The sequence below is a fragment of the Setaria viridis genome, chromosome 3 (genome assembly GCF_005286985.2).
Source record: "Setaria viridis chromosome 3, Setaria_viridis_v4.0, whole genome shotgun sequence".
Taxonomy (NCBI): domain Eukaryota; kingdom Viridiplantae; phylum Streptophyta; class Magnoliopsida; order Poales; family Poaceae; genus Setaria; species Setaria viridis.
Window position 1 is genome coordinate 45,940,314 of NC_048265.2, and position 69,093 is coordinate 46,009,406.

At 43.8% G+C, this 69,093-nt stretch overlaps 7 protein-coding genes, 2 long non-coding RNA genes and 1 other non-coding gene across 14 annotated transcripts; 1 reads left to right on the plus strand and 9 right to left on the minus strand.

Moving 5' to 3' along the window:
- Window positions 1-8,797: 8,797 nt before the first annotated feature.
- On the minus strand, window positions 8,798-11,255 carry LOC117848130 (putative pumilio homolog 7, chloroplastic). The gene is made up of 5 exons (XM_034729457.2): window positions 10,282-11,255; window positions 10,015-10,177; window positions 9,583-9,746; window positions 9,216-9,474; window positions 8,798-9,130 (listed from the first exon to the last, which is right to left on the minus strand). Exons 1-5 carry the CDS (start codon window positions 11,034-11,036, stop codon window positions 9,023-9,025), a joined length of 1,449 nt encoding a protein of 482 aa, XP_034585348.1. The 5' UTR covers window positions 11,037-11,255; the 3' UTR covers window positions 8,798-9,022.
- Window positions 11,256-12,279: 1,024 nt separating this feature from the next.
- Window positions 12,280-19,757, minus strand: LOC117848129 (cell division cycle 5-like protein). The gene is made up of 4 exons (XM_034729456.2): window positions 19,294-19,757; window positions 15,175-16,899; window positions 13,702-13,983; window positions 12,280-13,388 (listed from the first exon to the last, which is right to left on the minus strand). The coding sequence occupies exons 1-4, from the start codon at window positions 19,468-19,470 to the stop codon at window positions 12,621-12,623; spliced, it is 2,952 nt and encodes a 983-aa protein (XP_034585347.1). The 5' UTR covers window positions 19,471-19,757; the 3' UTR covers window positions 12,280-12,620.
- Window positions 19,758-22,713: 2,956 nt separating this feature from the next.
- LOC117848473 (small ribosomal subunit protein uS4y) lies at window positions 22,714-25,318 on the minus strand. The gene is made up of 3 exons (XM_034729899.2): window positions 25,160-25,318; window positions 23,814-24,195; window positions 22,714-23,167 (listed from the first exon to the last, which is right to left on the minus strand). The coding sequence occupies exons 1-3, from the start codon at window positions 25,185-25,187 to the stop codon at window positions 22,990-22,992; spliced, it is 588 nt and encodes a 195-aa protein (XP_034585790.1). The 5' UTR covers window positions 25,188-25,318; the 3' UTR covers window positions 22,714-22,989.
- Window positions 23,640-23,722, minus strand: LOC117851077 (small nucleolar RNA Z161/Z228). Its single transcript, XR_004639443.1, has one exon. It is a non-coding gene; the product is annotated as a small nucleolar RNA Z161/Z228 (small nucleolar RNA).
- A 424-nt stretch (window positions 25,319-25,742) lies between the features above and the next one.
- Window positions 25,743-29,041, minus strand: LOC117848472 (pentatricopeptide repeat-containing protein At2g13600). 3 transcript variants are annotated; one of them, XM_034729897.2, is made up of 3 exons: window positions 27,185-29,041; window positions 26,700-26,962; window positions 25,743-26,190 (listed from the first exon to the last, which is right to left on the minus strand). In XM_034729897.2, exon 1 carries the CDS (start codon window positions 29,024-29,026, stop codon window positions 27,317-27,319), a length of 1,710 nt encoding a protein of 569 aa, XP_034585788.1. In that variant the 5' UTR covers window positions 29,027-29,041; the 3' UTR covers window positions 25,743-26,190; window positions 26,700-26,962; window positions 27,185-27,316. The 3 variants fall into 3 exon arrangements, with proteins under 3 accessions (XP_034585788.1, XP_034585787.1, XP_034585786.1); XM_034729896.2 differs by having other exon boundaries at window positions 25,743-26,465; XM_034729895.2 differs by having other exon boundaries at window positions 25,743-26,962.
- A 465-nt stretch (window positions 29,042-29,506) lies between these two features.
- LOC117848773 (uncharacterized) lies at window positions 29,507-35,874 on the minus strand. 2 transcript variants are annotated; one of them, XM_034730307.2, is made up of 11 exons: window positions 35,563-35,874; window positions 34,918-35,222; window positions 34,530-34,607; window positions 33,878-34,434; window positions 32,043-32,624; window positions 31,798-31,952; window positions 31,197-31,399; window positions 30,979-31,112; window positions 30,597-30,898; window positions 30,378-30,481; window positions 29,507-30,064 (listed from the first exon to the last, which is right to left on the minus strand). In XM_034730307.2, the coding sequence occupies exons 2-11, from the start codon at window positions 35,195-35,197 to the stop codon at window positions 30,003-30,005; spliced, it is 2,457 nt and encodes an 818-aa protein (XP_034586198.1). In that variant the 5' UTR covers window positions 35,198-35,222; window positions 35,563-35,874; the 3' UTR covers window positions 29,507-30,002. The 2 variants fall into 2 exon arrangements, with proteins under 2 accessions (XP_034586198.1, XP_034586199.1); XM_034730308.2 differs by lacking the exon at window positions 35,563-35,874 and having other exon boundaries at window positions 33,878-34,441; window positions 34,918-35,090.
- A 4,764-nt stretch (window positions 35,875-40,638) lies between these two features.
- LOC117850559 (transcription termination factor MTERF15, mitochondrial) lies at window positions 40,639-42,408 on the minus strand. Its single transcript, XM_034732416.2, has one exon. The coding sequence runs from the start codon at window positions 42,293-42,295 to the stop codon at window positions 41,312-41,314; it is 984 nt and encodes a 327-aa protein (XP_034588307.1). The 5' UTR covers window positions 42,296-42,408; the 3' UTR covers window positions 40,639-41,311.
- A 2,418-nt stretch (window positions 42,409-44,826) lies between these two features.
- LOC117847720 (uncharacterized) lies at window positions 44,827-46,241 on the minus strand. Of its 2 annotated transcripts, XR_004638688.1 has the most exons (3): window positions 46,169-46,241; window positions 45,764-46,043; window positions 44,827-45,171 (listed from the first exon to the last, which is right to left on the minus strand). It is a non-coding gene; the product is annotated as an uncharacterized lncRNA (long non-coding RNA). The 2 variants fall into 2 exon arrangements; XR_011897676.1 differs by lacking the exon at window positions 46,169-46,241 and having other exon boundaries at window positions 45,764-46,159.
- Window positions 46,242-52,313: 6,072 nt separating this feature from the next.
- LOC117849833 (uncharacterized) lies at window positions 52,314-53,698 on the plus strand. Its single transcript, XR_004639103.2, has 3 exons — window positions 52,314-52,713; window positions 52,834-53,114; window positions 53,221-53,698. It is a non-coding gene; the product is annotated as an uncharacterized lncRNA (long non-coding RNA).
- Window positions 53,646-58,913, minus strand: LOC117849832 (uncharacterized). Its single transcript, XM_034731535.2, has 15 exons — window positions 58,596-58,913; window positions 57,554-57,849; window positions 57,377-57,456; window positions 57,179-57,279; window positions 56,981-57,106; window positions 55,981-56,050; window positions 55,788-55,874; window positions 55,417-55,482; window positions 55,216-55,308; window positions 55,067-55,123; window positions 54,847-54,975; window positions 54,683-54,773; window positions 54,504-54,592; window positions 54,090-54,280; window positions 53,646-53,973 (listed from the first exon to the last, which is right to left on the minus strand). The coding sequence occupies exons 2-15, from the start codon at window positions 57,786-57,788 to the stop codon at window positions 53,859-53,861; spliced, it is 1,530 nt and encodes a 509-aa protein (XP_034587426.1). The 5' UTR covers window positions 57,789-57,849; window positions 58,596-58,913; the 3' UTR covers window positions 53,646-53,858.
- Window positions 58,914-69,093: the final 10,180 nt, after the last annotated feature.

Consider the following 69,093-nt stretch of genomic DNA (forward strand, 5'->3'; position numbering starts at 1 on the left):
TGCATGCGCCCGAGCCTAGTCAGCTGTCGATGTAGACAAGTGTTGGAGAAGCCCCTGGCACTTCATTGAGCTGCAGGGTCAGTCACATGCTGTAAGCTAGCCCTACATTAGAGGAACGCTACCGAAAGGTTCCTGACACCTCCCGTACCCAAGCTATGATCCAGTCATGGAGGCATTGGGCCAATCGTATGTGCACATACTTATATGCTAGCGCAGGAAGAGTGGAAAGGAGACATAGAATGCAAAATCGTTGGCCTTGACTAAACACCCTGCAGTTATTATCTTTTCTATATATTTTTTTAACGCGATTTGGTGTGGAGATTAATTGTCGTCAAAATATGAAGTCTTAGTAAGCCGCTGGACTTCACAACCCAGAAGGAAATGCGGCTCTAAAGGACAAGAATCTCCCCCCCCCCCCCCCCCCCCCCCCCCCCACCACACGACAACCAATTCAGCCTCCACTCATGTACCCACCTATGCTCCCATGTTCTTGAGCTTCTACTTTAAAATGTTGCTTTCAAATCCCTTGTAGTGACCCAACAATGAAACTGCATAGCAGAGTACATGAACGAGTACAATTGTTCCATTTTTAAATGGTTTGTTCCTATTTATTTGTACTCATATCAAGCGTAACAATTTCCTTGCTCGGCTTATGTAGGCTGGTGGGGTTCGTCAAGTCAACCTTGCCAACAAATAAAGCTATTGATCAAGCTTTTCTCTTCCAGTGCACATAACCAAGTCGTTCAAAAATCAAACTTCCATTGCATTTGCTTATTTTTAAGACTACCTAAGTATATGAGAGGCTGCAATACGTAGAAGAAGAATGTACCCTTACTAAAGTAGTTACTGAAAATTATGCATGTCACTACGCTCTGAACTAGAAATTATACTTTTAATCTCATTCGATTTCAGCAGGCTATTTTTTCAGCTAAATATGCCCAGGAACTAAAAATTTAACCATAGGATGATTATATAAATCAAACACCTTCTAAATACATATATACATAAAAGTACCAAATAAATGTTCGAAGTCAGATTATTTGTTCTATTTGATCGTGATGGTTCATTCAGTTCCCTACCACTCGCGTCAATCACCAGAATATTTGCATTGCCTAGACCTAGAAAATTCACTTGAATGATATATAATAACTTTCACAGCTATCATCCTCAATATACACCTTGAGTGTGCAATAAATTTCTAACGTTCCAACTGACCTTCAGAATATTCTATATGATCATGAAACAAGAGTTGATGTGGTTGGCATGTTGTTCATCTCAATCAGCCTTACCAAATGTTAGTATCTGCACCGAGGCACGTCACATTGAAGCGGTTTCCGATCCGTCTCTCTCGATACACCTCTAACCATCAGGAATTACCCTGTGTGCGCACATACCGACAGGGAAATCCAAAATAACCGACAAGGATAATGCGACAGGGAAATGAAAAATTGCCTGTTGGTTTCCGTTTTCCCCGTCGGTTTGGTCATTTTTCTGTCGGTTAACAACCACCAGGAAATTTGGTGTCGTCAGGTTTGTACATTATTTCCCTATCGTCGTTAACCCACAGGGAAAATAATTTACACCGCCAGGAGAAACGGTAGGGGAGGGGACGATCGCGTGGCAAGCAAATGGGCTGGGAAGCCGTCGGCTTGAGATGAGAGGCGGCTGGTGGTGGAGGGTGAGGGGCTGCGAGCGGCGGTGGAGGGAGAGATTGCGAGCGTCAGATGGGGTGGCGGCACCAAGGTGGGAAACAGGAGAGGGGTACCGATGACTGCGAGGGAAAGGTACCGATTAGGGTTGGATTGGAGTTTTTTTTCATTTTTTCACCTGCGCCTCACCGCAAAACTCACGCGCAAAAGGAAAATCGACAGTGCGAAACTAAAATCCACTGTGAGGATTGGCGCCCGCCGGGCTCAGAAATTTTTGGGTGAATTTCTTTGAGGGTTTCACATAATTTTCTTGTGTGTTTCTTGAAACCGACAGGGTAATTACTAATTTCCCTGAGAGTGTACAAGAATTTTCCTGTGTTTCTCACCGAACTGACAGGTTAAGTATTAATTTCCCTGTGTGTACTGTCGAAACTGACAGAATAATTCGAATTTCCATGTGTGTTGTATAGTTTCCCTATGCGTACGGTACAAACCGACAGAATAATTATAATTTCCCTGTGTGTTTGTCCAAAAACCGCCAAAGAAAATGATCACCTACAGGGAAATTCCAGTTTCCAGTATGTTCTTCAAGCTCCTAGTTCTTGGACAGGGCTAGCTGCAAGTTCTGCTGCACATTGTGAGCTAGCAACAGTACGACCTGAGCAAGCTATGAGAAACTCCTCGATACCTTTTATGCCTTGCTGAAACTTAACATGGCACACAACATTATTAGGCATGTGACATTGTGAATGAAGTACTAGGGAAGCCCATAAACTTGTGTTGAGGATTTCACGCTTGTGTTTCAAGGCATAGAGAGATCTGGTGGAGTGCGCGCGCGCCAGACATGGAGCAGCTGAGATGTATAGGAGAATTTCAACATTAAATAATTAAGCACAAACAAACTTTTCAATTCATATTTTATAGATAAAATCCAGCATTTTGGAACTCTTAAATAAGGTTAAGTTGTAATATCCAACATTTGGGCAAAATTCTTCTATATATCTTCACAATACAGGAAGTTTCGCATTTTTATTTATCATCTGCTGATACTTTTCCTGGTGAGTTAAATGGATGAGACTTGTTGGTAGCTGGCCTCTGTCACGTCTTTTGCAAAAAAAAAAACACTGAGGACCAACGATCTAATAAGTGATACCAAAGCTGTTTGTTTGAACCAAATCAGTCTGATGATCTGGTTGGATCACAGCCAAAAAATTCATGGAGTATAAATATGGAAAAATATCAGGCGTACCATCGTTTAGCATAAACACCTGGACAGGGGAAAGGTTGCCATGGAAAATGGATCATTTGTCGTGCATATTCCTCGTTTGGAAGAATTCGAGGTGTGTGTTTAGTTTTCTATGCAGACCCCTTGATTAGGAGGCATCAGAAACATGCAGAGGTCAAAATCTTATAGCCTGAGAAGGGTGTGCTCATTTAGCACCTGATATCTTCATCAACTGGCAAATTCTTTGGTCTTGATTTACACCTTCTGCCACTCTTTTCTGCAGCACATTTGTATCAATCTGAATAATACAGGTCCACATGACATACTGCATTGCGATGAACAAAGGCCAGAGGTGTAAATAACGAAATAAATTTTGCTTCCATCGCAGTGGTGGTTGTTTTTCTATTCAAAGGATTGTTTGCATGCGTATGGTAAGTGAAAGACTGCCACTGGGGATATAGCTATTGGAACGGTGGGAGAAGCTCAGAACAACCTGTAACCAAAGCGCCTTAATTTTCTATGATTCCCCTGCCTTTTAAAAATGATATAATTTGGACTTGACCTTTTTGTTATTTTTAGATTTATTGTTAATCTGTTAGAACATATTGAGGTGAAGTTAGAATATAAACTTATTTTGTAATTCATACTTATAAATACTTTCAGGAAAAAATATAACTGCACTTCGCTTATCTTCTTGGGCAGAAACTCACATGGGCCTTACACAAATTGAGCCTTCAGGCCAGGCCCTAATGGATAGACCAACTTCATCCTACTGTTGCCCTTTGCCTTTGTGCATACTGAGGGAGAGAAAAAAAGAATTTTGTAAAAAAAGTTATTTAGGTGATGGAGAATATGAGCAAGGTGGTGACTCTACCATTTGGTTTGGGGTGATGCAGGCAACAAGTTATGTTTGGAGCACCATATGTCCCATCCAACCATTGATTAGAAAAAATGGGATCCCCTTCACTGTAGTATAATTGCTCAATTAAGTCCCATCAGCATGGACTTCTCATACAGTACAATATATTAGTAGAAATTATATTTCACAAAAGGTACATTGGAGACAGTTAATGTTCACTGTAGAATGAACTGTAATCCTTAAATCTGACTACCACTCCTAAAACAAGCAACCACTCCTGAGTAAACTGATGTCCACATTATTTCCCCATGCTACCGGACAATAAATATTTGAATTTAGGTTTTTAGGTATCCTTTTAGATTAATTTAACAGAACTGTGGAAAATCAAATTGGGAAGAACAGTTCTTCTACAATTTGTGTTGGAGAGTAGCACAAATGCCTACTAGCTGTTGGTTGATTAATTATTTTGTAGTATGTTAATGATTCAGTTTATCTTCAATTCAGCTATAACTCTAGTCCTAAAGTTTAACTCCGTAAAGATTGGTTATGCTACAGGAATAAAAAATAGCCTCAAAATTAAATGGGTGATAAAAATGCTTTTTTATGGCTGAATGCCATGCCCAATTAATGCATCAAGATTAAGCTCCGAGGAAGAAGTGTATATGTGTTTATTACGTTATTCCTATATATTGATCCACAAATTGGCGTGCTCCCCTGGCACACTCGTAGTTACAAATGGATTGTTCAACGTCTCTAAAGAATTTTTAGACTAGAGCCACACGTAACAAAGACATCCAGAAGAGGTGCATCTTGTTGAAGGAGGATTCCAGTTTCTCCGGTAAATGTTATTTGTATTGAAACAATTTGTTTTCCGTATAGTGTGATATGCTTGTTTTTATCCTTATCTTGCCCACAAAAGGGGCAGCATGATGTGCGAGTGGCGTATAGCTGGTTTGTTGAACTTAATGCACTTCAGCAGAAGATGTCACACACAGAAACAACCAACAATGTGCTAAATAGATTCATGGTGCGTAAAGATAGTCAGGTTCGCACTTGCTTGCTACAAACTGATGATAGAAACAAACAACTAGAGACTACAAGAAGAGGGAATCATAGATTAGGTAGGGATCAGTGCATTTCTATGCAACTAGTAGCTAGGTTGGGGAGACATTAGGAACATGAAGGGGCGGACCCACCCTGCAAGCAAGATGAGCCGGCCACACCAGCTACAAGCCGCCGAGCACCAGCACCCTCTCTCCAAGTTCCATCGAGTTTTGGTTCCCGCCGCTGCCGGCGCCGAACTGGAACGCCGTGTCGCTGCCGCCGCGGCCTCGCGGAGAAGGAAGCGACGCAACAGCCGAAGGAGAACGCCCTGATTTCGCTAAACCGGTTCAAAACATACCTTTTAACACATTTGAAACCGGTTTTGCTAAGTAGACATGACACATCAGCAGGCCTACGTGGCATAACCACGTAGCGCAGTTGTCCACAACAACCCTCCGCTTTTTTAATGCTTCCATTCTTTGCTTCTCCTTTATCCTTCTAAGACCCTGTTTGGCATGGCTCCAGCTCTAGGTGGAGCTGCTCCACTCCAGAATTTCAGGTGGAGCCAGCTCCACTCCAAAACTCCAGAAATAAAATGGAGTGTTTGGCTAGATGGGTGCTCTCAGCTACAGAAAGACCGATTTCAGTGTAGATTGCCATTGTTGCCCCCCAATTCAAGCCCCACTTGTCATACGCCCCGACGAACAGCTGTGTGCCTGCCTCGAAGATACTGGCAGCGACGTCCTCGCCGTACGCCACGGACGCGCTGCCGCGACCGCCACTGGCGTCATCAGCCACGACGAGCTCGACGCGGAGCTGCACCCCTCCCTTGTCCACCGCAATGGCCCGGAGGAGGGGCAGATCTCCTGTGGGCGGCCCCGGGGCCGGGGCGGCGACGGGGCCGGGCGACGGCGGCCGGCGGTGGCCTGGACGGCCACGGGGCCGGGACGGCGGCGGGCTGTGCGGCCACGAGGCCGGGGCGGCGACGGGCAGCGGGGCTCGGCGGCGACGGGGGCAGGGCGGCGACGGGCGGCGGGGCTCGACGGCGACGGGCGACGGGGGTAGAGCTCGGCGACGGGGGCGGGCAGCGACGGGCGACGGGGCGGGGTGGCGACGGGCGGCGGGGAGGCGGCCACGAGGCCGGTGGCGGCGGCGACAGGGGCGGGACGGCAACGGGCGGGCCTCGGCGACTGGCGGGGCTCGGCGACGGCGGCAACGGGCGGCGGGGAGGCCACAGGCGGGGCGGCAACGGGCGGCGGGGAGGCGGTAGGCCACAGGTGACGGGGGTGGGGAAATAGGCACGGGTGGGAGCTCGGGAGGAACAGAATGAAACGTTTTTTTGTGTAACCAGTGGCATTGGTGGGTAATTACCCACCAACTTCACGAGGAGTTTCGAAATAGAGAGTTTTGGAGCAGCAAAAGAGGTGCTCCAAAACTCCACCTCCATTTGCACTACAGCTTCATGGAGTTAGCTGCTCTATGGAGTTTTGGAGTTGAGATGTTTGGCTAGATTTTTTGATGGAGTTGCTGAAGTTCTGGAGTGGAGCAATACCAAACATGCCCTAAATCCGAGAGCTTTCTTTTCTTGAGCCTCCGAGAAGAGGTGGTGTCGCCATGTACTTCGGAGACCTGAAGGAAATTTCTCTTATTTCCTTTCTATTATTTTTCTCATATCCAAGTGTTTAGAGCATGGGCCGGTCTGCATTCAACAGAAAATAGAAACAAGAACTAAATACAGCCCCAAAGGCATTCGGGCCAGGTGGGCTGAATTTTGTGGATAGCATAGGCCCAGCGAGCAGAGCCCACGACGTGGTGATCGTCACAGGAGTGTCCAGAAAACGAACCCTAAATTCTGGACGCTTCCTAATCTTAACGGACGGATGTGCTTGCTACAGTAGTGTGATCGCAGGCAGATTACATGTAGGAAGAACCTATCCGGTTGAGGTATTCTTGGGCGGGCTGGCTGGCCTGTGTGTCGGACCGGTTGAGCTGGCCGTGGCGCCGGTGCGTCTATGCATCACCGGTGGTTCTACAGGTGGGGCGCGGTCGTGGTGGAGATAGTGGGCCATTATGGCCCAAAAAACCTGGCGGTATTGACTGTTTCTACGCGTGTGAGCTTTTAAGAAAGAACTGCATGCATGCGTGAAAAAAAGCCAAGGATAACATCACCCATGTGCATGCGAATTTATAATAAAAAAGTCATAACTCTTAAACTGATTACTCAAATTAAATTTCGATTGCATCACTGAATTTTTACAATAAGATCTTCAAAACAAGATCCTGCTTGACTATATTTTAATCTGCTTGACTATATTTTAATGATTTTTTATGATTATTTTTCTAATCAAGTTGGAGGATTTTTTTGACACATGTACACCTAGAACAAATTATACAAATCTAAGGAATAAAATAATTGTACATATCAAACAAATTATATAAACTTACAGAACAGAGAAGTATACATTCAGAATAAGATCCAAACTAAATTTTGATTGCACCATAACATTTCATATGATAACATTATAAAAATAAGTTCACCCTCGAATATGTTTGGAAAAAAAATTTAAACCATTTTTAATAAAAAAAATAAATTAATTTTAACAAATGCAAATAAATATGTTAACGACGGGAGCAAATGATCGTTTTCTGCTAACAAAAGATTAAACATGATGCTTCGAATAAAACATTGAACATTGCGAATATTTTTTTATAGGACAAACAATAGAAACTAAGTATTGCAAAAAATAAGTTTACATTGCAGAACAAATTATATGAATCCACAGGACAAATTTTGCATGCGTAGGACAAATTATATAAATTTAGGGAACAAAACAATTATACTCATCGAACAATTATACAAACTCATAGAATAAAAATGTATATCCATATAACAAACTATATGAACTCAGAGAACAAGTATTTGTACACCTGGAACAGATTCCGTGAACTTACGGAACAAAATAGCTATACCCATCGAACAAATCATAGAACAAATATATAAACCCCTAGAACATATTATATAAATTTATAAACAAAAAATTGTACATTTAAAATAAATTATATGAAGTTAACAAAATAATCGTATCCATTGAACAAACTATATGAACGCACAAGGCAAGCCACCCACCTCAGAAAGATTGAATCAGTTAAAATTCTCACAAGGCAAGCCACCCACCTCAACCTCGTATGGTCGTCCCATGTACACCTTCTCGTCCAACCAAAATCCATACGGGGTAATCTGATTTGAAGTGGTAGAAGAGATTGGCATTACTGGAAAGGAATGGGAGAGATTGATGAAACTATGATGGAGCGATAAGAATAAAACCGAGTTGTATTTACAGAATTTCATCTAATCTATTCTGCGTTTAGATTGTCACTGTCTCGTGGATGGTGATAAGAAAGCTGTTTATTAGGTCTTTCTTTCCTAAAAAAACATAGTAGTAGCATTTAACTAAAATTCTACTCCACGCTGCAACAAAAATGAAATTATTTACTTTACTTCCAGCTCTAGTGCTGAATGTTTTTCCTCTTCCTTTTTGTAGGGATTATTCATGCTGGGTTATTAATGAATTCTTTTTTCCTACCTGCGGGTTCCGACCTGTGACTTGTTAACTTTGATCTTTGTCAAAGTTCACCTCGCTTCATTTCTGTTCCTGCTCATGTATTTAAATGATTAAGACTTAAGAGACATCCATAAAAACAGAATAGTTTCTAGTAGATGCGTTAGTTGTAGAAAAGATTGGATGCTAAGAATCTTTAGAATCTATAGGTGGCTCCATTGCAAGTTCAGACAATAAAGTTTTCTATCTCTTGTTTTCTTCTTTTATTTTTTCTACAAAATCAGTTATGATACCAAGAAAATCTGAAAGAGGCTCAGCAAATAAAACTTAACGGGTTACAAATTATTGTCTTGATAGGAATCGTTTCCAAATGCTTTCAGTGGAGTTAAAACAAATAATGAACTCAACCAACAGCAACATCTTCCCATGTGTAGAGAACAAAACATCAGAGATAAGATAGTTTGTGGCAAAGGCTTGTTCAATTGAACTTATTCCACCACAGATGGCTTATGCAACACCAGGCACAAGCAGTGTGTGAAGTACAGGTACAAGTAGAAGTACATGACCAAAGAATACTAATTTATACAGATCTATTTTGTGATCATCTTTATGCCTTTTGAAACCCAAAAATAACACAAGACAGCAAATTGCTCTTGTTACATGCTGACAAACTATCATCAGTTCGTCACTTCTTTAGCAAAGCTCGAGAGTATATCCTCTTGCAGTATGGACTGGTCCTAAGTAGTTCCACATGAGGTCGGATTGCGTTGGTCAGTGCAGAATGGAGTGACCCCTGAAATATTAAATGCAGTTACAAAAATTGGTAAATTAGTTACTGCAAAAGTAGTATAGCTATGCCCTTTTCTCCAGGTTTTTACCTTAGAATTCTGAAGAGCAGAGTATATGACATAGTTTGCGTATGGGTGCTGAAGCAACTGCTCCAATTGTGGCATGGCAAGGAGTTCGAGTATGATCTTCGCCTTATCAGCCTCCTTGAACACTTTCAGGCATTTCTCAACCACATTGCTACTGAACTTCTGCATGGACAAGTGGATGTACCTGCCTTCAAACTGCTGTGCAAGACTTGAATTTGCATTTGGGATCTTCAAGTCTATTACATACTGGACAACATAGTTCCTGTGACCACAGAAGTCAGGCTTCACATTAATAAAGAAGTACATAAAAATGTAGCAAACTGATTCTACATACTGCTTTTGGAATGTAGAGTTGAAGACTGATTATTACCCATAGGCATCTTGCGCGAGTTCAAATCCATTGCGAGCGATCGCCGCAACCAGCTTCTCTCTGTGCTCACCTCGTGAACGTGCAATGCAGCGCTGCAGGACGCAGCAACCATGGCATTGCATTCCAATGTCAAGACAATGAACAGAAGCGGCTTCAAAGATAGCCTGAGATACAGTTAAATCATAAACCATGCTTATCAGTTCAGTAGTCAATACAGCTTGCCAAACGAAATACAGAGCAAGTTTCAGATAAGTGAAAGCAGTCCAAGACAAAACTATTTGCCATGAGTTCCAAAGATTGCCAATCTCATAACTGCATGACTTTTCTGAATCGAATTTTTGAATCCAAAATTTATAAAAAACGATTCCTCAAATATTCTCTAAACTTCAGAATAGACAATGGTGCCACATTTAGCCACCCTCACACACATACCTTGTTATCGTCGGCCTCGAACGACTGCAGGCACTTTTGCACGACATGGTTGCCATTGGGATCCTTGATGAGCTCCAAGAACCCGGGACGCAGAGCGTCGATGACGAGACTAATCTCTTCCCTTGTCCTGAGGCTCTCAATCAGCTTCTGCACTGCTCGTGTCCTGAAACACCGTCACCAGATTCATCAGAAACTACAGATCAGCAAGATTCAACAGTAAAGATGTGCAAATTAGCAATTAAATGGACGAGTGAATTGACAGTTTACCCATGGACATTCATGGATATCCTGACGAGGACGAAGGGGTCGGCGGTGAGGGTGAGCACGAGCTCCATCCTCTGCCCGGCGTCGCAGGCGGCGAGCAGCTTCTGCATGAGGTAGTTGCCGAACGGGTCCACCATCAGCTGCGCGGCGTGGCGCGACACGCCGGCGAAGATGAGGTCGACCTCGCGCTTGCCGTCGTCGAGCCGCTGCTGCAGGAACCGGCAGCCGTGCTGGTCCCGGGCGACGTGGTACATGAACCCGCGCAGGCCGACCAGGCTCTCGCCGCGCGGCTTGGCCGCCGCCGCGGCGCCGCACTTCTTGGGGCTCGCCGCCATCGCGTTCTTCCTCCTGCCGTTCTTGCACCGGGCCCTCGGCGTGGCCGCCGGCGGCGTGGAAGGCGGCGGGGAGCACCAGATGTCCCAGACGTCGGTGGCGGCGGTGGCGTCGAAGGAGACGGGATCGAACAGAGACGGCATGTGCGCGCGGTAATTGGCGATGGCGAACGGGTGCGAGGGCACGAGATTATCGCCTTTCTTGTGGTAAATGAAGCTGGGGAGGCCGAGGGCATCAGCGGCGGCCGGCGCCGGCGGGTCGTCGTCGCCGTCGACGACGCCCATGGCGGCGAGTTCGTGGATGAGGTAGGAGAGGTCGGCGTCGGCGTCGGCGTCGGCGCCCGCATCGCCGACGCCGAGGAGGCCGCCGTGGTGGAGGAGGGGGATCTCGTTGAGCAGCATCTCCATCTCCCTGTCGAGCTTCATCCCCAACTCCGGCGAATTGGCCGCCGGGCTCCGATCAAATCTTGATGATCGGCAAAGGAAAGGATAAATCTCAGATGGAAGAAATAAGATGGGAAAATGCGTGGGCACTGATCGGATCAGGTTGGATTGGTTCCTGGCGAAGGATTTGTTGGATTGGGATGAGGGCGACGGGAGGTGGCTTCTTGGAGACGGGTTGTTGAGGCATGCAGGGGAGGAAGGAGGGGGGTTTATATATGGATAGAGCGGGAAAGTAGTGAGGAGTGAGGTGAGGAGAGTGCCTGCTTTAGCGAGTCTGATTTTCTTTATTTGGGCATAGGCATTCGACTTATATTATTTTTCTTCACTTTCTGGTTGTTTTTTACATATTATTACAATAACAATTCATTATCATAATATAATAATTTAGGAAAAATCATGCGCGGTTGCCAAACATAGCCTTCGTTAAAAGTAAAACATGTATCCAAACACAAATGTCCTCATATTAGTTTGTTACGATCAGACCGATTCTCCTTACATCATGGACAATTTAATTTCATAAAATATTATAGCCATCTACTTAAGATAGTTATTAGATTAAGAATGCAGAGTATTTTGTTTCAAAGCAAAAAAAAATACTTATATTTTCGACGTTAAGATTTGTAACCTGGTATCCTCCCATTTTTTACTAACCCAAAAAAAAAACCAGTGACCTCCCTTTATATTGTGATGAAGACTGAAGATAGTGAATATCTCCCGGCCAAAATCTCTGGGTTTACCTGTTCAGCGTGTCTATTTTGGGGCTAACGGTTACACAACAACATGGCCCACTCGTTCCCACTGACCATTCCTATGGTCCGGTGCTGCCCAAACGTGCCTTGTTGCTGCATCAGAAAAAGACATGGCTTGGATCCGCCGGTGCACTTTTGGGCCCGCTGTCAGCGACACATGGCCGCGCCTTTTTCGCCTAAAAATATCTCATGTAGGATATTTTCTTGGCCGGACGCCAACTCGGGAAGGAGATATTTGTGCCTGTGATGCATCAGGTAGGGTCCAAAGGGGATGAGCAAAGCATTAGCATACGACCAAGAAGTGGATGAAACTGGAGGTTATCCGATGCCTGAAAGCCCTGAGCCTTATGCTTTGGACATGGACCAGAGCTCCTGCACTATTTCCTACACAAGTTGTGTACTATGCAATGTGTGTCCTCGGCATCACATCAGCTTATCAGTGGAAACAGATCATATAGGGATGGCCTCATGACACGTGAATGTAATATTCGATATTTGCATGCCATTCTTTTGCTTGCAAAGTTCTATCTTTTTACAAGGAAATTGCACACGGCAAGCTTTTAGCAGCCAAATTTTGAGTCCTGAAAAAACAGAATTGGAACAAAATCAGCACGAGCTAGCCTCCCAAGTTCGTTCGCCGGCAAGGGATGCATCAGGCAGCAAGAGAAAATGTTAGTCCGTGACTTTGAGCATTCAAGTTGCTTCTCCCAGGATTTCCTCAAAACTTGGTGTCCACATTTTTTAGAAACCATACGAACTGAACTACTTCATTACCAATCTTAGCCAGCTGCTGATGAAACAGTTGTCAAACAATATTTCATTCAGGAGACACGCCATTATCCTCATTAGAGACACCATGGTCGGAAGATACAGCAGCATGTCCTTCACTTATACTGGTGCCAACAGTTGCAAGTTCATCCTTCCTCTCTTCCTGACGACCAGCATCAACAGCCATACTGTCATCAGCTTTATGCTGACCTTCTGATTTGGCTGGATCGGTCTTGCCAGCCTCATCATTCGTGGAGGCAGTCTCACTACTCTGAGCATTAAAAGCGTTCTCTTGAATTGAGACATCAACGTTATCCCCTTCAGTGTCTGGTGCTGGAGGAATAGGGCCTACGAATTCCCCGTCTACATTCCCGTTGTCCACATCCATCTGATCCTCTGCGGTTCCCTTGCTTCCTGCCGCAGCTTCCCCATCAGTAGCTTTGTTTGTCTGCCCATCCTCTTCAATGCTGCGGCTCTTCCTTTCTTCTTCCTCAGCAGCACGATTCCGCGCTGCAACTTCCTCCTCCTGAGCACGATTTTCTGCTTCTTTTGCCTCCTGTATCTTGAGTTGTCTCTTGCGCTCCTCGAGCTGTTCTTGGATCCTCTGGAAACCGGACAACAGATCACCATACCGGCTTTGGAGAGTCCGCTCTAGTGCTTTCTGTTTATTCACTTCTTCGGTCAAATTTACGGTTCGATAGGAAGCAGCAAGGTGTTCCTGTTTCTGCAGCTCTTGGAAGCATTTGAGTTCTGTTGATGCAGTGTCCATCTGCTTGAATGTGTCTTGGACCTGTGACCAGAGTTTTCCAGCACGTACCTAAAGAGCAAATAGTATGTGAGAAAAACATTGGCATTTGAATAGGATGTCCATCAAGATATATGATGCTGTCAATATTATCAAAAAAAATGCAATACAAGGAATCCACTCAGGCCAAAAGTGGGACCTATTAATATTTTACAGCATGGAAAAGTGATAACCAAGGCCAGCTCAGTAACCTATCATATTCAAAAAAGGGACAAATGAAAAGAGAAGCATACATAAACCAAATACAGGAAAACAGTTGAATAAAGTCATGCTATATGGTATATAAATGGTTCTGAATGCAGACAATATAGCATGCCAAGTTTACCTGGTATCCTTGTGTCAGAAGCTTAATCTTCTGCTCAAGACGAGAAGCCTTCTTAGCTTCATCATCCATTCGCTTCTTCACAATGTCAAACTCATTTTGCAAGGCAGAAATCTTATCAGCATTTCCAGCAACACTAGCTAAACCGTAGCTATTATTAGCGGGAAAAAACATAAGATCCTCTTGGCATGCATCATGTGCTTTCACAAAGTCCTCAAAAGATTCATTTTCATGACCCATGGCCACTCGAAGATATTGAATCTCCTCTTCAACCATATAACCAGCCTGCAAAATAAGAAAAAAGGATGAGGCCATTTGAACAACTTATTCCATCACTACATAACTACAATAAGCATAGAGGATTGATCATACAACAATAGAACAATAATCAAAATAAACAAACATATTTACTTGTGTACAGAACATATGTAGTTTGTTTGATTAGGGTCTCTATTGGGTATTTGTTCCATCACTACATAACTACAATAAGCATAGAGGATTGTTCATATAACAATAGAACAATAATCAAAATAAACAAACATATTTACTTGTGTACAGAACATATGTAGTTTGTTTGATTAGGGTCTCTATTGGGTATTTGGGTCTATGACCTTGTACATGTACATATATTATATTATTTCAAAAATGGAGGTGGGGGATCACTAGGGGCCTACCTTGTTGTTCAGTCGAAAAAGAAGTTAGCTAACATTTCTTTGGAGGAAAGGCATTTTCTTAATCAATATCAGATAACGCATTTGGGCAAGAAAAGGACATGATGCATGCTGTTGCATAGTATGATAAACGGGAGCAAAACCCTGCAGGAATGAATTGATAACTGCTATGACAAGTAGATTAATGTATTGTGATCACTATATTTCTTTAAGCAGAAATGCCCAACATAGTGCTAGTAGCAGTTTCGAAAGTCCAACACTTGTATGTACAAGTTTCATGAAAACTAGAATGCACAGCTCAAACTAATCAATTAATATATAGTATTCTCTAGTGTGCAAAGTTGAAAGGCGTAAAATGACCATCACATCGCTTTTATATGACAATTCTATTCATCTACACTCGAAAAAGAAGATTGCAATTGTACATTTGATAACCTAAGGAATATGTTCAAATTTGATATTTCAGACTTCTATAAAAAAATTCGTTGGCTAGTCCTCGCACCGTAGAGTTTCTCACATAATTCTGTGTCTATTGCTATTTAGAAAGTGAAGCATGCTCCCATCACTCGCTGTGCGTGCCAGTTGACCTAGGTCCAACTGACTACAATCTCAATGCGACTGGTAATTAAGTACTATGAATAACAAATCACATTATCATGTTAGTGAAATAGACATGTGCACACAGGGTCCCAAGTTACAGCTTATGCACTGTGGATCCAAAAAAATAGCATAGCAATTATCAGGAAAGTGGACATACAGTTCATCATGAGTAAGAAAATCATAGGAGGGAGGAAAAGAAATGCACCTCTTTTAGTTCATCCTCATCAAAATCATCAATTTCAGGGACAAGAGATCCCCCATTCTGCTGACGCTTGCTCCCTTTCTTTTTCTCTTTTTGAGTTTTTTCATCAAGAGGATATTTTGCATTATCATGCTCAAGAAGCCTAAGGAGCTCCTCATTTATTAGTTCATCAGCTTGTTCAAGTGATGTAGGAGGCACAAAGGTGCTTCTGCTTCTGCTTTCTCCACTTCTAATGAGAGATTGCCGGATAATCTCTACTGAAGCAGTAGGTGGCCTTGGCAGACTCCTCTGCAACACTTTGGATCTCTTTCTGAGCAATGCCTCCTGCCTAGCCTGTTCCTCAGCCCTTTCTCGTGCCAGCCTGTCTGACATGTCCTCTTCAATTTTCTCTTCGGCTTCTTCCTTCTCATCCTCTGTAATAGGTGGCATGACTATCTGGTACTCATTCTTAGGTTGTGGAATAGAAGCAAAGCCAGATCGTAGGCTTCTTTTAAGTTCAGCTTGCCTGCGAAGCTCAAGTTTGGTGCCGTCCTGCATTTCCACCTCTTCATTTATACGAAGCTCATCACGGAAAGGAGTTCCTTTTGGAGTTAAACCAAAGTTATGTCCATCTCTGGAGGGTGTCATCCCAATCCTTGGAGTAACACCAGGACCAGGGCTTGCCAAAGGTGTTGCCATTGGATTTGGAGTCTGTATCTCCTTCTTACGTGGTGTAACACCAGAGAAATCTGATGGATGAAGATCTGGGTTGTCACCTCCCAACAGAGGTGTTTGTGATTCTCTAAGACGTGCAAGATTTTCTGCCTCCATCATAATTGCATCACCCTTCCCAGCTGGAGTTCGCTGTGGAGTTCGCAATGGTGTCATACCAAGCCTTGGAGTCTGAGAATAGCTGGCAAGCAAAGTTCTTGTGGCAGTACTTCCTTCACCAAGTTCCTCAGTTAAACCAGGATCACCGGCATTACCCATCTTTGCTATCTCCTCTAACTCATGATCGGAAATTTGGGGAGGTGGAAGCATCAGTTTGGACCTCCTTGTGACAGCTTCTGGATCATTTAGCTTATTCGCTTGCATTATAGCAGCAGGGGCATCCTGTCTCTGCAGAATCTTGTTCCTGGCAATGTCTTGCTTTCTTAATTGTGCTTCTATATCCGCTCTTCTCTTCCCTTCAAGCTCCTCAATGGTTGTTGGAAACTGTACATGTTCAAGCGGCCTGTCTTCACCACCAGTATCATAAAAACCTGGAGGTGGTTGCTTTTCAAAAGGGATCTCGGCATTGTAGTCAATCCCCTTTCTCTTTCTTTTTCTATGCCGTGTATCAATACCGGCTGCCTTCAATTCTCTCCTTTTCTGTAGTGAGGCAAGCCGCCTTGCCTCTTCAAGTTGTTTCTCTCTTGCCTTTCGTTTTGCTTTTTTACCCCTAGTGTTAGCTAACCGAGCCCTTGCCTCAGAAAGCATTTCTTTTTCATCTTCATCCATATCGACAGGATCAGGACGTGCAGGTTTTGATTCAGGATTTGGGTCAATCTCACCAGGACGCAGCTTCCTAGGGTCATCATTAGGCTCATAATTTTCATCCTTCGCACATGCAGCATCAAGAAGTTTTTCGTAACGCTCAAGGCATTGAGATGGTGTTCGACCTACAATAGGTGCAATTGTCCTCCACTGAGTAGGCATGAGTTTAGCAAGATGAAGTAGCTTCTCATCCTCTTCCCTTGTCCACTCAGTCTGAAATCAACAAAAATGAGTTAGCAACTTAGAGCAGTGAATAATATGAAAAAAGAATCATCTTTGTGGCAGACATCAACAAACTAAGACAGACCTACGCGTGATATAGCAGATGACGAATTGAAAGAAGCACTATTTTCATTTTTGAAGCTTAGGGTTTATTTAAACCATTCACTTCAATCAATTAGGTTGAGAATAAGGTGAACTCAAAAGAAATTTGGGTCAGCTTAATAGATGGAAGGTACATTTCTAGTTGTAAAATGTTAAAATATACAGAGTATCCTAAGTGCCTTCTCTTTTATCTTTAAAAGCAGCACAATATGAATACTCACAAGAACAGAAAAAAAATATATGTACAACAGCTCTTCTAAAAGGAACCAAAGCATTGCTTCTAAATATAAAATTCAGAACGGGCTAGTAGCCAAGTACATTTCATGTTACATCGATACATAATAAAAAGTATATCATATATTGTATTGTTCTTATTCATCGGAAAAATTATTGACTGAAAATTTTGCAACAGATTCACCTCGTTACTATTAAAGCATGAAAAGCTTAATAGCTCCCCTAAGTTAACAATAAACTCTTGTAGATTCACAAAATGGCATTTTTCTTAATAGCTGCGAAGGTAACTGCATAAATGGTCAGCAGCCAGTGGTAACCAGTCATTTACCCAGTAATCTATGAACTATCATAACGTTCAGAAGCTAACAAGTTCTGAACAAGATAAATAGGGTCCCTTGTAAGTTAATGATCCATTAACAGTTGCTCATGTTTTATCCTGTTACTGCAGTAAAACATGTTAGGTTTAGAGAAGAAGAAAACTAGAACTCACTCCAATTAAGCACAGAATCGACCAGTTTAGCTTATCTGCTAGAGTTCAAACTTAAACAGTACCTGGGTGCACTTCGACACTGTTAATAAAATTCTGGACAGGTTATAACAGGCAATCAGCACAGAATTAGTGCTGCTTCCAATCCTATCTGATCATTGAGAACCTAGCTATAAAACTGACAATAACTGAGATCATGGAAAATTCAGTAGCTATAGTTGTTCCAGGTTAAGTACATCATTTTGAATAACCAAGTTTGATTAAAGCAGCTCTCCTTCAGCAGAATTTAAGATAAAATAAGGTATTTTCCAAGTGAACCAAACCTTCTACAATCAAAGTTCACTTTATAAAGCTAGTTCTCGTCCATTTTAGTCATTTCTGAAAAGCCACAGCCAACATATCAAATTTGACTTCAAACAGCACAAAATTCAGTTTTGGAAAAAGAATCCTTTAGGTGTTTAGTCCAATAACACATAATGACCACTAGATTGTAAAAACTTTAAGTTGAACTATATGTTGAAATGAATGTTCTCTAGCTAGTATACAATTGGCTTATGCTGAGTCCATAGCATGTTAATGCACATGACAGGATCAGAAGATAATAATTTGTTATCTGGTCACAAAAAGCACTGGTTTTGATAACATACTAAAGTAAGTACAGAACTTTTCTCATACTAATGCCAACTTGCAACTCAAGTACTCAAGATGAAACCTCGTAGTTTTATCTCATTCTAAAAAAAATATTCAATTCAAATGCTTGAAGGATTAACATTGGGTCAATTAATGATAGAGAATCAAACTAAAGTTCACGTTTCGTAGAGCACAAGTCTCATTGTGGCTTTGTTGCATAAAGACATACAAATTTATCCTTATTTTATAAAGCAGAGAACAATCATCTAGGGATCATTGTTACAAAGGTTGAGAGGGTGCTGGTCAGCATGAGGAAAGCAAGATAAAAGGAAGACTTCACCAGCTACTCTGCATCATAACACTAATTCACTAAGAACTAGGTCCAAGATTTCGCGTGCAGCCGTGCAAGATCCTGGAGAACAGGGCGAAACTGCCGTAGTGCATTTGGTAAAAACTCCAAGGGTGGAGTTCACCAGCCAGGGTTCGAACCCTGGCACCCACATATTTAGCCTCCAAAGAAGGCTGGGGATGTTTACCCCTTTTTTTAAAAAAAAAAGATCCCGGAGAACAGGAATCACTTTCAGCATTTTGTACTTTCTTGGCAGGCAAAACTTGCTGAGCTGTTCAAACTTCTGTTTAAACAAACAGTGTCTCTACAAATTTACAACAGCATCCAATTGCAGCTCCCACACTAACAAATCAGTAGAATTGCGCCTCATGAATCGTCATGCATCACAGAATCATCGTGTAAACTAGACAGCTCCGAGTGGCAGTACCCTCTCAATGTGGGTTCTACCTTTCCAGGGAAGCAGGGACTCATAACAAGATAAAGGCAGTGTCACTCCAAGCCCCTGCGGGATTCGGGAAACAGAATGGCGAAACCAGAGTCCACAGAAAAGATCCTAGAAGCGGGACGGCGGTGGAGCTCATACCTTCTTGATGGAGGGGTCGAGCCACTCGTACCATCGCGCCTTGCACTGCTTGGCGGACTTGCGGACGAGCAGCGACGAGATGCGCGCCCACTGGTTCTTGCCGTACTTCATGACGGCGGCCTTGAGGATCTCGTCCTCCGTGTTCTTCCACACGCCGCCCTTGATCATGATCCTCATCTTGCCTCCCCCTGCTCCGACTTACCTCCTCCGCTAGTTTTCTCCCTCCCCCGCTACGGGGAGAGGGGAGTGGGGGTCCGCTTTCCGGGCTCTTCCGCCCTCCGCCGCGCCACCCGGCCCCGGCCGCAGCGGCTCCGGCGAGGCCTAGGATCCCGCCGGCGCCCGGGGCGGCGGGTCCGAGGGGGTGGGGCCCAGGGGGTTTAGGGTTCGGTGAGGTGGTCGGCGGCGGCGTGCGGGAAGGGAGGGTAGCAGAGCAGGGGAGACTGCGAGTGCGAGCTAGCAGAGTTTTGGGTCGTCAAACCTTGCCGGATTGCAGAGTTATCACTTGGGACACAAAAGGTTCGTCAAAGTTGTTCTAAAAAAAAAATTATGTTCGTGCATCAGTGTATGTGACCGTGTAACTCAGCTCTCGGATCATCAAGAAAACAAGCTCGCCGACTACTTGGTCAAAAATTGTTTTACGCTAAAGCTAATGCGATTAGACTGCTACAGGGAATGTGTTTTTTTTTCCGTAGCAAAGCAAGGGTACATATATAATCTTCTTTTAATCGTTATAAGTCAACTTTATTTGTACCTCATATTATACTAGCTTGTATATAAGGTTGCTACGATCAAAAAATTCAGGTTTGTTCTCTCCCAAAAAAAATTTCATTTTCCTTGCAAAATTTTTTTTTTTTAATTTTTCATAGTATAACACATTGTAGATCTAATCAACGAGTGGCCTTAGGTACTGATTTTTAGCTTGAAAGAGACCATGTTTTCCAAGTTTACTTACAAGGTTAGTACATAGCTATCTCGACATTATGTTTCTCTTTCTCTCTAGCCTGTCAAAGCTAAGCACATTAAAGAAATTTCATAATTGAAAACCTCATTTGGCCTTTTTTTTTTCAAAGCATTACTTATCTTCTCATCAAGTAGTGTTGTTATAGGATTCATCAAGTAGTGTTGTTATAGAATGTATACAAATATTATAATTCGATATATCGACATTTCGTGTTGTCAACTAATGAAAAGTGGTTGAGTTGGTTTTCGAATGGCCTAGCTCTCAAAGACATACAAATTATATTCGTCCAGTTCGTGACGTGATTTCTTATTTCTAATCTCAAAGAGCCAAGTTTGCAGTAAGAAGTTACAAACAGTAGGGTTGTCCAAAGATTGATCCTTTTTACCGGTCCTCCTCTCGCCCTTATATACTCGATCGGATGAGGTTACATCGTCATGGAGGGATTTTCTGGTAAGTGGAATGCTCCGTCCTCCGCTGTCTATGGTGGGCCTGTCCCGTCAGTCGGAGGGCCTATTGTCCTGTCATGATAGGCCCGTCTAGAGAAGTTCCCTTCTTGGCTCTATCGGATGCTAGAACTTGAGTCTTGCGCGTGCACGAGAGGCGGCATCTGTAGTCTTGGTCACATCACCTGATGCCGTCATGATGAAGAACGGGAAAGGAGTGTGCCTGACCGGACAGTCGGTAAGCGCTACAATGCGTGTCTCCCGACTGGAATTCTTATCCTGGCACGAGCGTCCCGTTCGCTAGGGCATGCACAACCCCACGCCTAACTGATCCGCCCCTGCTGTCCCCGCCTAAGCTTGCATCTGGGTGGCGTGGGCGTCCCACCAAGCAGGTCTAATTGAGGTCCTAAGCCGTCGTAGGCCTGGGTCTTGTTGGCCCATCATTTGGTCTTGGTCCTCGTGTGCGGCCTTGAATCCCTGTTACTGTCCATTTACCTCGATACCGGAGCGCATCTCGCGGTGGTATACGGAGCTATTAGTTGGGAACCAGTGGTGGACCGTGACCCATCTACAGGGCCTCGGCCTTGCGTTTGTCTAGCATCCCACTAGATTAGGGTATCATTTATTCTGGTATCCATCACGATAGCTCAACCAAAACTCATGTTGATACCCCATGTTGATATCCCATTACTAAAGCATGGCAAAACAAAAATGATAGTAAACTTCATAGGAATTTGTAGATCCCATTCTTCGTACAATAAGTGTAATAAAATAATGATAAACTTAATAGGAATTTAAAGGCCTCAATTCTTTGAGAATGAGTGAGAGGAGGAGGCGTATATGTGCCCCCCCTATTGTATACTTCACGAGTAAATGTGTACTAGTAGGAAGCTTATATATATAAAGAGTTGACTCTGCTTATAAAAAAGAGTTAAATACATTAACATGTTAGAATTCATAAATCTTGATATCCTAAGTAGATTTATCTAGTTTTAATTAGATTGTACAATTTTTTCATCTTAAAATACAATGTATCCTGAGTAAAATTATCTGATTTAATTACATCCATAAAATCTTTTCATCATAAGATACAATGTGACTGTGGTGGTAGAGTAGAGACAACGCCAAACCTCATGCATGGCTAATATTTTGGACACAATGCTACTGATTTACTGAAAAAAACACTTGTTGTGCAAATAGTTATCATATATTCTTGTTTTAAGCACAATAGTTATCATAGATTCTTGTTTTAAGCACATATGGTGTTATTTTTTCTTCTTTGCAAGTGTTAAATAAAGGAGTAAGTATGTTCGGTCCAACCAAAACTTTGAACTTCCAACTCTTACACAATGTATCGAGTGTATTTGGTGCACGCGCACACACTCTCAATAACTTTGGCATGGTTGGAATTGGAACCCAATACATTTGCAAACAGAAAAAAGAAGTTTAACAATTAGTTTGGTTGCAATCCAAACACCTGCGCCTTACAGAATTTTGATCTACGCATCAAACTCTTCCTCGTACACAATAGTTTAGCTCTTGAACAACCCATTGTCCAACGCTAGAAACAGGTAGTACGATGTTCACCATTGTAATTCTCATTGTAACCATATAGGGCTCCGCATATTCACCATCGAGTTCGACACATTGTAATTTTCATTGTAACCTTTATTCTACATCGTCATTATCACTGACCAACCCAATAACGCTAGAAACAGGTAGTCCAAAGTTAAGATGCTATTTAAATTCGACGTATTGATAAATTCAATTGTAGATTTGTACTTCAGACGCCTAACAAGAAGGATTGGTACTTTAATTAACGCCATAGAAAAAAGGATTATTACTTCCATCATCTTCAACTACAGCGACACCACAAATACATGTTGGCAACAGATACCATAGCAGCATGCTCATGCTTCGGAAGCACAAATCAGTCAACTGTAACACCAATGAAACCGGTCATTAGGTGCATTGATACCATCTCATCAATATAACCAGAAAGGCAACTCAAGCAGATTATGCGAACGACTTGGCAAATCATAGGCCAAGAGAAAAAAGGTACAGCTTGATGGCAACAGAAGTCGAAACCACATAAAACCGCAACATAATTAAACATCTCCAAACATAGCAGCTAAGTATAGGCTAATAACACCGCCAGATAAAACATAACATCTGTGACACCGAATCAGCACATGGGGCTGAGCATTGGGCCACACAGCTAAGTGCTCAAGATACCAACATGTTTATGACGACTAGATAATATTATATCAGGTAATTGCTACTGGTTCATCTTCACTCCTCATCCTCATCACCACCATCGCCGCCACCACCAGTTGCCTTGTTCTGGTTCTTCCTCTTCACCCTGCCTGGGGGGCCTCCACCGAACGGGCTTGACAGTGAAAAGTCAATGTGCTTCTCAGACTCCACCCTCACCATGAAAGATGGGACGTTGACAATTTGCCTGCCAACCCTGCAACAATGTTTCATAGAAGAGAAATTTATCAATCAATTCTTTGCAATGTCTGGAATCAGCTTTGAAAGATGTCATAAATAACCACACAAAAACAGCAGATGCTGCACAAGAGTACATCCAGAAGACAAGTCATGTTACAAATGTAATAAAATTCATCAATTCAAATACCAGGAACAGTCCATTGCTGCATGGCAGCTGCTAATAACTAATTAACATAGGCAAGACCACACATCCAGGCCACATTCTACCATGTTTATTAATCTTTGATAAATACAAAATAGTTAAAATCCATTGGTAAGATATCCACAGTCCTGTATGCAATACCAAAACTGGCATACAAGCATAAATGGAGACAAGCAGTAGCAAAAGGTTTATGAAGGAGAAAAGGGGAACTATTTGGTTTGTTCCACGCTTCTAAAGTATGAAACTAATCAATGCTAATCTCTACACCATATTAAAAAGAAAAAAGGGGCTTCAGAGAATATTTATTGCATCAAAAGAGTTCTCAGAAGACCGTTGTGAGATTACTAGCATATTCTCATCATCAGGCCCATGCTATAATTATTCATCAGTCATCACCACATAGTACTAGCTATACCAGGACTTCAAAAACAATTCATGACATGGAGCAACATAAGCATACCTGATGTGACGTTGCTTGATCAAGACACGAGCATGGTGGATGGACTTGGCCATGCCAGCCTTGAAGACAAGAGTCTGAAGGCGCCTTGCGAGGAAGTTCTCAGCAGTGAGGGCAAGGACGTAATCAAGCTTGTTCTGACCCTCAGCAAGCAACCCATAGCGGTTCATGCGGCGGAGCAGCGCCTCACCCTCAAAGATACGGCGGGGGTTCTTCTCATCAAGTGTGAGCAAGTGCCTCGCAGCATTACGGATCCTGCTCAGAGCATACTGGACCCTCCACAGCTCACGCTTGCACCTCAGCCCGTACTCACCGACGAGCTTCAGTTCAGCATCAAGACGCTCCTTCTCATAAGGACGCCTTGGCTTCTTGAATGTCTTACCATCTGCAAAAGAAGTGATTCAGTATAAAATACAAAGCTGAGGATACTAATGGGACAGCATACCAAGAAGGTAAATAAAACTTAAATCAGCTAATACCATACTGGTTGTGGACTATTGCAATAAAACCTCTATGCTACTGTGATGCCTTTCAAGCATAATAAGGAGATTAAGTACCTGATTAAGCAAACATGGTAAAAAGACATACTGCCAGTTGTAGCATGGAAATTGAGAGCAAAGTTCCCTACTTCCATGAACTAAACAAAAATGCTCAATTGTATTAATAAGATATGGTAGCAGCATGTAAAATCAGTCCAACGGTATCATTTCCCAATTAGTTGATACTGTATATGCAAAAACACATCCCAACTCCAAAATCTATAGGGCCAGAATGCTACAACTTTCATATGAGTTTGTCTATACTAACAGGAGTCCTTTCGAGAGAGCTTTGCTCAACAACAACAAACTTTAAGTACACTGTTTCCACATAAAACACAGCTATCCAAGAAAATCTTTCATTGACGACACTACTACCACCTTCAGTAGGCTCCAAGGCAAACTTCACCAAGAAACCCAATCGACTACATACAAGCACCCATCTCAGACAAGAGATGGTTTCGATGGCCAAAAATTCACTTCCCATGAAGCAGATCCAGATCAGCGTCCTACACACCACAGATCGACGGAAATCAAGAGCAACAGAAACGCTAAATCCTCCGACGAACCCCGTGCCGGACCATCGGCACCATTCGCCTAGGCATGTTGTACCAGTACAACCAAGCAGCCCTACCATGCGACCGCAAATCAGCGCTAGCAGCAAAGCCGCAACCGAGAACACGCCACGCTAAGCCAACGAGCCCCCATTCGGAGCCAGATCACGGCGCCTCCCGCAACGAAACCTAGAACAAGAGGAACCGGAACGGAGCGCCAACGAGCAGAGAGGTAGGGGGATCTCCAGCGGGGGCTTACAGTTGCGGTAGAAGCTGACGTGCACCATGGCTGGTGCTCCTCTCCCTCCCTCGTGCCCTCGCCTTCGCCTCCTCTTCCTCCTCCTCCTCCGCCGCCGCCGCCGCTTCTGTGGTGGAGTCGCTGGGAGTGGTGTGAGGTCGCGGAAGCCACTTTTATATGCGACCCCAAAACCCTAGTGGGCCGAGCAGGTCACATGGCGCTACGGGCTCCATGGGCCGGGCCCGATTGGCAGCGCACGGCCTGCAGTATTCTGAATTAACGGCCCGGATGGTTCCTACCCATGTCTTTCGGTAATCTCGAGGCAACACGAGGCCGACGCGGTAATCAGGCAGGTCAGGGTCACTAGCTGCTAAAATGTTTGTTCCTCAAAAATAAATAAGTAAAAATGTTGAGGGGTTATTTGCTCAACCTCAACGTACTTGTAATTCCTACAATCATGAGTTCGCTCGCTGTACTTTGTAAATCCTCATAACTTGTTGAGGTGCCTGCAGGAACTTGTTGACCATTGGTTTAGCTTGATCCCCTCCTACAGATCTACACAGAAACCTGGTGGTTCCATGAAACACGAGCCTTGAGGTCAAGAAAAAAAAAAATAGTTCTGCTAGTGTTTGAGAGAACAGGGTGCCAATTTCAGCAGAAAACACAGCACTAGAAATTACAACATCATGCGTCCTTTGAAATGAATCAGGAAAATGTTATCTCGCTTTGAACAGTACAAAATCTGTTTGTCTTTCGTCAAAAAAAAAATCTGTTTATCATCCGATCCGTACATGTATGCTCATTCAGTCATTTGACTAAACCGAAGTTGAACCATCCACCAGGCCGCTCACCAATAATTCACTGCTGTGATGAGAGCAACTTTGAATCACCTGTACTCTGATGAGTTTGTTCTCCTGCGTTGCTGTCCCATTTGGCTGCTGCTCCTCTATGCATTACTAATGACATGTCCGGCGTCGTTCTCAACCCCGGTTTGCTGTGTAATTTTTTCTTGAATTCTGAGTTCAAAGACATCAATTGCCGGACTGTCTGATCTGGAAAGCATGTATGTGGCCCAGCATTTCTTCATGTTAGACGATAAAAATGATGGGATGAAGTGACGCCCACCAAGCAAAAGCTTATTGGCACCTTAGATTACCTCACCTTCCAAATCCCTGAACCCTTTTACTTAAAAAAAAAAAGAATCCCTGAACCTCTACTGCCCAGTGCTACCAAAATTCCTCAAGCACCACCATTGCATCTATCCTCGATCCTGGAAGATGTACCTCTGCTGACACGGGACCAACTGATCGGAAGGCTCCAAGTATCTCTGCAGATACAGTACCAACCGATCTTTTGAACCACAGGGAGTACTTTTTAAGGGCATTCTATTCCTGTCTTTTTAAGCCCATCACTTTTATTATGTCTCTTCCTAAATGCTTCTTTGTAGCAAAAAAACACTTTTTTTATTATGGTGCAAAGGAGCAATAAGGACTAAGATGTTACAATGGTAAAACTGCAAGCAAAATGTATCAAGGAGATAAAAAAGTAAAAAAAAAGTTACCAGAAAACTCCGAAGTCTGAACATGTCCAGCACCAGAGACTGAATTCAAGCAACACATCATTTCTTTTGCCAATTTTTCTTCTATTTAGCTTCTCCGTAGTTGTGTCAAGATGAAATCATAAAAGAAAGTGTTGCATTTATCTGCATTAATCCTGTCTTAAGCAAAGATCCATCAACTCTTCATGCCATCACATCAAAATTTCATCCGCATGACAGCATCGAAATTTCATCCGCATGAGAGCAGTTAAGAATGAAATGGAATCCTGCATCATAAAATATACACAGCACAAATAGGTTATGAATATCTGCTATCCTATTTACCAATCACTCTACGCCGTTTTAATGGAAAGACAAGCAGCCCTTCTGCTCACCCACAAGCAATAGAATCTATTCTGGAATGAAACTTTATTTTGGAAACTGTCTTTATAATATATTTTTGAGAAAGAATAGGCAGTTCTGACATAAATGAGATCACAGCACCATACCTTGACTGCGCTTTGTCCTTTAATACCATGGATTCTGCACGGTATGGCACATCTTTCATGTACATTTCACTGTGTCTTCAGTCATTGTAAATGAAACCATCCTTGATATCAATCTTGAAAGCGACACAAACCTTAAGCCGGTTGAAGATACAGATGCTCAAGGATACTGTAAATCTCATCAGAATTGGGGTGTCTGAAGTCCCCCATCAAGAACTCATGAACAACACTGTCCACTTCAACCCAGCTGCACCCTGCGGTTTTGTCAATACCCTTCCCTCTCATCGATTGTCTCACCATCTCAACAAAGTCCCATTGCTGACCACGAGCCAAAGTATTTGCAAGGAGTACATAGGTTCCAGGGTTCCTGGGTTCAATTGTAATGAGTTCTCTCGCTGCGATCTTACCAACTTCAAGTTGGCAATGCTTCCTACAGGCATTGAGCAAGGCTCCCCAGACTCCTGCATGTGGTTTCATTGGCATTGTCTGCACTAAGAAGTATGCTTCTTCAATGAGACCAGCTCTGCCATAAAGATCCACCATGCAAGCATAGTGATCCAGGGATTGCTCAATTGCATAATTTGTCCTCATGGACTCAAAGTAGTGCTTTCCGTCATGAACAAGTCCGGCATGAGCACAAGCTGATAAAACACCAAGAAAAGTCACGGAATCTGGATGTAACCCTTCCTCAGCCATCTCATGGAAGAGCTGAAGTGCCTCTCTGCCATGCCCATGGTGTGCAAGAGCAGTGATCATCACATTGTAAGACACTGCATCCCTTGGATGAGTCTCTAGAAACAAGAGATAAGCTTGGCTGATGCTACCACACTTGGCGTACATGTCAGCCAACGAATTCTGCACATGGCAGTTCATCTCGACATGTCCCTTCTTCAAAATCCCATGCAACTGTCCCGCAACCGACAAAGAACCAAGCTGTGCACAGGAAGACATCAATATAGCCATCGTCGCAGCGTCAGGTTCAAAACCTGAAAGACGCATCTGATTGAACACCGAAATCGCATCAGCCCACGACCCCTCCTCCGAGCAAGCAGAAATCATCATGTTCCAGCTGTTCACATTCCTCTCCGGCATCTCTTCGAACAACCCCCTCACGACACCAGCCTCCCCCTGCCTCAGGTACCCCGTCATCATTGTGTTCCAAGAGATTGAGTCCTTGCCTGCCATCCCGTCGAACACCTCCCGAGCAGCTGCCACGTCCCCAGCCCTGACGTAGCACGCCACCATGGTGTTCCCCACCACCACGTTCCTCGCAGGAATTTCGCCGAACACCCTCCTTGCGTTAGCTACCTGGCCAAGGTTCCCATACATGTCCACCAACGCCGCGCCCACGTGTGCAGAGCGTCCCAGCCCGGCCTTCCCCAGGAACCCGTGCACTTGGAGCCCTTCCAGGGCGGTGCGCCGTGCAGAGCAGCACCTGACGACGGTGCTCGCCGTGAAGGCGTTCGGGCGCGCGCCGCCGCGCCGGAGCATGAGCTGGAACAGCGCGAGCGCCTCCGCGGCCGCCGAAGGCGAGGAGGAGGACGAGGCATGCCTGGCGTAGGCGGCGATGGTGGCGGTCCAGAGGTAGACATTCTCGGGGGCGGCGGGGACGGCGCTGTCGAAGACGGCGCGGGCGTGGCGCGGCGAAGGGGACGCGGCTATGAGCGCGACGGCGGCGCGGGCGGGGAGCGGGAGGCCCCGGAGGAGGAGCTGCGCCTGGAGCTGCCTTGCCGCCGCCGGGGTCGTCGCTCGGCGGGCGAGGCCGGCCAGGAGCGCGGGGAGGGCGCCGCCATGCGGATGGCCGCAAGGCGGTGACAGCGCCGCGCCGCCGCCCCCGTGGCGCATTGGTGGCGTGTTGGTCAGCAGGTGGGGCACGGGTACAGGTGGTCAAAATTTTCGAATAATCTATTGAAAAATGTTTGCGCAGTTCCAAATTATAAGTCATTCCAAAAATTTTGGAGAGTCAAAACATCTCAAGTTTGATCAAAATTATAGAGAAAATTATAAAGATTTATGACATCAAATAGGTATACTATGAAAATATAATTGATGAAGAATCTAATGATACTTAGTTGACATTATAAATGTTATTATATTATCATATACATTTGGTCAAACTTGAAATACTTTGACTCTTCAAAATTCTTGGAATGACTTATAATTTAGGATGGAGGGAGTAATAAATAACGAAAATGTGCTAAGTTTGGTTGCATTGTTTGGCAAAAAAATCTTGCGGTGAAATTGAAAGAAAAAAAATCATGCCAAACAAGAGTGGAATATTCTTCAAATCCACTGGACTGATGAACCTTTACCAAACAAGGGCACTGGCAAAAATCGGAAACCATGATTTACTACTATACTATGAAAACGAATCGAGGGATCAACTGATCCACATGTTTCTCCCTTTCCAGTATAATTTAATGTGGGGCCGTGTATGGTACAAGCGCCGGGCAGGTTTACATGTGACAAAAAATGAACATCACCGGAAAGAAAAAAAAATGTCGCCAAAACTATGCAACACAACATTACAAATTTCATAAACCTGTGTAGTCGACCTGTCCTGTATGAATGGACATGAGAAACCTAATTATGATACACATGCTCGTTTCTCGTTTATGGCAGCAGACATCCTCGGTCCTCACCGATATCTGGTGAAATTTTGGCTCCAAGATCATGCCATCAAAGCGCCTATGTCCACATCCAAAACAAATGAGAAACATACTTTGCCAACTGTGGCTTCACCCTCTGCATGCGTCGACGAGTCTCAGACACCAATATACAGAACAAATACACCAACTGAAGCTCTCGTACCCTAAGACCTTCAAGATGAAATGCCAGAAGTAGCATGTATCTCCAACGAGTGCTCCGGAATGTAGGCAAGGCCTGCAAGGGCAACCATTAGTTCCCAGGACTAAAAAAAATTAAAAGACATGTATGACATGATTCAGATATTGAATGAATTTAAGACATTCGGTGTCAATATTTCTAGTTCACTTCAAGCGAGGAAGACTAGCATTCATAATGTCTGACAGATGGTACGAAGAATAACAGATTCAATAATTAAGTAATTAAATTTGACAATTTTGTATCTAGCTGCTAAGGTAGCACTTATTGTGTTGGCAACTAGGCATTCTACAATTAGCAGCAAAGTGGGCACTCTTTTGCGCACTTAATTCTTTTTTTTCACAAAAATTACCTTTCTCCCTTGCAGTTATTTGAAGTGTATCTAGTGTAATGATCCCGTCCGATAATGGAAGAAGTTCAAGTTTGACGGTGGTGCTCGAACGAGGAGGAACACACCTGTTAACCCCATCCACCACAGCAAAATATTATTCGACAGTGTTTTGGGATAGAAGTGGCACAGTTGCGAGTTTACTCTTTTTTAATAAGGAAAAAAAAGGGTAAGGTTCAATACCCTAGGGGCACTGCACTTTGCAACCACAGATGAGTGCAGCCTGAAGCATTACTTATTCTATTTCCTCCATTGTCACTTTCTTTTGGAGACGTAGCCAGGACAGAATTCAATCTTCGAAAGCCAATTTCCTGCTTTCCCAACCCAGATCTTTTTGCTGACTCATTAACACCATCATAAGAACCATTTGGCGTAGTTGGAGCTGAGTTCAAGGACACAACTGAAGAAGAACCAGATGCTTCGGGAGCAAGGACAGTTAACGTAAGGTTTTCGGATGTCATATTGGTAGCTTCAAGGGTTAATACCTGGAAGGGAACAATTTATAACTGTGTAAGTGATAATCAGAGAATTTGCATAAGAATAATTGAAGAGCTACTTCAATAACCTGCACAGGGAGTTTAGGAACTCGAGCACCAAGGCTAGGATTTCGCATAGACAGTTCGGATGATACAGAAATCATAATATCACTAGCTGCAGAGGGTCGCCAGGTTGTGGCTTGCTTGAAAAAAAGTTTCGATTCTACAGAAATAAAAGGGATGTGAATCAGTAATGTCCACTCCATTCCTGTTTTGAAGAATAGATTCTGTTTCATCAATAGTTTACCTGTGTAATTGCAGCGGTAAGATACCAGTACAGCATACTGGTCACCTAGAGCAACATAGGGCTCACCAACCTTTGGTGTAGTATTTAAAGTAGAACCGGTCATCATTGGGAGTGACAAAGCCGGAGGTGCATCATTGTTGGTCCTCCGTTCGCTTGAGGACTTAGTTGCTGGCTTGAGAATAAAAGAGTGCTCCTCACCCCTCCTAGATAGGTAACAAATAATGCATAGTACTTTAAACAATGCTCACATCCTTTCCAATTTATTACGAGCACACAACACTAAACTGAATCTGGGAAAGGGAAACAATTACTATGGAACCTGGTACATTCTAGTACTGAAGAAACCAAGATTCTAGATAACCATACCAATTCAACTTTTGAGTTCATAACATGAAACTAGAAATTTGAGGGAAAAAATATAAATTGTGATCCACAACACATGTTGCAAGATTTTTTTTATTTTGCAGCCTAAGCTGCCAAGTTTAGGAAATCTTGGAAAATTCAAAGGGCAATAAATTTCTTCTTGCTGAAATCATGTTGTGCTTCAACTTTACATAGAGCAGCAATATCAGGTAGGTCATGAGAGAAAAGTTGCATATACCTGAGTGCTAGATTTGGTAAGCTGTGACCATGTCCACCCTCAATACTAGCAATTGGTAATGACAAAGGAGCACCTCCTTTGGATGCCTCCTCAAATACGATAGTAATCGCATCAATGAATACAACTATATCTTTCGCATGAGTAGGAGCAATGTTCTGCAATAGAAATTCACAATATGAGCACTATCTTCAAAATAAATTTACGAACTGAAAAAAAGAATGAATGCTTTGATATATTTGACGCACCTTTACTGTGACACACAGAAGATTTTCCATGGTACATTTTGCAGCAAAAGAATGAACCTCAATTGGTTGAATGATTTCAACTTTTCTCTGCCATCTTTTCCCCGGTAGATACACGCCTTCTAGACCACAACGTACAGAATACCTTTCAGGTTCCAAAGGAACTCCTCTAAACGAAAGCTGTCCATCATTTATAATATCAGGAGTTTTTGCAGGATTTTCAGGCATAAATTCTTGATTTTCAGATATTGGTGGTGGTCTTGTGTTGTTAGCTGTCTGAACAGAAGAAGCTGAAGGCATGGAGTAGCTTCTGAAGTTAAATATTTGAGACCCAGGAGCAGAGTAAGATTGCTTGTGTGATGCACTTGGATTGAGAGTAGGGGGCGCTAAAGAACGAGGCGGTAATGTGCGATCTAAAGGCAGCAACCAACTAAGCAGCTCCCGACATGGATCATCATTACTGTCAGAAAGTCCATCCACAAGATTCTCAGGCATGCAACTGCTTGATATACTTTTCTCAAACTGAAGAACTTCAAGCACAGGATCTTCCAGTTTGTTAACACCAACATTAACTTGCAAAACAACCTGCATCCTTCCAACAGAGAACATGATTGTTGAATCCGCATGCATTTGAACAACGAGAACTACAACAAAATACATGGACAAATAGCTAAATGGTAACACCGCTAACTTCTTATATGCAATTATGATTTAAAAAGTCATTCTTGTCTCTACAACTAATACATTACTATATTTGGTAGTTGCATAGCGGATTCACATAGATTTTATACAAATGAAGGAATTAATTGAGTAAAGTTCAGAAAACTACACTAAAGTTACAAGAGACAATCACAAAACTACAAGAACGAATTTAAAAAAGTACACTTCTATTGACATTCTATATAGCTAAACCACCCTTTTTTAATAATTGGTGACTTGCTGGAGCCAAAGGTCTAGTCACTAGTGGCTCTTGAAGCCAGTAGGAGCTAGCTGAGTACGCTGTGGTAGGTCATATTCTGTAACGAGCGCGAGCGTGTTCAAGAAAAAAAATAATCAACATTGCGAAACTAAAGTAAGATTATAATATTGTATCACATAACTACGCAGTTGTTTCATATTGCAAAACTACACTTGAAGTATTAAGCCCTAATGAAAATACAGTCTCATGATATGGTATTGCAATAAATGACTAAATGTGTACCCCTGCAATATGAAATGGAAATAGAAGTACTGTTCTGAAAGTGATTCTAAGAAGTGTAGTTTTGTAATAATGAAGTCAATAAAAGTGTATTGCGAAAATGGTTCTAAGAAGCATTCCGACCAATTGTAGTTTTCTGAAATTTACTTACAGAATTCAATGTCATATTTAAAAGTTTTCAGGACACATCTCACTAATAAGACTGAACAGTGCTGCAAGTTGCTAAAACTGCTGAAACAGGTGCTATTTCTAGTCCACATAGACACAACTTTACCACTGGACTACCAAAACAATGAAATTATTAATGCCAGTTCTTTACATGTTTGCTCTTATCAAGTGGAAAGTTATTTATACCTACCAGAATTTGGTAAAACCATATAAAAGCAATGCTGCTTAAAGAAATCAAAAGGACAAGTGTAAAAATCCAAACTAACTAGTAATTGATTGACGATGCATACTGAATTGCAGTAGCAGATCTGACTCAATTTCTAGGTAGGTGCCTGATGCTTGGCTAAGCTTAGCTTTAAGTATAAAATTTGCAGTTATTGATGCAATGTACATTAACATTCAGTGGTCATACAGCACAAGAAGTTGTAGCATATATGTACATGGCAATTAAAAATGATCCTTCAAAACATACCACTATGTCTCCATTCTGCAGAGAATAACACTTCACAGTATCTCGAGCGACTCCCCCAGATGTGCTACCATCAAAAATTCCTTTATCAGAAATGGTGTTGTAAACATTACTCCTTGAAGCCTTACTAATTCCTTGGCTATCTGACCTTCCATCTGCCATCTTAGTTGCAGTTGCTCTTTTTTTGGACCACAGAGGTTCATCTGACTCAGCGATCCGCACAAAAAAATTGGATTCTCTGAATCTTCGCAGCATAAGTTCTATTTGCTGTTTTTGATCTTCCATCTGAAGGCGAGATTGAGTCTCCAAAATATCATGTTCTGAAGGAGAGGCTTCACCATTGAGTTCAACACTCTGCATATCACTATCAACATCCTGACAGCCATTTTCCCCAGTTGTTCCATTATCACGACCATTTGCATTGACAGGACTAGATTTATCCGTGGAGTGTTGCAAAGAATTTCCATTCTTAGACATCACCGCAGCAATTCTGAAGGGGGATATAACCTGTGTATCTTGCTTAGAAGCTGACAGGCATGCCAGTACATGAACCTGCTCGCCTGATAACTGAACCAAGTCAATTCCAGAAAATAGGTATCAAGTAGGATGCAATACTACGAGACATCTGAACTGAAGTCACAGGAAGAACACATACCTGGAAAAAGGAAGGAGCGGTCCAAAGGCCGCAGCTGCACCATTTCTGAAACATCATTCCAATTATCAGGGAGCCTCTCTGTAAACGGATTGTAGATGTTAGCAACCACCAGTAGGGATATCAAAATGCACTTCAAAAGGAAAACATATCACTGGCCTTAAAGCGTTTAGCAGGTAATTCCTGGAACTGACTCTTTCGCACTAAAACAATTTGTCAAAAAGTTGGTGCAGATATTTTTAATATATATATATATATATATATATATATCACAATGGAAGTTTCTATTAATCTCATGCAGTTGAAGGACACAAAAGATAAGTCATGTATGATGCAAATAACGCATTTCTGATATACAACAAAAATGGCGAGCAAGTCAAAGGCACCCAACTGTATGGAATTGTGATCCATCCTTCGTCCTCCGCGACATCAGTGTGAGTCCCCAGCTGCACCGGACTCTTCGAAGCTAGAGGCGCAGAATCCGCACCAACATCCCCAGGCCCATTGTTAACAGCTCCATCTTCGCTGCGGGCGGGGGAGGGCTGGTACGAGTCCTCCGCGATGATGAGACCCTCCAGCGTTGTGGCTGGCTTTGGCAACGCATCCTCTGGAATCTGTGGCAGCTCAGCAGGCGGCGCAGGCTGCGCAGCAGTCCGGTAGAGGAAATTCATCAGTGGATGCTACTCAAATTCCTACCTGCAGAGCAAACGAGAGCAAAGGGTAAAAAGGTGAGATCTGCACCTTGGCCTGCTAATTTGCAGTTCCAGATGGCATTATGAAACCTATGGAGCAAGGAAATTCCCCCAGAAGAGCTGTATACAGGGGGGATAAGAAAAGCGAGAGCTCCTCGACTAACTGAATCTGCATCTCCAACTAACCGGATCACATCAATGTGTAGTAGATAGCTAAAAAGCACAACGCGGTGAGCGAATCCTACGCTAACTGAATCTAGAATTTGGAAATGGGAGGGCACGGGAGGGCGGATTCGGCTGACTGAATCTGCAGGAATTCGTACGAGCAAGCGAGGATCACTCACCGGCACTGGAGGGGAACTAGAGGGGACCTCGCCCGGGCGGATCTCCCGCTCCCGCTAGGCGGGGACACGCGTGGCGGCGGAGGATCAGATCCGGTAGGGAGTGAAGGGGGACGACGAGCCAGTGGGGTCGGCGGCGATGGGCTTGGCTCGAGCCCCGTCGTTGTTTCCGTCCGGCGTGCGCGGAGACAGGATCCGGCGTCGGAGGAGGCGGAGGCCGCCGGAGCCGGGGGAGGTGGTGGCGGCGGGGGCTCCGTGCCTGGCGTCGGGGGGTTCGGGGTGACAGAGCGTGCGTGGCGTGAAGATGAAAGCAGGAAGTAGAAAGAGAGAAAGGAGAGAGCCAGGTCTGGATGGACCGTTGGATCAATATCCAAGGGTTATAGGTGTTGATTGAGAGAAAAACCAATTTTCAATCGACTGACACCAACGGGGGAGGGAGAAAGGTCGCCGGCAGTGGGGCGGCACGGCTCGTCGCGGAGGGAGGCAGGAGAGGCGCGGCTCGTCGCTGAGGGAGGCAGGGGAGGCGTCCACCGCCAGCCGCTGCTTCAATGAGCGGCACAGGCCCACGCCGCCGGCCGCCGCTTCCCAGCGAGGTGCGGAAGGAAGAAGCGGACGTGGCCACGGCCCGCGAGGAAGAGACGGAGGGGATGCCGGCTCCGAGGAAGAAGATGAGGACCGATGGCCGCGCGGAAGAGGAGGAGGCGCAGCTACGAGGAAGAAGATGAGGGGGCGCTCAGCGCGAGGAAGAAGAGGATGGGGCTGCAGCGGTGAGGAAGCTCCGGCGGCGGGGAATCTCCGACGATAGAGGTCGAGGGGAGTTCTTTTTTTTTTTTACTTCTCTCTGTTTTTACTGTTCAAACAGTAAAAAAAAGCCAACGACTGATTCTTTCCAATACCGACTACCGAGGGGTGAGGCTTGGTTTTGACGGAGGGTTTTTTTTATTTTGGTTGGATTCCAACGGTATTGATCTCAATATCAGTTCTGAATTATATCAGCAAACAACAGAATTCGTCTGTTCCAATTCTAATTCTCAATTCCGAGTATTTTTGAGTTTCCACCACAAAGGCACCAAGCTATCAGATCAAAAACATAGTTATCATTTAGTTTGAGAGGGAGCATATATTTTTGGAAGGAATTCTTTTCAATGTAGATGGTACTAGTTTTGTAGAGCTTTGGAAAATGGACAAAAGATCGAATGTCTAGAAAGAGCTACAGATGTAGCATGATTTCCTTGAGGCCCCGTTTGGATCCCTTCAAAATAATTGGAATCTACTTAATGGAGTAGACTAATTTATTTTGGAACGTGACATTCCACAACTTTCCAAAATTTAGATATAAGCCTATTTTAAATTCATGAGGTGGGAGATGAAAATTGATTCTATAGATTATGATTATTAGAATGGAATTCAATTCTTATAGCACGCTCTTGGACTCGCTTCCCTATAGCAGAAGTGCAGCACATAAGTATCTCTCACATATCGCCAATAATAATATATAAATATATTCTACGTACAATTATATTAGCTTAATTAATTTATGTCTAAATTATAATTATTAGAATGGAATTCAATTCCAACGATCCAAACGGGTTCCAACGATCCAAACGGGGTCTGAGAGTTTTCACATTATGCACCGAACAACTTTTTTCATGTTAAATAAATACTTACCAAAAGACATGGCTTGGGAGGCGATGAAGCACTATCTTGTACTCGAAAAAACATTGTATGGATATATGGTTAGTTGGAAGTGCGTGGCAATCGACAAGTCTCTGGCTTCACGGTCTAGTGTACGATATAATATTGGCTTTACCAAAGGCTTGGTATATGATCACTCGGTAACATTACGCTCCCGAACCTCGACCTGCTCCACACATGTAGAGATCTAGTAATGCCTAACCCATGGATCAAGATAACATGTAGGTCTTAGCATGCGAGTGCCTAACCCATGGATCAAGATAGCACTCTCAGAAATTCTCTGCCGCTGCCTGTCACCTCAGTTACGAACATTTCAACAGTGAGCACCACAGAGTGCTGTAGGATCCTCCAAACAAAACTGACAGAATTTGCATTTTTTTAATTGTATCGACACAAATTTAGATCTTCATAATGTAAGAAAGACCCCGTTACAACTTACAAATTGCTATATCACCAAATTCACCATCAGGCGAATCCTGGAACCAACTGGTGTTTCTCAAGTTAAAGCGGCTGGGTCTGGGTGAGATTATACCACAGCACACAGCATATGTCGACGACAAGTCTCACGTAAGTAATACCCCGGTCCAAAATGAGCACAATTGTCTACAAGTCACAGATAGCAATACCCCGGCACGGAATACAGTCTATTTGAAAAAAATATCAGTTGAAACATTGCAATTTCTTTAGGATTTATAATTTATTCCAACATTCCAAATGGGGCCTAAGATGTTACTGTGACCAGGATTACAGTATATGTTTAAAAGAGTATAAGAGGTTGATTTTCAAATATCACTGTCGATTTTCATCTTGTGGGAACAGGAAGTAAATGCTCATGCAACAAGTTTTGAAGCAAGGACTGTTACCATAATACATGCCATTATCCTAGATTGAAAGCATCGAATTGGCAAAAGGATTGGGCCTTACAAACTTAACCATGGCATCATGGATAAAGAAGAAATATGCATTTCCTTACATTATTTGTTCATCAAACTGCTACTTTTGCTCCAGCTATGAAAAATAGCGGATAATTTTTGTCCCGCGCATGCAACTACAATCATGGCACTTGTCCGATCATCAGTCAGGCTCTCAGATGCTTGTGAATGCCAAAAAGTCCAGAGAAAGCTACAGTTCACATCGGGAAGTGGCTCTGGGTTATCTGCTCTTCCTTTCATCTGGAGCCCCTGGGGTACGATGAATGGCAGTTGTTTGCACCAGAAGAGGGGTAGTCATTGAGCACAAATCCGTACTTCTAGCATGGAGGAATTCTGTCTTGTCAATATTTATAGTCTGAATGTTTCAAGGATTTCAAGTCAGTGGTGCTCTTCAGAGATAACAGAATGAAAATGGATGTGGTTTTTGTATATCTTTGTGGTCTGTTCCAATCTGGTGCCTACTACCTCCCAGTGGCATACCTAGTTAGCAACTGGCATTTTTACTACATTGGGAGAAAATCTGCACAGAAGGTTGTCACGTTCAAACAGAAAGTGAGATAATCACCTGAGTTGCACCTGAGGTTGGAGTTGCTTTTATTCCCCGCAGCATTCTTAGGCCTATTGCATGGTAAACACATCCACACATAACCAATGAACAGTAAGTCAAAATTGTTATGAACAGAATACAGCTGAAGAGGATTACCATGCACTGGTTCAGTGCTTGATACATGAAACAGAGAGCCTAAGGCCAAAACCACCATGGCTATGCACAGTGGAGGTATTATCTTCATCCCCAAACACCTTTCTTTTGCATATACAACCACTTCTCTAACTTGTCTCATAGTCTGATGATTCTAAAGGCAAGTCTGCTCTTTTATAGCAGCTCATCATCAAAAGAGAGTTAGTGGATCATGATGTGTATACCATCTGTCCAAAGTCCAATCTTCTGCTTACTTTTGAAGCGCAAGAGCAATTTTCTCGCAAATGAAGTAGGTAGGCATTTTCAACTTGGGCAATAAAATGCCACGCCAATATCACATCACATGCTTATGGCTGTTGGAAGGGAGCTCTTGCCTTTCTAGAGAAGTTACAGGGAAGAATAAACAAGAAAAAGACAAACAACATTTAAAGGAATCTATTTTTAGTGGGCCAAACTTCAGTGACTATATGGTTCTTTCTACTTGCTAGCAGGAAGTCGATACCTTTTTTTTTCTAACCATGTAACATGGCAAAACATCAAGGAAAAAGGGAGATCCAAGAACACGCATATATCCAAAGAGGAATGGTTAGACTGAAGACTGGACATTTACAACTAGTATTCGTAGAGAAATGGAAAAAGAAACATTTTTAAATAAAAATAGAAAAAAAAATAGGAGGTTTAAAGGTGCACTGAGCCACTGACAGGCATTTAGACGGAAGGAGAAGAAGATGGGAGGTGCACTATGTACCACAGTTTGTTGGTTTATGGCATGGTAGAAATGCTGGAATCTCTGTTGTTCTTCGACTTATATTTCAGTTGGTTAACAACCACTAGTTTCCCTTATCCTGAAGCCAGCAACGTGGGCTGAAACCAGTAACGTTAGTCCCTGTACCAACTAATTTTCGCCAACTCATTTGAAACAAGCTAATGTCTTATCCGAAACAGTACACTGTACTTACATCAAAATCTCCACGACAGTAGGACATTAAAAATAGAAAAGACCTGTTGACATCTTAAATTTAATAAGTACCTAATTAAACATCTTATCATGTATTAACTCAAAAGAAAGGTTAATTTCCACATGCAAACTGAAATGATATCAAGGTAAACAAAAGTACCAAACAATTATTGCTTATTATTGTTGGAAAAAAGTGAAATACTTGGTCACTGATATATGTCTCATTTTCTAGTTCACATAATTAATGAGGCATGTGCAATACAATTTGGTACAATTCAAAAAGCACTGAAAATCTCATCTCTATTGTCTTAGCATACATCACCCATTTGGAAATGGCTAATATAAAACTAACACTTCCAATGAACACAATAGCATAATACAGAAAGAGTTTGGATGTGTGGAAACATTAGATGGACTAAACAATAAACTCTTAAACTCTATTACGTATCACGAAAGAACAAAATGCACTAGTAAAGTTAGAAGAAGAAGGAACACAAACATTTTCTAAATCCATCATCCTCAATAATATCTAAAGAGATCCCAAGTTGCATGACAAATACCCATCAAATACCAATTGCTGACCTTTTCTTCTTCCAGATGCATCAGCATATGCAATCAGCAAAGATCAAATTTCATAGTATAATTTAACAGTATAAGATGTATCAGTAATGTAAGTATCCTTGTTAGTTACTCATAATTCCATACATATTACTCCATATATATCTTGCGAAACACAATCCAACACACCAGCAGTGCATTGGAAGAAGATGAATGAAAGAATAATCTCCAAAAACTAAAGCAACAATATTTATCAATGGAAGAAAACAATATTCTTTAAAGCCGTACACTCATAGCCCATAACTCATACTAATGTTGAACACATATGAAAGGTAAATACATAACAACGAAAAATCGAAACCAGTGAAATGTCTGTAAATTAACAAATGACCCCAATGCATACACAAGAAAACTTTGGTGTACTAAGTTAGCATACACATCACCTCAGCAGAATGTTCAGATGATCATAAATCTTTTAAAAAAAAGCAACGAGCTTCCACTGGACTATCCATTTGTTGATACCTTGAGATAATCCTTGCACCAGCTGCCAGCTTTCCTGAATTTGTTATTCTCTTTGCTCTGATCAGCACGATGGTGAGCCATTATAACAAAAACACACCTTTAAGAAAGGATTTTATCTTGTGAACTGTGGTGGAATGCGCCACCAAGACATATTTGAGAATATCCAATTGTGTTCATGTCCATTCACAACAGCCCTTTTTTTTTGTTGGTGAAGAGTAATCTTAATTGAACATGTATGCTTTCTCAATACCTCCCGCACTCCTGTCACCTTGACAAGTCCCCTTGACCAAGAATCTCTCAACCAGCTCTTGGTTCAGTCACAACTATGTTGAGGCATGATGTGTTCTGCAGTCGAGCGCTTGTCACACTCATGACCATAACATATACCTAACGAAGTGACCCCACAAGAAGTTTCATGTTCATCACTTCCTCCTGAGTTTTCTCATGCTTTGCCGGTGTAAACAGCTTCCAGAACCCCGTCGGGTGCCGCCGCCTCACCATTTCCTCCTTCTCCCTGACTAGTCCCCCAAATATCCTCTCACATTCTGGGTACGGCTTGACAAACATGTTGTAGAACCTTCTGCGACTGAACCTCACATAGTGCTTCATCTCAACAGGGTCCCCGAGCCCGCCAACTGATTTCAAGTGCTCCACCACATTGTGCCGCGGGATGATCCAGTTGTCGAGGTTCACCCCCAGGAACTCTGGGTACTGAACCAGCCACCGAACCTCGAATCCCATTGTGCTGACCAAGAACTCCACCTTCCTCTCCACATCCTCAATTGAATACAGCATCACCCGCGGCTCGGCGGCGAGCACCCGAAGGGCGTCGGGACGGGTCAGCCCGCGCGCGTGCAGGAGCTCCACCCGCCGCCGGGCGGCGACGGTGGCGCGGAGCGCGCCGTGGGCGAGGACCTGCTCTTTGACCGCCTTCCGGCACCGGATGTCGCGCAGGAACTCGAGGAGGCGGGACGGCTCGCCGGGGTCCATTGAGAGGAGCCCCTCAGGGTCGGACGCCAGAGCGGCCTTGATTTCGGCCCCCGTGAGGCGGAGGCCGGCGAGTTCCTCTAGGAGGCGGCCCAGGCGGTGGTGGGTAATTGGGGCCCGGAGGCGGCAGAGGAGGGAGGTGGACTCCGCATCGGTGAGTCCGCCAGTTCTGTGGAGGAGGTTCCGCAGTCTGGCGGCGGCGGCGGCTCGTTGGTGCTCTTGGGGCTGCGCGGTTTGGGCGGCGGCGCCAGGGTTGTGAAGGATTCGCTCGATGCGAAGGAGATCACGGCGGTCGGGAGGCGGGGCGGAGGTGGATAGCATGGTAGCGCGGGGGAGGAGGCGAAGGAGATGGCGGTGGCGGAGGAGCCGGAGAGCGAGAGCCATGCTGGCGGCGGTGGCGGTGGCGGTGGCGGCGACGGCAAGGGAGAGAAATCCCCAGTCCGGTTCGGCGAAGTGGTGCCTCTGGCCCCACCTGTCGGTGCTCCAAGTTACGTAAACAAACTTTTGCCGGACGTTTTAACTCCTAAACCGCAGTTTAACCTTTTCAAAGCAAATGCTACGAGAAGTGAATTGGTGATACGACCAAAACTTTCACTAGTGGAAAAACGGACATTGGTCCTAGGCTCGTGTATCTCGAAAGTTCAATCAGAATTAATCTTTCGAGATAAAAAAATCCCCTTAATAACAAGTCATTCACCCGGAACTAAAAACCTCTTTTAATGCTACTTACACGTAAACGGACATTACGCAGCATGTACGTGGTCCCTTTGATCCCGGTTGTGGTAAGACTTTTTCCTTTTTACCCTGAATTTTTTTCCATATTAATACTAATTGTTGCTTCACTTACATATATACACTTATACGCATACATTCTTAGCGCACGCTACTTACACGTATACTCTCGTATTGTATGCATGTCATATATATATATATATTTCATGATAGTATATGCATAATATTAATTTTAACTACTATATATACAATTCTTAGTATATTATACACATCAAACTAATATTAATACAATTACTATATACAATAATTTATCCTCATAATTCTTAGGATCCTCTCGTCGTGGTGTTGCTCGGTTTGGCTATTGAATATCCATCGTAATAAAATTCTTATTTGAGATTTATCACCTCGTCCAATAAAATCCTATGAGTGCTTCTTGGATTGCCAAAAACCTTTCCTTCTCCCAGAGTTCTTCACGAATCTGCCACATATGTAATTTGGAGATGTGAATAGCTAGAAAATGATTAATAATTAATAGGTTTATTTTACGTACAGTTATATGGTCACCTTGTCCCTCATGAAATGATGTATGTGCTCACAAATGTAGTATCCACATAAATTATTCCCTTATTTTTGTCTCAAGCACTTTAGTGGAAAAAAATAAGTTATGAAATATTCGTGTTAGAGAATATACAAAATGTGCAAACTTCATGCATATAGGAAAAGTTGTACCGAATGTAAGTTTTCTTTGAAATCACCACGGTGATACTTATGGAATCGTTTCCGTACGCTGCGAATTAAAATAATGAATATGATACAGTGTTAGGTGAAAATTTAGGAAACAAACTTTTGTATGGAGATAAAGATCTAGAATTATTACAAGTTTATCTTGGTACTCGTCCTTTGATTTCCTCAGCGAATCAAACATAGTAACATTGCTTTGATCAATCATAATATAAAAAGAATCCAGTGGTAACTGTGTACATAAATATTCATATTAAAACTAAATAATTAGATGAGAAAAGGAAAACGAAAATAGACGGTATCCAATTGGAGAAGATAGGACACCAACTGCTCTGCTCGGCACCGTCAGGGCACGACGCGGAATCCAGCGAGGAGGAACTCCATCGGAAGGGAAGGCAATGGGAAAAGGGAACGAGTCTTCTCAACCAGTGCACGACGGCGTTGGTGATTTTTCACGACAAAATAACGGCAATGGCACACAGGGGATCAAAAATTAGAATCATTGTAGGGATGCTCTAATTTTGAATGGTACATAAGGAATGGTTATAAGTTTTAATGTCCTACAAGGAATTTACTCAAGATATTGACTTGTTTATTGTGGTAGCTTCTTTTTTTTCTTTATATACATGCAGTAATTTCAAATGGCTCAGTAAATATAGCTTCCTTCACCATCTTTAATAGGACCTCTTTAGTAATTGCACCATAGCTACAAAACATGCATGCAGACTTCCATTCTACGTCCATGATTTGATGATGATCCGTAAATATGTGCTAATCATGAATTAATTAGACTTAATAGATTCGTCTCGCGAATTAGCCTCCATCTGTGCAATTTATTTTATAATTAGTCTATATTTAATACTTCTAATTAGTATCTAAATATCACATCTTCGATGTGATAGGGAATCCGTGGAACCAAACACCCCCTAGGACCTCTTTAACAGATCGATGAGCTAGCATAAAAGTTTGTGTATACACACTTTCAAAGATGTGTTATTGGTGCATGAGAGGCACGTCTGCTGATAAGCTGTGCACATACCTATATATCATCATTATTGTCGTGCATTGTCATCAGGTGTTACAGAACAGGTTTTGGACCGTACGATGTGTGATAGAATAATATAGAAACATATGTTAATTTGGTGAAAGGATTCATTCATACAACGTGGACCTGCTTGTTCGTGATTTGTGTTCCTTGTTCATCATTTGTTCATTGTTGTCAATTGTGTTACGGAACAGGTTGAAGACCTGATGATCAGTAATGCATTAATATACATATGGAAACAGAGCCAGCCATTTTCAGCTATATTAATGTGTAAAGATTTCTGTCTGTACGGGTTTGGCTATACAACACAGCCACTGTGTCACTAACCAACGGATACGCTGTCAATGGTGTATGTCAGAAACCAGGTGTAGGACCTGCATGCATTCGCACAACACTATGCACTCAACACAAAACATTAGTTCCTGATCGAGAAACAAGTATCACCACATTAGTTCATACACGCATATACATACTGCAAACAAGTATCAGCAAGCAATAGGGAGTGAGAAGTATCAGCAAGTATCCTACTACCACCACAGAGAAGGTATGACGGGGCTTGATGAACGGTTGCGCGTCCCAACCTTTCTAGAAACTAGCCTAGTCTAGTTCTGTCAGTGTGTGATCCATGCGTGGTTCATAGTTGTTCAGTGTCACAAGCAAGTAGCAAGCTATCCAGCTGGCAGCCTTCTTCATTCTCAATCAACTCCTCGTAGAGCCTTTATAATTGTTGAATTGTGTCAACCTGTATGAACCATTAAAAAGGTGGGAAAACTTTTTACCAAGGCATTGAAGGCAACTATCCAAGTAATTAAAGTTTGCCGAGGAGAACTAGGAATTCGTATCAAATTGACCAGAATTACTACAGCTCCATCGATGGGCTACAAATTTCATGGCTCAGATGAAATTATTTTAATCCGCAATCACCAAAGCAAGATCTGGAGATTAGTAAATTCTTTCACGGCGAGCTAAAGTTACAGCTCCAGGATTACGGGAGTGCATCATTGCTGGGTGTCCGAAAAATTAAAACTTGCTACAGCCTACAGATCGAGGAACAAGAAACCGAGCGTCTGTTCACTTCAGCTTATAAATCGGCTGAAAAGCTAAAACAGCTGATTTGTTGTGAGAGGAAAATATTATTTGGTGGCTGATGAAGCAAATAGGCCTCGAGTTACAGCTCGTTACTAGCCCGTAACGAAAAAGGCACCAGAAAGGGAAATATTTGAGAAAATTGATGCTCCAAATGACCAGATCTTGCGGGGCTGCAGAGTAATTCACGAGTGATCCCTAAAGGAACGATCCGGATTTGAGCTAAAGAACAGCCGCCCCCATCTCACCTGAGCAGGAACTCCGGTGCAAGAACGGCGGCTGATGGCTAGGCTATCCCCGCCCGAGGACCCGACAGCGCCACGCAGGTCGCGACGATCCGCCACGGGATAGAAGTAGACGACCCGGCGCCACAACGCCGACCGGACGTGGCGCTTAGCAGCTGCCTCAGATGGTGCCGTCCGCCAGCGACCAGGCACTCCACCAGAGGGGGAGAGCAGGAGACAATGGATGGGGGAGGGACGGGGACGGGGACGGGGCCTCCAGCCAACTCTGTACTAAAGCCACCTTCTGTAATCCAACCCAACAATAATAGAGAAACGAAAAGAAAGGCAAGAAGAATCAAATCAGAGCTGTAACAAAGAACAAGCCCGGACAAGGAACTGAGACAGGGAGGAATATCAGAATACACGCACCCCAATCAGGAGAGAAATCGAATATTATTCGAATATTGGCGACGGTCGAGGGAGGATGACGGTCCGGCAAAACCTCTGAAATAGGATGGGCATGTATCGTGTGCATATTCTTTTTTTTTAAACAAGATTATATATTCTTTTTGGAAATTTCTTAAATCAGGCTTTCGTTATCTACACATCTAAGTATATACCCAATAATGATTGTACATTATTTGGGCTAGAAGAAGCCTGTTAAAACCATGTTTATTATCTGTATCTTTACCTATTATTAAAGCGAGTAACGTTTCTGCCAGCAATTTTCGTCCGTCGTGGTCATTTTTTAAAAAAGTCCCTCAACTTTCAAGGAATCAACCCGCAGTCCATATTCTAAAGAGAGGAATGGCTCGGGTGGAAAAAGGAGGGAAGGGAGGGGGTTAAAGAGAAAAATGCTTCTCTTTCTCCAAAACAGAGAGGCGTAGGAGGGGATCGGGCGCGGGAGGCGGCTGGAGCGGGGCGCCCCGCCGCTGCTCCTGCGCGCAGCCTCGGCGGCATTGCCGGCGCGTGCGCGGCGTCCAGGAAGAGGTCACCGCCGCGGAGCTGTAAGCCGGCGAGCTCCCCGTCCGTCGTCGGTGATGCCGGCGCCGATGAAGATGCGGGGGCTGTAGAGGACGAAGGCGTCGATGCCGGATGCCGGAGTGGGGCGCCGCGACCTCCGCTCCACGGCCACGACGGCGCCGCCGTCGCTTCCAGGAGGTCCTCCGCCTCCATCTCCGGGAAGCCTGCGCGGCGGCGGGAAAGCGAGGGGGTCCCGCACGAGGAGGCCACGACATGGTCTGCCCGCCGGCGGCGGCAATGGCCGCTGTGCACGAGGAGGCCACGGCGTGGTAATAGGTAAGATTAACGGGTCCACTTTCTTTCCCCGTCTCTGCGCTCGAATAATGGAAGCGCCGGAGCTCAGGATGCAATCCTGTTCGGGAATCAGTCCTGCGACCCGGATTGGAAGATAATGAAGGCCGTGAAGATCCCGACCACGCCGGTGAGCCCCAGCGCCACCGTCGGCAGTGGGGCGGTCAGGCTAACGTTCTGAAGCACCCCTTTGCCGGTGGTCAGCTCCACGGCCACCACCCCCATGAAGCCCAGCATCCCGCCGCGGCTTAGCCACACGTCCAGCCCGCCGCCGCCGCCGCCCTTGGCTCCCTGCTCGCACCTCACGCTAAGGGCCCTCGACCTTGCGTTCCTCCTGCTACCTCGAGCAGTGGGGCGTGCTAATGTCACGGATAGCAGGGGAACGCCATTGCCTGCAAGGAGAAGACGCGAGCAGGGAAGTGCAAGAAAATCATGGCCAGCGATCGAGTCTTTGAAACACCGCCAATAAAAGAGATTTTGATTGCTACCTGCTGCGGAGGTGAGACGAAGGCGAGGAGAAGCGGAGGAGAGGAGGGGATGAGCCTTCCCCATGGATGGTGGAGCAGAGTAGGGATCCGGAGCACTAGCGCCTTGCGGTTGCTTCCTGATTCTTATCCGCGGGAATGGTGGGCGCCCACAGGTCAGCGTGAGCTGTCCACCAGAGGCTCTGTATAATATAGCTACGTGCTCAGCAATTAAACACACGGTCTTTTGACCGGACCATCACTGATGCGTTCGTGATTAGCCGTGCCGTAGATGAGCTGATCTGTAAAAGCGAACCGTGCAACGCGAGCAGGGGAAGCAAGAAGCTTGCAAGCTATCGAGACTCGCACAACAATGAAGAGCCTCCTGTGTTTTTTTTCAAAACAGAAAAAGCGGTGGCCCGTCTTGGACGGAGAGAAAAAGTTGCCAATATATGATCACCTATAATTTTCCTATTCCTTAGATTAGTACCACCTCGCCATCCGAAGCAGCGCCGCACCAGCTAAAATGTTCATCCTCGCGAGCCATCCTCGTCGAGCTCAGTTGCGCGGGCTTGTAACCCAAGTCGGGGCATTAAGGTGGTGTGGATGTTTGGTGCGGACTCTGAGCTTATGTCTGTGGTGTGCCCTTGCTGGCGCTGCCCATTCCACTATATGCACTTATAGTTTTGAAGTGCTTTGCCAGGAACTGATAATGAGAGTTGAGGAAAACAAACCGATTGATCATAAGGAACTGAACCATATTTCGTTCATGGGAAGAAAAGAAAGGAGCTTCAGTTTGCTCATGATTCAGCCACCCAACTCAGATTCACTCAACTCAGATGGACTGGAAAAAGATCATACATTGCCCAAATTTAGTCATGAAGGATAAAAACAAAACGTGTAGAAACTGCCCTAACAAAGGTGTTAGTGTTAGAAGATTATACACGAGGCATGCACAAAAAGCTTGGCAACATCCAAATACTCTTTTGGCAGCCATACAACATGTGTATTCCATTGATCAAACACAAGGAAAAGGAACACTTTACATCAACCAACTATAGAGATTAAGAATGAGTTTCACCGTAGCAACGCACGGGCATTATGCTATCAAGAATAAAAAAACCAGTCGCATAATTTGTGTCTTTATATCCGTATATGACATCATCCATACGCTGATACGTATCTTCACGTATGTTAATAATCTATATAGTTGTCTAGGCGGTTATGTATTTAGATGGACTAGGTTAGAAGCCAAACAAATGTAACATGCAAAATAAAGTTGGTATCTATTCGTTTTAGAAACAAAATTAGAAAATAATATAATTAATTCATGGAGCTAGAAAAATAATATCACAAACCATTGAAAGAATTTTTCCATACAATAAAAAGGATATGAATTAGTGATTTTCTAAATACCACTTGAAATTGATTTAGGGTTTGAGAATTTGAGCAAGAGCTCATATTTGGAATTTTGAAATGTACATAAAGATATAGAGGATAAAATAATAATTGGGTATTTGAAATCCAAATTGTATATGAATAAAAGGGCTAAAGTCCATGTATTTGCTAATTTTAGGATTTTATAGGCTAAGAGCGAAGGAATGATTTGCACTACTATTTTGATTATTATTATTATTTCTTAAAATTTTCTGCTTATAATTTAGTGTCATTTTGGAAATAAGTGATGTGGGACATAGATAAGGATATAATGCGAGTTTGGTACATATTTATTGGGTTAGGGTGTGTAATGAATCCCGTTGCAACGCACGGGGGCGCCCCGTCGCTGCTCCTGCGCGCAGCCTCGGCGGCATTGCCGGCGCGTGCGCGGCGTCCAGGAAGAGGTCGCCGCGGCGGAGCTGTAAGCCGGCGAGCTCCCCGTCCGTCGTTCGTCGGGCTATTTTTCAAAAAACCCCCCTGACATTTCATGATATCAACCCGCAGTCCCGGGGTCGGATGCGCCCGACCCCATGAGGATGGAACTCCGCCTCGCCCGACCCTTGGTCCCGGGGTCGGATGCGTCCAACCCCTTGAGGGTGGAACTCCGCCTCGCCCGACCCTTGGTCCCGAGGTCGGATGCGCCCGACCCCTTGAGGGTGGAACTCCACCTCACCAGACCCTTGGTCCCGGGGTCGGATGCGCTCGACCCTTGAGGGTGGAACTCCGCCTCGCCCGACCCCGAGTGAAGCTCCGCCTCGCCCGACCCTGAGTCCTGGGGTCGGGAGTGTCCGACCCCCGAGCGGAACGTTGGAGTAGTCCGAGGCTATTTTTCAAAAAAACCCCTGATATTTCGTGATATCAACCCACAATCCAATTTTGAGTATACGCCCGACCCTTGGTCCCGGGGTCGGATGCGCCCGACCCCTTGAGGGTGGAACTCCGCCTCGCCCGACCCTTAGTCCCGGGGTCGGATGCGCCGACCCCTTGAGGGTGGAACTCCACCTCGCCCGACCCCGAGTGAAGCTCCGCCTCGCCCGACCCTGAGTCCTGGGGTCGGGAGTGTCCGACCCCTGAGCGGAACGTTGGAGTAGTCCGAGGCGAAGTCGAATCCGACGCGTAGTCGAACTCGAACTGGTTGACTTTGAACGTCTCCTCCTCCTCCACTTCCAGGAGGAGGCTCCCGCCCGTCGAGAATGGCCACAGCCACGACGGCGTGGCCGTCACCTCCAGGAGGTCCTCATGTCCACCGACGACATCCCGCCGTCCTCCGACGTTGACGCCATCATCCTCCGATTCTTACGCCACTTCAGGAACCCGCACGACGCCAGCCGTGTCGACCAGGTAATGGCCACCGCATCCTCGAGGCGGCAGCGAAGTGGGCAGCGATTGGAGTGGAGGCCAGACTGCCAGGAGAGCTCGCTTCCGAATTGGATCGGAATCGAAGCTGACTCGGGGCCAGACTGCCAAGAGAGTTCGCTGCCGAACCGGATCGGAATCGAGGCCGACTCGGATAGAAATCGAGGTTGCGTTCTTGCCTGTATAAATAGCTGCGGGGTTGTGGCCAGGAGCCCAGGACCTCCTCGCCATCGAGAAACTGCTCAGCAACACGCGCAGAGATCACCTCCATCAACGCCAACACGTGAGCAAGTAATGACCCGTAGTAACGCACGGGCATTTCTGCTAGTTAGCTAATAAAGCTAAAAGGAAGAAAAAATGTCGTCATATTGTTTTTCATACCCCCGCACCCCGTTTTTATCGTCCGTCCCCGCACCCCATCTCGCCTGCCCCCATCATCTGAGAGTCTCGGTCCTTGAACCCCGTGGACCACCGATCCTTTTTATCTTTGGATGCCCCGTAGACCACCGATCCTTTTTTTACGTTTAGATGCGTGCACTAATTTTTACGTTTAGATGCGTGCACTAACTTTTAGATACTAATTAAAATGACTAAACATAAATTAATTATAAAACTAATTGCATAAGCCATGTCTAATTCGCGAGACGAATCCATTAAGCCTAATTAATCTATGATTAGCACATATATTACTGTAGCATCACGTCAAATCATTGACTAATTAGACTTAATAGATTTGTGTCGCGAATTAGCCTTCATTTATGCAATTGATTTTATAATTAACCTATATTTAATACTCTTAATTAGTATTTAAACATTCAATGTGACAGGTAATCCTGCCTCCAAACGAGTTACCTCACGCCAAAGAGGGGCCATTCCTCCGCTCCATCCCCTCTCGCTAGCGTTGAAAATGGACGGAAATTTTTCCGTTCCGAACCGCCGTTTTTTCACATTTGACCTGCCCGTTTCCATTTTTTCGAAAAAATTCGTAAACGGAACTCGGGACGGAGGTTATCAGGATGGAAACAGAAACGGGAAAGTATTTTTCCAGCCGTATTTTTGGAATTCTGTATTCGATCGGAATTTTTCCATATTTTTTCGGAATTGTTCCGTATTTTTATTTTTGGAATTCCGTATTCGATCGGAATTTTTCCGTATTTTTTCGGAATTGTTCCGTATTTTTATTTCAGCCCAACTCAGCCCATCGAAACCCATGTATGCAACCCTAACCGGCTAACCCTAGCCTATCCCTCATCCTCTCTCTCAGTCTCTTTGGCTCTCACGGTCTCACCGACGCCACCTCCACCCACGCCTCCGCCTCCGCGCCTGCGCCCGTGTGCCTCCGCCTCCCACCTCCGCCCGCGCCTTCACCTTCGCCTTCGTGCCCGCACCCGGCGCCTCCCACCACCGCCCGATGCCCGACGCTCGCGTTCCAAGCCACAATCGCCGCCCGCCACCGTGGAAGCACATGTGGTGGATGAGCTCGCCGACAGGTAGTGTTGATGCCATGGACGCCGGTGGCGAGTTGCTTGCGAGGAGCGGACTGAGGAGAGGTAGCGCCGTGGTAAAGAGAGGCAGTGCAGGTGGGAAAAAAAAAGGAGGCAAGCGTATAATTCCAGTGGCTAGGAATTTGATAGATTTGAGGCCATTAAATATGACAACAGATATTTCAACATACCCATAAATAAGACACTAATGACTAATCGCTCCATATTTAGATAGCTCATTTGCCCCTTCTGGAAAGTGCCAACGATAAACTTGGATTGTTAATTGTGCTCATGTGATTGTGATTTGTAACTTGTGAGTATAAAGATGTGCGGTATTCCGGCTTAAGTTCCTGGCTTCCGACCGTTTCCGTTGAATTTCTGACCGTATTTGTTCCGCATATTCCGGTTCCGTTTCCCAACCCGCATTTTCCGAACCCGATCACGTTTCCCCGATCCCGTTTCCACCAAAAAATATAGAAACGGAAATAGAAATGGGTTTTTCCCGCCCGTTTCGGTCCGTTTTCATCGCTACGTCCCGCATCGGCCTGCTCTGCGGCGCGCCCGACGCGTTCGGCTCAGCCGGCGCCGCCGGCGCTCGAGGGTCCTGGCGGGATCCTCAGGGCGGGGCTCGTGGCATCTGCGGTGAGGATAGATCCATAGAGGTGGTGGCCGGATGCGCCGCCATCTCCATTTCCCCATCGGCGGCACCCTCGTACCCGTCGGCGCACCTCCAGAGCCCATCCGATTCACGAACTTGCCAGCAAGGTCCGTCCGCCCTTTCTTGGTCTCTCGTCAATCACGCGCTGGGGCTCCACCTCCTACCTCCTACCCCTTTCCAATCGCTCGAAGTGCTGCGCCAAGGGGATTTACACAGGAACAGCTCAGTGCGTTCTGGCTCCCCGAGCTCCGGCGGCTCCAGGTAATGCTGCCTTGCACATTATGGTGGGGGTTCGTGGTGTGGTGTAGGTTTAGATCGCTTACTATGGATTATTTTCTCGGCCTGCCCATTATGACCTGTATTGCTTAATTTGTGATGCAGTGGAAGACTCCAGTAATTGTCGTGGGGGTGCAAACTGGACCTGAGGGACGAGCAGCAAGTTAGCCTTGAGCAGTTTATGGCGCCCATCATGCAGTCCTCCTGCAGCGATTAGAATCACATATATTGTTTTTCCTGCAGGTCCGAAGGTCTTTTACTATGCCCAGAGGCACAATCTCTGAACTCTGAAGCCTCGCTGTGTGAGAGCGTTAAAGCAGATATTCGTTTTATGTGATAGTGACAAGGATGTTGCTCTCAGTGATGTGGAGCTTAATGAATTCCAGGTTTTTTTTCCCATGAAGGCTACTCCACTTTCTATGTTTAGCAGCAGACTTCATAGTTATTTGATTATACACATTTTTTATTTATGGTTATGTTGCTGCTTTACAGGTCCGATATTTCAGTGCTCCTCTCCAGTCTTACTGAAATTTCAGGCGTGAAGAGAGTTGTTCAGGAGAAAATGCTTGAAGGCGTGAATGAAAAATGCATAAACCACATTCCCTAGGAAGAGGAGGTAGCTACAGCAAGCATCAGTGGTCAAAATGTTTTTGCACCATCTCCCACTTAAGCTATCTTCTGCTTGCATCCCTCCGGTTTGATTTTCCAAGCGTTGAAGGAAGAAACTCTCTAGTAGCGACCAAACAATATCATGCAATTGTTGTGACTTCTTGCATCTAAAGAGTTGCAATGTCCATCAAAGTAGTGGTCCTCTAAGATGTAAAGACAACAGCAAACTGTGAGAAAACCATGAGGCTCTCTGGAACATACTTTCCAAGGCCATCTCGTTTTGAGCTTGGCCTCTCGGGAGGTTTGAATAACATGTGCTACAATACAATTTTCTTAAAGAAACTTAGTAAAGATTGAGTAACATTTTATGGGTCACCCACCCGTTCAAAAAAATACTGATGCAGCTTATTGCACATTTACATGCTTCACTGTTGGAAAAGCAGAGCTTTTCTGTTGCCTATGTAAGCCAAGTGGGGCGAATACAAGATCATTTCAAATGAGGCAAAGAGTGATGTTGCCACTTATGCTAGTACAACATCAGCACCATTATCTACACCTTGCAATAGCTGCTGCTGCTGTTGAAGCAACCTAGCTTCGAAGCCCTCCAAGTATTCTCTACTATTGATCTCTGTCAACCTGCAAAAGCACAGAAGCATAACAGACAGCATCAGTTGTATTGACATGGCAGGCAGAGCACTAATATGAAATCTGCAGCCTGCAGGAAACTTAAAAATGCACCCATTTCCGGTTACCTGCTAATAGTACGATCCTTGGCAAATCCAAGCTCGTTATCCACACATAGGTCGGGATCATCGCTTTTCTGTGAGCGTGATGATCTTGGTGAAACCTTGTGTGCTTCAGCAACAGTCACGATATTCTCAAACAGTTCTATTGGCCCAGCCTCTGCTGTACACAACAGCCTTGCTTTGTTCTCATACATAACCTGAGAAATCATCATTATTTGGAGATAAGCAAAACGTAGGCTGCAGTGTGCAAAATCTATCACCGGAGTTTTTTCAGAATTCAGATTGAGGGGAAATACATTTCTGTTGTTTACATTTGAGTATAATTTCTAACTATGACGGACCACTGCATATAATCGGATTAAATGCTGAGTTTTATGGATGAATTTGAACATAGTAAGTGGAACGTAACAAAGATCATACATCAACCAGTGTGACAAACCGATAAGCTGTTGTTCTGTTACTAGAGCCAAACTTTGGAACACCATCGAGTGCCAGGGTGTGAAATTTTTCTGCACAGCAATGATTGGGTATCAGCAAGGTTATGTCGAGTAAATTTCAGAATCCAAATACTAGAAATTACATTGCAGCAATATACTTACTGAAGAGTCCAAAATAATCTGCTGCACCTAAAGGTCTATCACAAAGATCTTCAAATGGAAAATATGCACAACCATTTGCTCCCAGGGGAACCTGCAAAGTCATGGTTAAGTAGTAATAACAAAAATGTGTTCTAAAGAGCAGCTTTTGGGTACTTCTACCAGACTTGTAATTTCCTTCCCATAATTATTTCAACAGTTTGTGGGCTGGGTTCCTCATCTCCAATTAAAGATTGGAGCTTCTGTTTCAGAAGCGTACTATAATGTTTGCCAACAAAATAGAAACCTTGCTCAGCCTGCTCAGACATCAGTTCAAAGATGTAAAAAAAGGAAATGGGCAGAAGAAACCAAATTGACACTACTAGCTAGCAGAAATTGGTCACATACAGAACCCAACTGACGATAGTCCACTGCAGATCCAATGGGATGCGCAATGCACCTTTCCTACAATGGTCCATAAAAGTAAACAAAACCATACTAGCATATTGAACTTCTACTGATAGCCCAGAGAAATAAATAAATCCAAAACAACTCACTTTCAAGGTGTCAATGAAAGGCAAGAAAAGATCCCGCTGTAAGCCACCTTCATAAAGCTTATCTGGAGCGCGGTTAGAAGTCGAAACAAGAATCTGAGCACAAGAGATGCAAATAAATCCATGTCAAAAGTTGATGTATTGTATAGATAACCTAAGAATTTTAGCCACACCAGAAAGTGGAAGAAAATGGTAGCCACGTACAACGCCTTTACTGAACAATTGGCTGAACAGCCGGTTTAGAATCATAGCATCAGCAACATCAGTTACCTGCACAGTATAGTTGGGCGTGTTACCAACACAATAAAACAAATACAGCACATTGATGAAATGCTTAACCTCAGAAAAAAAAATACCATAGGAAAAAGTCCAATTTACTACGCTCAAGTATAGGCTAAGTCCAAATAACCCCCTAAACTAAAAAAGGGTTTACTTAACCCCTTACTTTTGCTAAACCAGGTGTGATTTGATCTGGTTTAGCAAAAGTAAGGGGTTAAATAAACCCTTTTGTAGTTTAGGGGGTTATTTGGACTTAGCCTATACTTGAGGGTAGTAAATTAGACTTTTTTCAATACCATAAACTCATCAAGACACAATATGATGGCCTCATCTGAAATCTCGGCTGCTACAACATCAAGGGGATCTGAAACACCTTTATGCATCTGCATAAGTGCATATAGATAATTGCAATAACAAATGTTATCATACATTCCTGAAGATTGTAACTTGGCACTTATGAAGGCAATTGCACATATATAAACCAATTACCTGAAGACGACTATGTACATTCAACATGAAATCGTGAAAGTGAATACGTTTTATTCTCCAATTAGATGGCCTGCCAAGACACAACAACATTAGCATTTAAATAACAATTAGATGGAAACTTTGTTATTACAAGATTAGTTGGAACAAATTATCTTGCTGAATGCATATACAATACAAGGAAGATATATCAGCATTTCATTTCAATGTGAACAAACACAGTGCCTAATGGGTCCACTACCTCAGTGCCTAATGCAACTCACAGTGTTCAATTTCTGATTACAAGTTTATTTCTTATATATGGTTTGTGCTACCTATACTGACATAACTCAAGATAGTTTATATGTGAACAAACATGTTTGATGTATATCTGTACGAACAAAATTATTGGCTATCAAATAATTATCTAACATGTTTCTCCTTAGCACATAAATATCTTATCTTTGTGACTGTTTACATAGCACCCACTGGCATAGTATTACTGTATTACAGGCAAAGTTGCAACTGTCATACTGCTAAATTCCTATAGCTCGTCACAGATAAGAATTTCAAAGGTATCAAGTTTTCAGAGAAGGTCAACTATCCATTTTAAGAAAATTTCAATGTTAGGTGATAATATTACAGCAAACAGTTGGAAAATTCATGAATAAGGAAGCCATTTTCCTTCTGCTAGACTGAATAATTTCAACACAATGTGAGACATTTATACTACTGCATTTGTTGTTTTTATCATGTACTGTAATTCACAATTGCACAAGATCTAAAAGGAATGACAAGGAAAAAAACCGACCCTTAGGATCTGAATAGTTGTCATAAAAGTTGCGATACATAATCACTAAGACTGATGTACCAGAAGAGAGATTAATATATTCACAAATTGCTTAGTAATGGACTGCTGAGGAAGTTTTAGTGCAATTTTAGCAATATTTACACAATGATGATTCCTAACATCATTACCATAAAGTGGTGTGAAGGAAATCTTGTCCTGAACGGATATACTTACAGTTGTTCATAGAACAGGTCCATAAGCATGGTCTTCCCTGTACCAACACCACCATACAGGTACAGCCCTTTAACTGGAGCATAGGTAGAAGGCTGAGCAATGAGGCGGGACCATAGCCATCGACTCCTTCAACATAAAGGCTAATGTTAACATAATGCGCTATATACAAAACATGTCACCTCAGCAAAGTGCTCTTACCGTCCTGATTTCTCAGATGACTTGTATCTATCCAACTGGCAGTCTTCTTCATTCTCAATCAACTCCTCATAGAGCCTTTGTAATTGTTGAATTGTGTCAACCTGTATGAACCAGCAAAAAGGTGGGAACACTTTTTACCAAGGCATTGTAGGAAACTATCCAAGAAATGAGCCTTTTAGCCAAGGGCCAGAGCAATACCTGAAAGCTATCGCCATCTACAAGCTCTCCTGATGCTATTCTCCTCTCATATTCCACCATGGGACCACCTCTTCCAATATCTATCAATTGTTTAATAATGTATGTAATTAAGTTGATTCAAATGGCCCCAAAGAGAACATAGAAGGCACCACATATAAAGAGAAATGAGAAATTGACCTTTGATCGAATCAGCCGCTACAGTGGAGAACATGGACCTCATTAGATCCACACTTGGACTTGCAAATCGGGTAATTTCACCACTACGACATAGTGTGCTCAGTGAACGGGATGTCGAACTGCGCATGATCAAAGCATTCTGCTGCCTGATCAATCTGGTTGTTGATGAGTGGCTCTCTGCATGGTGCTGGGTGAAACGGCGGAGCTGCCGCAATGACCGAACTACTGATCTCATCTTCCACTATGTCTTTATTTTTTCCACTTTCTAGACAAACACCACACGAAAGTTATGGAACCTACAAATGCAGCAGACCAAGAATATATTAAAATAACACATAGGGTACTCCTAAGAGTAGCATATTACCGACCATGTGACGAAACAAGTATCAATCATGTGGGATAGTCAAGGAAGCATCAAAAGTAAGCAAATAAGTTAAATAAATGGAACATGGAAAGGCTGCGGCATACTTCCTTCCCGCGGCGGGGGTGGGGGGGTGGGGGGGGGGGGGGGTGCATTTGGTAAAAAACCAAAAATTCAATTCGTTTATTCGGTTTCTAAACCGATCGGGGTACATGACAGAACAGAAAACCGATGCATTCGGTGCCCATTAAATTGGTTCAGTTTTCGGCTTTTACCGAACTACACCGAACTTCAGTTAACACAGCAGTTTAGCAGCAAGACGCATAGTATTTTTTCCAAAACATCTGAATCCAACAAGCAACAAAACTACGAAAGACATCTAAATCAATTTGAAACGAACGAACAGAGAAAGCAACAATCAGCAAGAAAAACAACAGGCGTACAAGACACAGGCACACACAGCATGCGTGCCGCACACGAGGCCTCCGTCTCTCCCGGCTCGTCGCGATTGCATCCGCTCGCAAGATCAGGCAGTTTGTTGGTATATTTTGAAACGCAAAAACTAACTTAGCCCGAGATCCCTCCCGATTTGGAGAAGACGAGGAAGCCTGAAGGAATCGGATGACAAAAAGGGGAAGAGAGAGGGAGTAACAAGGTGTTGAAGGAAGTAACCCGGCGCACCTCCTTTGGCGATCTCCTTCGTCTCCGGCGGGTGGTGGGCGGCGAGGCCGGCGACGATGGCACCGGCGGCCGGGTGGTGGAGGAGGCCGGTTGAGAAGGGCCGGTGGCGGGACGCCTTGTACCTGTAGTGGTTAGCGGTGGCGGGGGTTGTCGGCGGCCGGGCAAGCTGCCGGGGAAGGCGGGGGATCTCGGATCCGAACGAGGGGAAGGGGAGGGGAGGGGAGAGAGGAGGGCGGTGCTCGCCGGAGTCGTTCGACGCCGGTGAGGGGGGCGCAGGGGCAGCGAACGGATAAATGCGGGGTGAGGCTCTCGGTCGAAGGCTACCTGGAGACTGCTTTCCTGTAGCCGCCTCCGTTTTGAAATGTTATTGCGACAATGCTATACATGGCATTTGTATTCCATCTATAATAATGCTGTCATATTTTTAAAGATTTTGAAACAGACAAACTCGTATCCCAATGCATATAACCGGTAACGTGTGACAACAAGGTGTAACGATTCACGGTAGTATTGAGGGCACGTTCAAATAATAAATAGTGAATAAGGGGTTGGTAGCGAATTAACGTTGAGGTAGCGAATTATGAATAGCGGATGATAAGTTCCAATAACGACACCTAATAATCTCATGTACTTTTAATTATATATATGTCATGAATAATAAGTATAAATAGATACTTAATTGCATGCAAACAATGCTTAAATTAAGAAAACAAACATAGCCTTCTAGTGTTCCACACATTAAATCATCATATATATATAGTTTGCAAAGAAACATATTATGAGCTATAAAATAATTCACAAGACTATCTGTTGGCGCTAGAAATCGATCGACCGAATCCCAGCGACCGACACACGACCCGGGAGAATCTGCTTAGCTCCTGTTCGGGTGAAATGCCCTGGTGCGGTTCACGCGGCGTGCCAGCCAATCTGACCTGTTGATTGGCAAGGAAGAATACGTGTCAGGTTCAGAAATCGCGATCGGCTATGTTCCGATCTCGAGAGAGTTTATCAGCGAGTCGGCCGATTTACTATGATAACGAAATCGGCTATAAGACAGCCCGATCTCTGCAGCCTTGTAGACAGGAAATTGCTAAAGTGATCGGTACAAAGCTATGATAACAACACTAGGAATAGATCTAATCGGCAATAGATGAATTCAATAGCAGAATGTGGAAAGAGCCGAGACTACCGATTCCTAGCTGGATAACTGGTGATAAAGACTAGAAAAACAGGTAAAACCTATGAATCTAGCAAATATCGATAACTAGTGAATAAATCTAAACGAAACAACAGCGATACGCCCGAAGTTAAAGCTTAGATATTACTCGATAAACGGAACTTACAGAATCGGCCGGAGATCAAGATGATGCAGCCCTGCCAACCCGCACGAACTCGTGAGAAACGAAAAGTGATGGCGAAGTCGCCTGCTTGAAAGTAAGTACGAGAAAAAAGTAGCTTGTTGTATTGATTGGTTGATGATTACAGATTTACAAAGGTAGCTATTTATAGCCCCGTACAGATATCTTCTTAACCGACTAGAATTCTATCCCTAATTTAAACAGAAAACGAATATCTACAAGCACGATTCGTGCTAAATTGGTTACTCCACGCTTCGTGGGCTGATTTCCATCTTACCCTTCTATTCCTTTCCAAGCCCATACAGGCCCAATTAATCCATCCTCCTAATCGGCCGATTCCTCACCGGCAAAAGGCTACCGATTGGGACTCTGGTACATCCGACCCGAAACGAAACAGAAGTCACCGGCCGATCTCATACTGTAGCACCACTTGGCCGATTCCCAACTGTGCTTCCTCGATTCCCTCTCTTCTTGGCGCCGATTCTACAAGTAACGAAATCTGACGTCAACACTATCATTCGTTGTCATTGTCAGAAGCAACATCATCGGCCTCATGGTCATTTTGCAAATTCTGTATCAATGTTTATAAATCAAAAAATCTTGCGAAGGTCAGTAAGAAAGTAATTTGCAAAATAGATGTGTCAATAAGACAATATGTGCAATAATTTAAAGTAATTACCTTGGCCACTCGCCCTGCTCCCCAACTTCACAACGGCGTGGCGCTGTCCAATGTCCACCCATTGGCCGCTCGCCCGCTCCCCAACTTCACGACGGCGATGTGGGCATGCGAGCCACTCTCCAAGTTTGATTCGTGCTCGAAGTCAAGGAGCGACTCGAGCAACATTTGGTGTGCCACCCTGCCTGTACCGGTCTGGTCTGACTAGTTTGGCCTGAGCAGCGCTGCTGAGTGCATTGAAGTTTTATAAATTGGTCAACTCGCCTATTCAACCCCCCTCTAGGCGACATCTCGATCCTTTCAACTTGAACCTTAGAGTAAAATTGAGGGACCAAAATGCCTATTTTTCTAAAAACATAAGAATCAAAAGAACCCAAGGCATTTTTCTAAAAACATAAGAATCAAAAGAACCCAAAACCGCCTGTACTGTCACACGTTGCGACTAATCCATGCTTGTAGTGAGTATAAAACTCCACAGCTCCACTACTTCATGGTCAGCCTCCTTTTACTTGAAACTAGTATAAGAACAAGATATATATGGAATGGTGTGCAATTTGTTGATAAGTTGTTGACGCCCAAAAGTGGCAAGGCTGGGAGAATCTGATCGGACTAGGACCGATCTCCCAACCGGTCAGACCGGTTTAGAGAAATTTTTCAAAGTGCAAATTGGACTTCACCATGGCGTAACTCTCGTCGAGATGATCGAAATGCATATATGGAATGTCCGATTTGGACTTCGGATGAGAGAGTTATACCCTCGGGAAGATCAGCACCCCGTGCAGACAGATGAGACCAGTTGACCCCACCGGTCAGACTGGTTGGATTAAAGTGCTCCAAATGAACATTGGATTTCACCATTGCGTAGATCTAGTCGAGTAGATCGATTCATAAATAGAACATCTGATTTGGAGTTCGGATGAGGGAGATACGACCTTTGCAAGATCTGCACCCGGTCAGACCGGTTGCCTAGGCCGGTCTGACCGGTCTAGCTCTGTGTAATCTGAGTAGGAGTTGTAATTTAGCATGATTTGTATTAGGGTTTCGACTCCTGCATGGGGAAACCTATAAATATGAAGGGATTCAGCCAATTGAGGACACAGAACCCAATCGACAAAAACCAATCTACTATTTTGCATCTTTTCCTTTATTCTTTTGCCCTAGCTTTTCCAATCTACTACCTGATATTCTTCCTTCGTCTCGACGATGTTTGAAGACGTTCTGGTGGCTGCCGACCCTAGAACAACCCAACGTGTGCCTGCTCTGATGGGTCCCTCCCGGGCGAGCGTTCGTCGGTCTACCGTTGACCTGCCCGACATCTGGTCAGACCGGTCCTTGTAACCGGTCAGACCGGCCTGCGCCGAGGTGCTGCAGCGAGCCCCTCCGCGCGCCGCACGGTCGTGTGCGTTTTTGTGTTAGCCAAAAAAAAAAAAGGATCAACATAAGTGAAGAGGAAACAGTGATCAAGGAAATAATAGCTGAGATTTGGAATGGAAGGAATCGGGATAAATTCTGAGACCAGCCCCAGTAAGTAATGTAATCATCATCGAAATTTCTATCACCCTGCACGTGAAGATGCCTCTAATTATGTAATTTAATGCCATTTTCTACCGTATCGTCAGCATGCCATGCAGGTACAAGCAAGATGTGTAAATTAAAAAGCTTGAGCTCGTTTCATCGACCATGCACGATACTACAGGGCTATACGGAGATGGATATGATACTACCCTTTATGTATCTGGAATGTATTAATTGAACAGTTTCATGATTATTTACCTCCGCAATGATACGATACTACCCTTTATGTATCACGGCTCGGCAGAACGTAAAACAGCAGCTGTGTTGGAGTTAACGGGCTCATGTTACCAAACTGTTGAAAGGTGCAACGAGCAATCTGTATTTAGGCTGGAAGGCTTTATGCATTGTCAAGGGTGCTGGTTGTGGAGCGCGATTCACCCTCAACAGCGACCTCGGCACAACGCGCAAGTTTAAGAAGCTCACTAAAACTTTCTAACTCAAGTGATAGTTGATTATTAACTGGTCCGAAGAATGCTAGTCCAACAGGAATCCGAATATCACGATCATATCAACCCATAGATTTTTCCTTGCAAAAGGAAAGCGAAAAAACAAAAATTCAAGCAATGTAAGAGAGTATTAGTGCCAGGCAAAATAAAAATGGCAGAAATCTGCATCTATCATTACCTCAATTCAGTGTGCAAAGTGCAATGAAGCTGCGCTATTTGGCATAGAACAGTAAAATACTCACTGTTTCGCATGCAGTTTCATTATTTTGAATACAGCCCCAAACTACATACTCGTGTAGAAGGCATAGTTACATCACGTTTTTTTGCAGCAGCAACTGCATATTTCCAACTCAGTGTATGTCTGCAGGGTTGACCGTATTTGGGCTAAGCTAGCTTCACATTACAGGGTTATCTTGTCTTGCGTAAGAGGTTTTAGGCCTGGTTTGGTTCGGTTGCTTATTTTTAAGCACCCGTCACATCGAATGTTTAGATACTAATTAGGAGTATTAAACGTAGACTATTTACAAAATCCATTACATAAGCGGAGGCTAAACGGCGAGACGAATCTATTAAGCCTAATTAGTCCATGATTTGACAATGTGTTGCTACAGTAAGCATTTGCTAATGATGGATTAATTAGGCTTAATAGGTTCGTCTCGCCGTTTAGCCTCCACTTATGTAATGGGTTTTGTAAATAGCCTACATTTAATACTTCTAATTAGTATCTAAACATTTGATATGACACTTGCTAAAAATAAGCAAAGGAAACTAAACACCTATTTACTGTGACTTGCTACTCCGTGCCGAACAGTAGTACTGGCACTGCCGGCATGATTTGACATCTTAAGACGATGGTTCGAAATTTGAAACAAAGAGGAGAACCAGCATCTCACAGCAAAGTCCACCAATTTTAGAAAACCAGTACGTGTGTAATGGTATCAGTACCAGATGAGGGAGAGCCCCTTGCTATAAGAGAAACTCCTATCCAGAAGACACCTAGCTAGCTAACGCAGTACATCTTCATTTGTTATCAATAACTGCCGTCCGCTCCCCACTATACTTATAATCACCCGATCGGCCTCCTTTACACATATACAACTTCCGCCCACCCATCAGCCCAGCTCCCCTTACTGTATGTGTGACTCTATACCACAACTGCCATGCTCGTGTTTGGGGTTAGTATGAGCCTGAATAATAAGGAGATTTGAGAATGGAGGGCATCGGGACAAATTCTGACACGTGACACCAACGCAAGAGGAGACGATGGATCGGAGGTGTTGCTGAACAGAACAGGATGGGTAAGGGTAGTACTTGCGCAAGCTGTCCATGTTCTATGAGTGTGGCAGTTTTGCGCTGAGCTGATCTGCGAGATGGAAGGATTTTGTCCATTACTCCATGTGACAGTATATGGTTCCCAAGTTCCCTGCAATTTTCCGAGATTTTTCCAATTTTTTCTATTCTTGATAACTAGGTCACCCACCTTAATTTCCTTGTGAATCACTTTTTTTCCTCCACCTTCTTGTTTTTTTATTGGTACTTATTAAGATTTTCTGTTGCCTGTAATATATCGAGCTCTATCATACCTTTTTCAACTTTCTCATTATTTGAGTTAGCCTCGAGTTTTTTCCACTCTTTTTTATTTCTTCAGGTGTTATTGCCTCGGAGCCGAAAAGTAGGCGAAAAGGTGTGAAACCCGTGGCCCTTGACGTTGAGCTGTCAAGGAGGGAGGGGGCAGCACTGCGCTTGATTGGAGAGCTTGGATGTCGCGGGCCTGATAGAAGAAGGATGATCGTGAAGCATATTCTTCAGCACTGGAGGCTTAAGCATCTTTTTGGAAGCTGAAATCTGTTGAAGGCTTGAAGCTGTTTTCATGTGTTGAGAGTTGCGAGCTTTTGGTTGGCTCTTGCTTGGTCGAAAGACTAGGATGCTCGATGGTATAGCGTCTGATTATTTCATTTGCGTAAATTGTAATACGCTCTCGATAGTATAGAACAGTATTTCAGACTGGCTCTGGTTAGTGATGCCGCAGCCTGCATGCATAGCAATCAACGCTACTTCATCTTGGCAGAGAATTGAGAAGTCAAACATATAATTTGCTTAGTTGTTAGTGATGTATTTTCTGAAAAGCTCGCGATAATTCAAACGACACATTTGACGAAAGAGTGGAGGATGGACTTAGATTGGCTAATTTAAAAGTTGGAGGATGGACTTGAACCTTAGAGTAAAATTGAGGGACCAAAACGCCTATTTTGCTAAAAACATAAGAATCAAAAGAACCCAAAACCTCCTGTACTGTCACACGTTGCAACTAATCCATGCTTGTAGTAACTGAGTATAAAACTCCACAGCTCCACTCCTTCACGGTCAGCCTCCTTTTACTTGAAACTAATATAAGAACAAGATATATATGGAATGGTGTGCAAGTTGTTGATAAGTGAAGAGGAAACAATGTTCACGGAAATAATAGCTGAGATTTGGAATGGAAGGAATCGGGAGAAATTCTGAGACGAGCCCCATCGAAATTTCTATCACCCTGCACGTGAAGATGCCTCTAATTAAGTAATTTAATGCCATTTTCTACCATATCGTCAGCATACCATGCAGGTATTCCCTCCATCCCAAATTATAAATCATTCCAAGAATCTTGGAGAGTCAAAACATCTCAAGTTTGACCAAATTTATATGATAATATAATAACATGTATGTTGTCAACTAAGTATCATTAGAGTCTTCATCAACTATATTTTCATAGTATACCTATTTGATGTCATAAATCTTTATAATTTTCTCTATAATTTTGATCAAACTTGTCTTGGAATGACTTGTAATTTGGGATGGAGGGAGTACAAGCTAAGAGGTGCAAATTAAAAAGCTTGAGCTCGTTTCATCGACCATGCATGATACTACAGGGCTATACGGAGATGGATACGATACTACCCTCTATGTATCAGGCATGCATCGAACAGTTTCATGATTATTTAGCTCCGCGACGCTTGCACGGAGAGCCACCAACGGGCAGTGCATGAAAGCAACAATTAGAATCTCCCAAACCAAATACTGGAGGGAGGTGTATATTTGGAGCAGTGAGCTCATGACGCTGAACTGGATGTAACTCACAGGCGCAACAAACGCTGAATATTTTTGTTCTTTTGCAATGCAATCGAACTGGGGCCTGTCCCTAAAATAGAACTCTAAAAGTAAATGATGATCAATCTAAAGCGCGCCGCAGTGTAGCACAACTTAACATGTGTTGAACATAGCTTCAGATTCCCATGTAAACACACACACACACCAACAAATTGTAATCCAAACGTATGTGTAACAAATTGGCTTAGAGTCTTCTAGATCACAGTAGACCCAAATTCCAGTAAGAAAAAAAATGCAAAACTGCTGACAAGGTCCAAAAATAAAGTGCTCCAGCCGGGCTACACACACCATATATATTCATTTACTATGGGATCAAAGTGAGTTTGGCGAAATAGATGATGTACACATTTCAGCTTCTAGAGCGTGTAGGTATGCTCCGGCCCACCTGCAGCACCAACTTCAATGTGGACAGTTGAATGTACAGATCATACTTAATTGGCTCCCCCTATAGTACAGTGTGTGTGTAGACACACACACACACACCATCTTTGCTCCTTCCCTTCGTGTTGGTACTACTTTCACCTGTCCAATATAAAAACTACACTACACCTTGGCATGGCCAACTAATTTGTGCTCGATCAAATGGTTTGGGGTAGACATAGACATGCTAAGGAAATGGCAGTGTGTATCCTTGGACCTTTGAGAATGGATGGGATCAGGTGCACTTCCATTGTCGGAGGAAACCCCACCACACAAGTTGATTCCATTTCTCAATCAGTCGCTCGGCCGGGGTGCAGGACGGCTGTCAGCCTGTCACCACCACACACGAGTTGAAAGCTTGAAGCGCATGGACATTGCAGCAGGTACAGGACGATCAACACCTCCTCTGGTACATCATCCGCCCCTGCGCGCATCCAGCATGGCAACGAGAGAAGGATCGAAGTCCTGCAGGCCTGTGGCGTACGCGCTTGCATACAAGGCCACAAGATGGCGCGCGTGAGCTAGCCTGTGGTTCGCTGTCCATTGTTGCTGGCTATGTTCCACCTCGCCGACTATTCCTTTTTGCTAAGAGAGTTAAGAAGTCAGACATGTAACTTGGTTTGATTTTTGTGTGAGAAGTTGTGCATAATTGGAAGGGCCGGGTGTGTAACCGGAAATAATATTGGCAAATCAATCTAACCACATTTATATATGCTTCTGTAGTCTGATGAAAATCCACGTGACATTCACCAAACTGATTTGAATTTCCTTGTATTTGTGCATCGCATTAGGACCACTGGGATCTGCTTTCAGCGTGTGTGTTGTGCCTCCGTATGAGTCCTTAGTCCTGTCCATGCATGTAATATTGGACCTGTTCGCTTCAGCTTATAAGCCGGCTAAAAAGCTGAAACAGCTGATTTGTTGTGAGAGAAAAACACTGTTTGGTGGCTGATAAGCCGACTGAATAAGCTGAAGCGAACGGGTCGAATAAATCTCTGCTATTGGGAACATGGGAGAGTGCTCCTTAGTCTTCAGCCTTTACCCACCACCAAATTGCTTCGACCCAGTAGCATTAGTACCATCCAGAGATATATAAATTATCTGTAAATTTCACTTGAAATGATTTCAAAACTCAGCCCGGTTGCTTTTCTCATCGAGTGTCACTCGGCCAACATTGCTAGTGTTATTTTACCTCTCCACTATACTGTCGTCAGCCTCCTTTTTGGTTTCTGGTTTCATAGTTTACATGTTACTAAAAGGAGGACAACAATGTGTTGCAAGAATGAGATAGTGGGCCAGTTTAACAATCGAAGGTAATTTCAGAAGTCAAGGAACTAGCAGCAATTAGTTTTGAGAATGGATGGCATCAGTTGGTGGTTAAAACCGTGCTGAAACTTTTCATCGATTGGCAATTTTGACTGCACGCTATATATAAGATGCCTAAGCATATCTTTTCTGCATTGAGTGTCATTAGTGTGTCTTTCTATCGATGTTTATTTTGTAGGACCTGGTTACGCAGATGTCGGGAGTATTTCAAGTTCTTTGTATCAACTTGATATAAGGATCTTTAAATTAATAAAAAAACCATATATTTTCTGCAGCCTCCTTCAGACCTCCACATGCCATGCTTAAGAGGTCTAGCCATGCACTGTAGAACAATTTAAAGGATCAATTGACAAATGCAAAACAATGCCACATCGCACATATATAGCTCACATCTTGCTGAGTAGATCTGAAGATTGGAATGCTGGTCGACATAACTATGGACAATGTGCCAGTCGTATGTATCAGCTTTACTTACTATAGGCAAAAATTTATCTGTGATCCTGGCGTCCACTACCGTAGATAATGAAAAACTTAAGTTTTCCCTGTAGCTCTACATGTGTCTTGAGTCCTGACTAACCCAAGCACTTCCGTGGTGGATTGATCAAAACCAGCAGGCTGTAGGGCAAATGCATCGACATGCTGGTTCGTACCGAAAACGAAATTAACATTTCTTAGGAAAGTGCAATAATCTCCAAGACAAGAAATGAAGTGGTCGCCTAACTTGGATGTTGCTAAGGGTTGTTTGGAAGACAAGGGCTAAACTTTAGTCCCTGTCACATCGGATGTTTGGATACTAATTTAGGAGTATTAAACATAGACTAATTACAAAACTAATTGTACAACCCCTAGGCTAAATCGCGAGACGAATCTATTAAGCCTAATTAGTCCATGATTTGACAATGTGGTGCTACAGTAACCATTCGCTAATGATAGATTAATTAGGCTTAATAGATTCGTCTCGCGATTTAGCTTAGGGGTTCTGCTATTAGTTTTATAATTAGCTCATGTTTAGTCCTTCTAATTAGTATCCAAACATCCAATATGACAGGGCTAAAGTTTAGCTCCTAGTATCCAATACGTTACCTTAATTTGGGCCACTGAGTACAGAGCCTACAGGGCCAGCGGCCAACCTTGTATTAATGATATATCGTTCCCAGCTCCAAAAAGAAAAGATAATTTGGGCCACTGAGTACAGAGCCTACAGGGCCAGCGGCCAACCTTGTATTAATGATATATCGTTCCCAGCTCCAAAAAGAAAAGATAATTTGGGCCACTGAGTACAGAGCCTACAGGGCCAGCGGCCAACCTTGTATTAATGATATATCGTTCCCATCTCCAAAAAGAAAAGATATAAACACCCACCTTCTTCTATATATATGTCCCAGCTTGCTCCTTCTCTTCGCGTTAGTACTGCATCCATGTGTCCAACACAGAAACTACTCTGCTTCGCACGACCAGAGACATGGAGAGTGTGATGCATAGGATTTGTGCTCGAATTGCTGGGGGTTAAACACAGACCATGCCAAGGAATCGGGCGATGCGCTAAAATT

Excerpts from the sequence above, each read along its gene's own strand:
- LOC117848773 (XM_034730307.2), bottom strand. The coding sequence starts at position 35,197 with ATGAATTTCCTCTACCGGACTGCTGCGCAGCCTGCGCCGCCTGCTGAG. Across the intron at positions 31,953-32,042 it reads TTCTGTGTGTCACAGTAAAG|AACATTGCTCCTACTCATGC; the intron begins GTGCGTCAAATA and ends TTTCTATTGCAG. Across the intron at positions 31,113-31,196 it reads TTACCGCTGCAATTACACAG|AATCGAAACTTTTTTTCAAG; the intron begins GTAAACTATTGA and ends TTATTTCTGTAG.
- LOC117850559 (XM_034732416.2), bottom strand. The coding sequence starts at position 42,295 with ATGGCTCTCGCTCTCCGGCTCCTCCGCCACCGCCATCTCCTTCGCCTC.
- LOC117848472 (XM_034729897.2), bottom strand. The coding sequence starts at position 29,026 with ATGCGCCACGGGGGCGGCGGCGCGGCGCTGTCACCGCCTTGCGGCCAT.
- LOC117848129 (XM_034729456.2), bottom strand. The coding sequence starts at position 19,470 with ATGAGGATCATGATCAAGGGCGGCGTGTGGAAGAACACGGAGGACGAG. Across the intron at positions 13,984-15,174 it reads ATGAGGATGAACTAAAAGAG|GCTGGTTATATGGTTGAAGA; the intron begins GTGCATTTCTTT and ends CTTATTTTGCAG. Across the intron at positions 13,389-13,701 it reads TTCTGACACAAGGATACCAG|GTACGTGCTGGAAAACTCTG; the intron begins GTAAACTTGGCA and ends TTTGCTCTTTAG.
- LOC117848473 (XM_034729899.2), bottom strand. The coding sequence starts at position 25,187 with ATGGTGCACGTCAGCTTCTACCGCAACT. Across the intron at positions 24,196-25,159 it reads CGTCAGCTTCTACCGCAACT|ATGGTAAGACATTCAAGAAG; the intron begins GTAAGCCCCCGC and ends CTTCTTTTGCAG. Across the intron at positions 23,168-23,813 it reads ATCAAGCAACGTCACATCAG|GGTTGGCAGGCAAATTGTCA; the intron begins GTATGCTTATGT and ends ACATTGTTGCAG.
- LOC117848130 (XM_034729457.2), bottom strand. The coding sequence starts at position 11,036 with ATGAAGCTCGACAGGGAGATGGAGATGCTGCTCAACGAGATCCCCCTC. Across the intron at positions 10,178-10,281 it reads ATATCCATGAATGTCCATGG|GACACGAGCAGTGCAGAAGC; the intron begins GTAAACTGTCAA and ends ACGGTGTTTCAG. Across the intron at positions 9,475-9,582 it reads CTCGCGCAAGATGCCTATGG|GAACTATGTTGTCCAGTATG; the intron begins GTAATAATCAGT and ends CTGTGGTCACAG.
- LOC117849832 (XM_034731535.2), bottom strand. The coding sequence starts at position 57,788 with ATGAGATCAGTAGTTCGGTCATTGCGGCAGCTCCGCCGTTTCACCCAG. Across the intron at positions 57,107-57,178 it reads TCATCTGAGAAATCAGGACG|GAGTCGATGGCTATGGTCCC; the intron begins GTAAGAGCACTT and ends TTTATGTTGAAG. Across the intron at positions 55,875-55,980 it reads ATGTACATAGTCGTCTTCAG|ATGCATAAAGGTGTTTCAGA; the intron begins GTAATTGGTTTA and ends GCACTTATGCAG.